A 61,517-nucleotide genomic window follows, 5' to 3' on the forward strand; every position below is an offset into this window, starting at 1 on the left:
ATCTGTGTGTGTGTGCCTGTGTGTGTCTCTGTGTGTGTATGTGTCTCTGTGTGTGTGTCTCTGTGTGTGTCTGTGTATCTGTGTGTGTGTGCCTGTGTGTGTGTGTCTGTGTCTGTGTGCCTGTGTGTGTGTCTGTGTATCTGTGTGTGTCTCTGTGTCTGTGTATCTGTGTGTGTGTGCCTGTGTGTGTCTCTGTGTGTGTATGTGTCTCTGTGTGTGTGTCTCTGTGTGTGTCTGTGTATCTGTGTGTGTGTCTCTGTGTGTGTTTGTGTATCTGTGTGTGTGTCTGTGTATGTGTATGTCTGTGTGTGTCTGCATGTGTGTCTCTGTGTGTGTATCTGTGTGTGTGTGTCTGTGGGTGTCTGGGTGTGTCTCTGTGTGTATATCTGTGTGTGTGTGTCTGTGGGTGTCTGGGTGTGTCTCTGTGTGTGTGTATCTCTGTGTGTGTGTTGTGGAACTCCTTGGAAATCTCCTATTTGTGGGAACTGAATCCCCCGCACTGCCATGTAAATATTTTTCCCTCTCATGGGCCACTGTGGCCATTGTCCATTGTTTCAAAGACCCTACAACAGGATCTGAGTTTCCCTTTGCCAAAAGACAGGTCACGGGGAAGGGAACACAGCTGACCCTTGAACAATGTGGAGTGAGGGATGCTGACCCCCACGTCGTCAAAAATCCGTGTATAACTTTTGATTCCCAAAAAAGGAGTCAGGCTGATGTCTGCCCAATATTCTACTGAACTTAACTACCAAGAGCCTACTGTTGACCGGGAAGCCTTACTGATAACATAGTCAGTTAACTCATATTTCGTGTATGAAATATACGACCTATTCTTACAATAAAGTAAACCAAAGAAAAGAAAAATGTTATTAAGAAAATCATGAGGAAGAAAAAGATTTCCTCTTCGTTGAGCACAAGCAGAGCTTCGTGAAGGTTTTCCTCTTTATTGTCTTCACACTGAGTAGGCTGCGGAGGAGGAAGGTGAGGGGTTGTTCTTGCTGTCTCTGGGTGGCAGAGGCAGAAGAGGCAGAGGAAGTGGAAAGAAAGGCAGGAGAGGCAGGCACACTCAGTGTAGATTTTATTGGAAAAAACCTGTGTATAAGTGAACCTGTGCAGTTCAAATTTGTCTTGTTCAAGGGTCGACTCTCTATAATGTCTAAAAATGTCCTACCCTGAGCTAGGCTGCCTCTGCCCCAATCTTTATTCCATCTTCTGCGTAATCTCTGACTCTCTGCTCACCTTTTCAATTTTCTAGACTCCTTATTCTTTTCCTAGCACCCACCCAGACTTTATGTTATGAGAATCCCTGTCGAAAGCCATCGAGAGCGGTCTCTTAGCCTCCATATCTTTATTAGTAAAATATGGATATCAGCCGTGCCCAGCTCACAGAGTTCATGTGAGGATGAAGCGACATGACTGATAATGAGTTTGCACTGCCCGGTATGCAGTGATTCCTCAATACATTGCGGGGTGTGTTTTTTTCTTTTCTTTTAATAGGGGGTAGGGGGCTGCCCAGTCTCATTGCAGACAGTTAAAGGAATCCCAGCGCCAGGCACGGTGGCTCACGCCTATAATCCCAACACTCTGGGAGGCCAAGGCAGGTGGATCATGAGGTCAGGAGTTTGAGACCAACCTGGCAACATGGTGAAAACCCGTCTCTACTAAAAATACAAAAAGGAGCCGAACCTAGTGGCGAGCGCCTGTAGCCCCAGCTACTGAGGAGGCTGAAGCAAGAGAATCGCTTGAACTCAGGAGGCAGAGGTTGCAGTGAGCTGAGATCGCACCACTGCACTCCAACCTGGGCGATAGAGCGATACTCCATCTAAAAAAAGGAATCCCAGCAATCCAAGGCGGAACTCTGAAAATAGTTTCCCGTAGAAACACTGTTCTACACTGTAGTTGTATTCTATCCCACTATTATTACTCCCAAAGATTCTAAAGTTCCAGTGCTTTCACTTCATCCTAGAGGCTAAATGGGCTCCCCTGGACTCGCCTGGCAGAACTAACCACCTAGAAGAATGTTATATATGCACGGGGAAAATGTGAGTGCTACATAAGTTCCTTATAAACATGCTTTTGAAATAGAGTCCGCTCTTAAGTTTGACATGTCCTAAAGTTTAATGTGTGAAGGAAGATACTTGGGAGACAATCCATTTATCAGGTTGATATATGGCAGATATTCTACTGACCCCCCTGAGCAAGAACCTTAGGAATGAGGCCAGGTGTCAGAAACACTCAGGGCCAAGGGTAGGGGAGCAAAACTGTGTTGTAAAGAGACCTAGATGGACTTGGGAGGAGGTGGGGTTCAATAGGAGGTCATGACCAATGCCCTGGCATGCAAAGGCTGGACCGGACTCTTGAAAGAGCCTCAAAAATATAGAAAACCAGATCCTAAGAGCAAAATGCCAAGGGGGACCTTCTCATTAGTGAGGAGTCTGCAAAACAGAAAGGTTTTAGCCAGAAGCTTATAGGAGTAGATCTGGGACCCAAACTGAAAAGGAATCGTGAGACCCATAATTTGAGAAGGAAATAGAATGGGCAGAAGAACTACGAAAACTATAGCTTCGAGTGTAACAGCCTATTTACAGGGGTGTCCAATCTTCTGCCTTCCCTGGGCCACACTGGAAGAAAAATTGTCTTGGGCCACGCATAAAACACACTAACACTAATAATAGCTGATGAGCTAAAAAGAAAAGAAAAGAAAAGAAAAAAAGTAAAAAAGAAAAAAGAATGGCCGTGCATAAATCTCATAATGTTGTAAGGAAGTTTATGAATTTGTGTTGGGCCACATTCAAAGCCATCCTGGGCCTCACGCAGCCTGTGGAAGCTTACATAAGAGATGGATTTAGGACGTTTTGGGGGAAGTGCTTGATAAGGATTGAATAGCACCATAAACCTAAGCTAAACTGAAAGGTTTTAGAATTTAACTTGAGACACGTCAAATGCTTTTAGATGAAACTCAGGACTTTTCACTACAGTAAAGTTCAGCATGAAATTGACCTCATAGGGCCACCAGACAGCAGTGAGCAGGATGTCTAAGATTGAGGGAGGGGTTAAGAAATGGAGATGGTGGGTAAAGGAGCTGGCCTTTTGTGAGTACAGCTTCTTGCAGACTAGACTAGCAGGAGCCAAGAATAAACCTAAGCGAGACTCAGGTCTATTGGGCAGTGCTGGGCCTATCTCAACCCTGATAGCGTATCAGGTGCCCCATGCAGCTGCTGTAGCCTGTAGCTACATGTGAACCTAAAACATCACCGAGGTTTCTAGTGATATTGAAACTCAGCTAATAAACAGGGAATCCCCAGGGTTCCCCTCTACCCCATTCCTGACGGTGGCCATCCTGCCTCTGCTTGAATAACCTTGACTCACCTCTCATGAGGCACCCATCTCCCCGTTAAATGGTTGTCACTGGGAAGAATCCGCCCCACACAGCCAGATCAAATTTACCCCCTGGTGACTTTCAGCCGCTGGTCCCCAGTCTGCTCTCTGGCACTAGGTAGCTGAATCGAATCCTTCCATGAGAGTCCATTCCATTCCTCCTAAATCTTCTCTCTTCTAAGATAAATAGTCCACATGACACAATCTTAATACCCAATTCAATGAGCGTTTCATGATGGTCTAATATATGCAAAACACCATGCTTGTACCAAGTGGGACTCTAAAGTGAATATTATCTCCTTGCTCTTTAGGCAAGCAGGGTGAAGACAGAGGCATAGACGATGGACACTAAAACAAAGACTGTAAGTACTGTAATAGCTACGCACAACTGACGATGGTGTAGGCATGGGGAAAGAGTAGCCCAGCTCACCTTGGAGGGGCTGGAAAGGCTCTAAGAAGGAGTGGAATTGAGTTGGAGTTGGAAAGACTTCAGCAATCAGATGTGAGAAGGAGGTGGGTGGTGAGTGGATAGAAAACGGGACAGGGCTGAGGACCTTGTTTTCTTTTTCTTTTTTGAGGTTTTTTTCTTTTTCCTTTGTTTTTCATTTTACTTTTATTTTTCATTAACAAGTAGTAATAATACATGTTTATGGAGTACAATTTGATGTTTTGATATAGGTTTACAATGTGGAATGATTAAATCAGGCTAATTAGCAAACCCATCACCTCACAAACTTACTATTTTTTGCAGTAGAAACATTTAAAATCTACTTTTAGCAATTTTGAAATGTAGAATACATTATTACTTACTATCGTTACCATGCTGTGCAATTGATCAGTAAAGCTTATTCCTCTTGTCTAACTGAAACTGTGTAGCCTTTGACCAACCTCTCTGCTTTTCCCAACCATCCCTCCACCCCCAGTCCCTGGGAACCACCATTGTACTCTTGACTTCTATGAGATCAACTTTCTCAGATTCCACCCATGAATGAGATCATGCAATACTTGTCTTTCTGTGCCTGGCTTATTTCACTTAGCGTAATGTCCTCCACATTCATCCATCTTGTCCCAAATCACAGATTTCACCCCTATTTAGGGCTGCATAGTATTCTATTGTGTATATATACCACATTTTCTCTATTCATTCATCTGTTGATGGACACCTAGATTGATTCCATATCTTGGCTATTGTAAATCACGTTGCAATGAACATGGGAGTTCAGCTGTCTCTTCAACATACTGATTTTAACGCCTTTGGATCAATACCCAGAAGTGGGATTGCAGGATCAGGACTTTGGTTTCTTAGCTTCTTGACCATATCTAAAATGAGGGCCCTGAACGAGATGATTTCTAAAGTTTAGTGATAGAGACCAAAAGGAATATATGTCTGAGCACTCCAACTTACGCCAAAGCCTGAAAGTGAGAAGCCTGCCTATATCAAGGGAGTGTGTTTGGGGCAGGGGTAGTAGGGGAGCAAGAGGGTTCATGAATTCATTATTCTTGTCTCACTGATGCAGCACCCATCACCATTCTGATCAGGTCCCTCGGGACACGTGTCTAAGGACACAGACAATGTCCTTAGAATGACGATGATGATGGTACCACCAGCATTACTACCACCATTTCTCTGGCATGTCAGTGAGTCAAACACCTTTGGAAACACCTTACATATTTACATTTACATCCCACTGAATCCTCATAGCAGCCCTGTGAGATGGATACAATTTTTATTATTCTCATTTTACAAATTAGAAAGCAGAGGCACAGAAAGTTTAAATAACTTGCCCAAGTTATTAGCGCTAATCTAAGAGCAGAGTTGGGATTTGAAGGCAAGTAGTCTCACTGCCTGCTTTTCTTCCTCAAAAAACACAAGGGCAGGGCTGAACACAGCTCAGGGGACACAGTCTACACCAGTACAAGGTTACAATGGCACTATAACTTTTTCTTCTTTTTCTTTTTTTGAGACGAAGTTTCACTCTTATTGCCCAGGCTGGAGTGCAGTGGCGCAATCTCGGCTTGCCACAACCTCCACCTCCTGGGTTCGAGCAATTCTCCTGCCTCAGCCTCCCTAGTAGCTGGGATTACAGGCATGCGCCACCACACCCGACTAATTTTGTATTTTTAGTAGAGATGGGGTTTCTGCATGTTGGTTAGGCTGGTCTCGAAATTTCAACCTCAGGTGATCCACCCTCCTTGGCCTCCCAAAGTGCTGGGATTACAGGCGTAAGCCACCGCGCCTGGCCAGCACTATAACTTATTTTGCATTCGCATTAACTCAACCTCAGACAACATTGGCTTCCTTGGAACCACATACTGATGATTGAAGTGGAGCTGACAATCACCTAAAAATCTCTAAATGCCTTTGACATGAGCCACTCTTAAGCCAGGTCTCTCCCATTCTGTTCAGGTGCAGCTGATCAGTTCAACCTAAATGTTGGGTTTTACATTGAACCCTATAAAATTCTAGGTTTTAGCTCATAGTTTCACCCTACAATAATTTTAAAACATATGTTACCTAATGTCACCTCTCCCAGCTTAGTAATAACATAAACAAAAACAGTTGACAGTTATGGGGGCCGTGACTTTGTGCCAGACACCCTGCTACGTGTTTGTTTTTTTAATATAATACCTTATATAATCATTTAGTCTTTATACAAAATTCAATATTATTATTATTCTCACTTAATAGGATAGGAAACCAAGTCTAGTGAAGTTAAGAAGCTTGCTCAAAATCCAATTAGGGGCTGGGTGCGGTAGCTCATGCCTGTAATCCCAGCACTTTGGAAGGCCAAGATGGGTGGATCACCTGAAGTCAGGAGTTCGATACCAGCCTAGCCAACACGGAGAAACCCCATATATACTAAAAATACAAAAAATTAGCCAGGCGTGGTGGCGCATGCCTGTAATCACAGCTACTTGGGAGGCTGAGGCAGGAGAATTGCTTGGACCCAGGAAGTGGAGGTTGCAGTGAGCCGAGATTGTGCCACTGCATTCCAGCCTGGGTGACAGAGTGAGACTCCATCTCAAAAAAAAAAGAAAAAAAAATCCAATTAGGAAGGGATTGACGCAAGACTCATACCTAGGATTATCTGACTCCAGGGCCTGAACTTTTATCTATATTCTCTCCAGCATCCTCACATCTTCTACACATTCGTTATTATCTAAGTCAATCATGAAAAATGAAGAAACGGGCCGGGCACGGTGGCTCACGCCTGTAATCCCAGCACTTTGGGAGGCCGAGGTGGGTGGATCACGAGGTCAGGAGGTCGAGACCAGCCTGGCCAACGTGGTAAAACCCCGTCTCTACTAAAAATACAAAATTAGCCAGGTGTGGTGGCACGCGCCTGTAGTCCCAGCTACTCGGGAGGCTGAGTCAGAAGAATCGCTTGAACCCAGGAGGTAGAGTTTGTAGCAACCCGAGATTGTGCCACTGCACTCCAGCCTGGGCGACAGAGCAAGACTCCATCTCAAAAAAAAAAAAAAGAAAAATGATGAAACAGAATCAGGGAGAGAATTCAGAGGAAAATGACATCCCTCCAGGTGTGTATGAACCGATTACTCATAGAGTCACAAACAGTTAGACATTGAGACATTTTTCACAAAATATTGAGGGCTGGAGAGGTTGAACAATTTGCTCCCACTCACACATCTAGGAAAGAGAGGAGATGGAAAAGTAAACAATCCAGAAAGTTCACGGCTTTCATTCCATCAACGCACAATTCAAGTACCTATACGTGGGAAACCATCTGAAAAGTTTTATAATAACAGTTTCATGTAGCCAGCAATTCACCTCGTTCACATGCATCTCAGGAGGTCTTTGTCAGAAGCCTTGCTAGAGTGAACGTGCACTTCATCAAAGACACCCCTGATCCGTGGGAGATGGGATTCCTTTGTGCTGACCTACTCTCCAGCAACACAAGAAACTCACCATTCTAATGGTTCATAAATCATCCATTTAATAACTCAGTTTCCGATTTTGCAAGAATTAACGTCAGTGCAGGGTTTCTGAGACCCGCCAACTTGCTGAAACAGTGCAAGCCACCTGCAGTCCTCGGCTACCACTCAGTGATTGGCCCTAGGTCTCCCTACTCTGGGCCTGAGATTCACTTACAGGTGCAAAACCCACCTGTGTCCTCTCCTCACAGGCAGAAAGCTTCAACTTCTCTCAGTCATTTCCAACTCAGACTGTTTTCCTTGGTAGAGAAGACAGAAGTCAAATGGACTCAGAGCGGTTCTGCCTTGTCTCTGCCTTCTGTTGTTGAGAAAAGTCCCTTCTTCTGTCATTAACATTTTCAAGAAGCTCCGATCAGTCCAGTGCTCTTATTCCAGGCCTATTACACGCTTTCATATTTGTGTTTTCATAGCTACTGACAAAGACTGTGTCCCTGACCAAACTTTAGTCAGGCTCCTCTGAGCCCAGTTAGGCACCATCCTTGGGCATGCCCCCACCCCCAATATCTGATCACCTGCAAAATCTGACCAAATTCCTCATCCCTCATCATCCCCCAGGCGATGTCTGATCACCCTGCCTGGTCGTCAGCAAGAATCGCACCAGGTCAGCTTAGCCAGAATCCCCTGACTCCCAGTGTTTCTCCTCAGTAATTTTCCACCCACTGACCCCACCTTACTCCTAGGCTACAAATCGCCACTTGCCTGTGCTGCATTCAGAGTTTAACCCAGCTTCTCTCCCTGACTGCAAGACCCTACTGCAGTGGTCCCTACACTAATCCCGGATAAAATCTGCCTTACCATTTTAACAAGTGTCAACAGGAAATTTTTCCTTAACATCTCCTGTGGGCACTGTTTGTCAACATTTAAAGTGAGAGCTTATCCAAGAGCTTCCTTTTTAGCCTTGCAATCAAGCATCCTTTTTGCTCCTTTCTCCAGATCACTCCCTAAACCCCTCATCTATAGTAAGAAGCAGAAGCGGAATTGGACTCCAAGACTGTGCCTGAGGAGCCTGAGCCCTAAATCCTATGCTCTATTGTTACCTGTATTATCTGTAAATAACTGAGCCATTGATTAAAACACAGTCAATAGGCTGGGCACGGTGGCTCACGGCTCTTGTAATCCCAGCACTTTGGGAGGCCGAGGTGGGTGGATCCCCTGAGGTCAGGAGTTCAAGACCAGCCTGACCAACATGGTGAAACCCTGTTCCTACTAAAAATATAAAAGTTAGCTGGGCGTGGTGGTAGGCGCCTGTAATCCCAGCTACTCAGGAGGCTAAGGTAGGAGAATCGCTTGAACCTGTAAGGCCTCAGAGGTTGCAGTGAGCCAAGATTTCACCACTGCACTCCAGCCTGGGCGACAAGAGTGAAACTCCATCTCAAAACAAAAACAAAACACAATCAGTAAGAGAACCTTGAGATCTCTAACTAGATGCATCTCAATCAATTAAGCATGCAATCAAAGAGACTGAAGGGCACCTGAGATCCAGATAAGTTAAGTGATTTAACCAATGTTAAAGATTATTTTTTAAGGAGAAAAATCATGACTCTCACATGACATAAAAGATCATGTGGCAAATATTTTATTTAACTCATTTAACTTGAGCCAGCAAAATATTAAAACCAACTCAAAGGAGAAAACTCCAACTACCACACATTTATAGTCAGATAAGAAATACTGAGATAAGGCCGGGCGCGGTGGCTTACGCCTGTAATCCCAGCACTTTGGGAGGCCGAGGCGGGCGGATCACGAGGTCAGGAGATCAAGACCACAGTGAAACCCCACCTCTACTAAAAATACAAAAAATTAGTCGGGCACAGTGGTGGGCGCCTGTAGTCCCAGCTACTCAGGAGGCTGAGGCAGGAGAATGGCGTGAACCTGGGAGGCAGAGCTTGCAGTGAGCCGCGATTGCGCTTCTGCACTCCAGCCTGTGTGACAGAGCAAGACTCCGTCTCAAAAAAAAAAAAAAAGAAGAAGAAATACCAAACTATATTTACAAGCAGGCAAAACTGGAAAAACTGGTTAATATCTATAGGACAATAAACAATGGCATTCCACAGGAGACGATTTGCATTTTAATATGCAAGGAATTATTTGCATTACTATCAGTTTTCTATCTGTTAACTTGTTTCTAAGGAGTTGTAAAATAGCCTAATCAAAAGCAAATAAATAGGCATATCTCTGTAAAATCAGATAATCCCCAAAGGCACTAACATTCCATTGAAAGGATATCCAGTAATCTCTTTGCCCATTGCAAATCTTTCCATTTTTCCCTACACCAAAGTCAAAAAGCAGTAATAGCAAATCCAGAAAAGAGGTGAAGAGCATCAACAAACTGGGCTGCATCTGAACCATGCGAAGAAGACGGTCAGGTTTAGTGGTTAGCATCATGGGCTTTAAAGACAGACTGCCTGGGTCCCTCAAATTCCAGCTTTGCCTCATGTGCGACCCTGGGCAATTTTACTTAACTCTTTTTTTTGTTTTTCTTTTCTTTCTTCTTCTTCTTTTTTTTTTTTTTGAGATGGAGTCTCTCTGTCACCCAGGCTGGAGTACAGTGGCTCCATCTTGGCTCACTGCAACCTCCCCCTCCTGGGTTCAAGCAATTCTCCTGCCTCAGCCTCCCCGAGCAGCTGGGACTACAGGCACGTGCCAACCACAGCCAGCTATTTTTTTTTTTTTTTTTTTTTTTTTTTGTATTTTTAGTATCGATGAGGTTTCACCATGTTGACCAGGCGGTTCTCAAATTCTTGACCTCAGGTGATCTGCCCGCCTCGGTCTCCCACAGTGCTGGGATTACAGGTATGAGTCACTGTCCCCGGACTTTTTTTTTTTTTTTTTTTTTTTTTTTGAGACAGAGTCTCTGTTTGTTGCCCAGGTTGGAGTGCAGTGGCATGATGTCGGCTCACTGCAACCTCTGCCTCCCGGGTTCAAGCGATTCTCCTGCCTCAACCTCCTGCTGAGTAGCTGGGATTACAGCCATGTGCCACCATGCTTGGCTAATTTTTGTGTTTTTAGTAGAGACGGAGTTTCACCATGTTGGCCAGGCTGTTCTCTAACTCCTGACCTCAGGTGATCTACCTGCTTCAGCCTCCCAAAGTGCTGGGATTACAGGCATGAGCCACCATATGTGGCCCTTTTTTTTTTTTTTTTTTTTTTTTGAGACAGTTCTGTCACCCAGGCTGGAGTGCAGTGGTTTGATCACTGCAGCCTTGAACTCCTGGGCTCAAGTGAGCCTCCCACCTCAGCCTTCAGAGTAGTTGTGACTACAGGCATGCAGTACCATGCCTGGCTAATTTTTTTGATTTTTTTTTTCTTTTTTTGTGGAGATGGGACCTCACTATGTTACCCAGGCTAGTCTCAAACACCTGGACTCATGCAATCTGCTTCCCAAAAGCACTGAGATTACAGGCGTGAGCCACCATATCCCACCTGCTTAACTCTTTTGTATCTCCATTTCTTCATCTGTAAAATGGGCATAACCGTAGTGCCTACTGCACAGCTGAGTTAGTAATTGCCATAGACTCAGTAAAATAAGAACTTTTATTGTTAGGCCTCTTTGGAGCCATGGCCATGAAAGCATGGCTATCTTTTCTCTAAAAATTTTGCCCAACTAGGCTCAGAATTCTCTCTCAACCATCTCCAGTTTTACAGTGAGATGAACATTCTTTCTCCAAGGTTCCCATTGCTTCTATGAGACCAACCAGTGCCTCTGTCAGCCAAATGCAAGCATAGAACAATGTTTATCACGGTGGCTTCCTTTGACTTGAGAGATGATATTAGCTTCAAGTGCGAAATGACCTTTGTTTATCAGGAGTCTTCCATGGAAGTCACGGAAGTCAGATCTCCCATCACAATTACATCCTGCCTTGGTGCCCCTGTGATCTCTGGACCAAGAACATCTTCCATCTCGTCTCTGGCCAGGCGAGTTATTGCAACACAGCACTATCACTTCAGTCCTTCTGTTATTTTGTCTTCACTCAAACCACAAATTAGAGGATCTTCTTACAGGTATGGGGAGAAGAAAATTTATTTTTCCTCTACCCTCCTAGGTTTTTTGGCTGGGGCCCTGCAAATTAGACTGACAAAAGGGATTAACAAAAGAAAAACAAGCAGAAGTTTATTATTAACACTTGCATACACACAGCATTGCTCAACGATGAGTAACTCAAAGGAGTGGTCAGAACTTGGGCTTATAGAGCACCTTTTAAAAAAACATAAATTTGTAAAGAAGTGTCAAGACACACCGGGCGCGGTGGCTCATGTTTGTAATCCCAGCACTTTGGGAGGCCGAGGCAGGCGGATCGCTTGAAGTCAGGAGTTCGAGACCAGCCTGGCCAACATGGAGAAACCCTCTCTCTACAAAAATACAAAAATTAGCTGGGCACCGTGACAGGTGCCTATAATCTCAGCTACTCTGGAGGCTGAGGCAAGAGAATCACTTGAACCTGGGAGGCGGAGGTTGCAGTGAGCTGAGATCGCACCACTGCACTCCAGGCTGGGCAACAGAGTGAGACTCCATCTCAAAAAAAAAAAAAAAAAGTGACAAGACAAAGGGAAAGAGCTTTAGGCTTCTGGAGGTGGCAAACTGTGGGAAGGTAAGTAGATGGGGAAAGTAATGGAAGATAAAGATTGCTGTAGTGAGGTTGGTTATGTAGGTTCCTCCAGTGCCATCTCTGGGCTGCTTAAGAGTCCAGAGTTGTCTCCAGTGATTGAGAATCTTCCTGTCCTCCCTGCTAGGGAAACGTGGGGAGCGGAGAGTTTCTCTTTCTTTTTCTTTTTTTTTTTTTTTGAGATGGAGATGGGGTTTCACCATGTTGGCCAGGCTGGTCTTGAACTCCTGACCTCAGATGATCCACCCACCTCGGCCTCCCAAAGTGCTGGGATTACAGGGATGAGCCACCGCGCCTGGCCGAGAGTTTTTCTTGTGTCTGCTTAATCTTCATTGCCTTCAGCTCAAAATGATCTTAAGGTTAAAGTGGTGTACTTTTCGGGGGGGTGACATCTTGACCCCTTCACAGATGTTCTTAATGAATGGTGCTTCTCCTCCTCTGCTCCTTTTCCCAAATCTTTCGTTTCAACCAGTCACAGCCTTTTGTTGCTTCGTTCCATCTCTGATCCTATTTCATTGAGTTTCATCATTGAAATCAAAACAAGGACAAATGTCATAGCCCCAAAATAATCTGGTATCCACTCTAAAATCTGCTCATCTGGCCTTTCAAGTCTTATATTATTACTCATAGTGATGGGCAAAAATCCAACGTTTTCCTGAGGATGGGCTTTCTATCTATATTATTCAAACTCTTAGGCATTTTTATCTAAGATATATTTCCAGTGATTATATAAATCAATTCCAGAATCATAGAGTAAAGTGAATTGAAAGCATATATAACAGTTTCAAAAATATTCACACCAAATAATTCCACTCTTAGGCATCATTTCTCAGGAAACAACAGAAAATGTGAGCAAAGATGAAAAGCTATACCCTGCAGCATTATTTGTAACAGTAAGCACCTGAAGACAAACAAAGCATTAATATTATTATTATTATTTTGAGGCAGAGTCTCGCTCTGTTGCCCAGGCTGGAGTACAGTGGCACGATCTCGGCTCACTGCAACTTCCGCCTCCCAGGTTCACACTATTCTCCTGCCTCAGCCTCCCAGGTAGCTGGGACTACAGGCACCCACCACCACACCCAGTTAATTTTTTGTATTTTTAGTAGAGACAGGGTTTCCCTGTGTTAGCCGGGATGGTCTCAATCTCCTGACCTAGTGATCTGCCTGCCTCGGCCTCCCGAAGTGCTGGGATTACAGGCGTAAGCCACCGCGCCTGGCGACAAACAAAACGTTTAAAAATAATTGCCTGGCTGAATTATTTTCTTTTATTTGATTTTGATTTTTATGTTTTGGAGACTGAGTCTCCCTCTGTCACCCAGGCTGGAGTGCAGTGGCACGATCTCAGCTCACTGCAACCTCTGCCTCCCAGGTTCAAGAGATTCTCCACTGGCTGAATATTTTTAATGCTATCATTCACTGGAATGATGCAGCCACTAAAGATTTTTATTTATGAAATAAGTATATTAGAAGTTATGATGGCTGGGCGCGGTGGCTCACACCTGTAATCCCAGCACTTTTGGGAGACCGAGGCCGACGAATATCTTGAGCTCAGGAGTTGGAGACCAGTCTGGCCAAAATAGTGAAACCCTGTCTTTATTAAGAATCCAGGCCGGGCGCGGTGGCTCAAGCCTGTAATCCCAGCACTTTGGGAGGCCGAGACGGGCGGATCACGAGGTCAGGAGATCCAGACCATCCTGGCTAATACGGTGAAACCCCGTCTCTACTAAAAAATACAAAAAACTAGCCGGGCGACGAGGCGGGCGCCTGTAGTCCCAGCTACTCGGGAGGCTGAGGCAGGAGAATGGCGTGAACCCGGGAGGCGGAGCTTGCAGTGAGCTGAGATCCGGCCACTGCACTCCAGCCTGGGCGGCAGAGCAAGACTCCGTCTCAAAAAAAAAAAAAAAAAAAAAAAAAGAATCCAAAAATGAGCCGGCGGTGGTGGCACATGCCTGTAATTCCAGCTACTCTGCAGGCTGAGGTGGGAGAATAGCTTGGACCTGGGAGGCAGAGGTTGCAGTGAGCCGAGATTGTGCCACTGCACTCCAGCCTGAGGAACAGAGCGAGACTCTGTCTGAAGGAAAAAAGAGCATCATCCTGTCTTTCCTCATAGAGAGGGGGAGGGCAGAGAGTTTGTCCTGTGTTTGCTTTTTCTCAAAGAAAAGAAGAGACGTCCACCAAACTTTTAGCAGCAGTTCGCACTGAATGACTGCATTATGGCAATCCTTATTATGTACCCTGTTTTACAAGTTTTCTACAACAGCATGTCTATGTTTAGAATCGGGAGAAAAGTGGTTTTTGTTTTTGCTGTTTAATATCTAACGTGTTGTGACGTGTCTGTGGCCAACTTGTCAGGTGTGGAGATAGCACAGTTGAATGAGATGTGGACAGTTGCTCTCCTCAGCTTCTATGTGGGGTTTGCCCCTTCCCTGTGTTAATAGTTGCCTTGCCAAAACCTTTCAGGACATTTTTTTTTTTTTTTTTTTGAGACAGGGTCTGGCTCTGTCACCCAGGCCGAGTGCAGTGCTATGATCATGGCTCATTGCAGCCTCAACCCCCTAGACCCCTGCTGGGCTCAAGAAATCCTCCCACCTCAGTCTCCTGAGTAGCTCAGTCTACAGGTGTGCTCCATCACACCCAGCTAACTTTTAATTTTTTTGTAGTGATGGGGTCTCGCCATGTTACCCAGGCTGGTTTCAAACTCCGGGACACAGTCAGTCCTCCTGCCTCAGCTTCCCAAAGTGCTGGGATTGCAGGTATGAGCCACTGTGTGTGACCAAGACTCTTCAGGATTCTAAATGGTTTCTGCAACCAACATTGTTTAGTTATGTAACTCAGAACTCCAGTAGTCCATACTATGTGATGTGATTTTATTATAGCTTATATGCATTTGTGGGTTTATTGTTTGTTTGTTTTGTTTGTTTGTTTGTTTGTTTTGAGACAGGGTTTTTCTTCTTGTTTTGAGACAGGGTCTTACTCTGTCACCCAGGCTAAACTACAATAGCATGATCCTAGCTCTCCTGAGCTCAAGCAATCTTCCTGCCTCAGACCACCCAGTAGCTAGGACTACAAGCATGTGCCACCATGATACGTTGTCTAGCTGGTCTTGAACACCTGGTCTCCAGTGATCCTCCCACCTCAGCCCCCTGAGTAGCTAGGACTACATGTATGAGTCATGCCTGGCTAATGAAAAAATAATAATAATAATAATAATAAGAGATGGGGTCTCACTATCACAGGGTAAATCCCAAAATTGGGGTTCAGCCTGGGAGGCCACATGGGTTCTTGGCTTCCCACAGGAATTCAAGAGTGAGCCAACAAAGCAAAATGAAAGCAAGTGTACTAAGCAAGTTAAGGAATAAAAGGGGGGTGCCGGGCACCGTGGCTCACGCCTGTAATCCCAGCACTTTGGGAGGCTGAGGCAGGTGGATCACCAGAGGTCGGGAGTTCCAGAACAGCCTGACCAACATGGAGAAACCCCATCTCGCCTAAAAATACAAAATTAGCCAGGCATGGTGGCGCATGCCTATAATCCAAGCTACTCAGGAGGCTGAGGCAGGAGAATTGCTTGAACCCGGGAGGCGGAGGTTGCGGTGAGCCACGATTGCGCCATTGCACTCCAGCCTGGGCAACAAGAGCGAAACTCCATCTCAAAAAGACAAAAAAAAAAAAAAAAAAAAAAAAAAGAGCGGGGGCTACTCCATAGGCAGAGCAGTGGCATGAGCTGCTTGATTGAGTGTACAGGTATTTCTTGATCATATGCTAAACCAAAAGTGAATTCCTCGTGAATTTTCTGGGAAAACGGTGGCGAGTTCCCAAAACTGAGGGTTTCTCCCATTTCAGACAATATAGGGTAACTTCCAGACATTGCCATAACATTTGTAAACTGCCGTGGGGCTGTAGGAGTGAGTGTCTTCTAGTACACCAGCGTAATGGTGTGTAATCATTGGCGTGTAATGAGCAGTGGGGATGACTGGAGGTTGCTTTCATCACATCTTGGTTCTGGTAGGTTTGGGCTGCTGCTTTACTACATGTCATTTTATCAGTGGGGTCTTTGTGACCTGTACCTTGCAAACCAGTCCTGAAGAACTCTTATCTCATCACTATGTTGCCCAGGCTGGTCTCAAACTCCTGGCTTCAAGTGATCCTCTCGCTTCAGCCTCCCAAAATGCTGAGCTTACAGGTTTGAGACACTGAGCCAGGCCCTGTTTATTCTTGAATTGTTTCCAGTGAATACATCTCATCATTCCCCCTCCCCCACAAAAAAAGATGGCAAGTTTTTATAAAAAGAGAAAAATCATTCTTAGTATTTCTTTAATACCCTCTACATTGACCACACTGGTGCAAAAAATATTAGTTTGTTAGTGACAATTCACCTTGAATTAGTAAATCTCTAACTTTCCCATAACTACCATGTTTGTCTCTTGTGGTTCTGTTTGCCTAATATTAAAATGACCCATTCTTCCCCACTTTTACAAAAATAGCATTAATTCCCCTTTCACTATTCACACTTCCTTCATCGTCACAGTTTGACCAGCGGTCCAGGGTTTATGATCTCAAGTGTGGCCATACATATCTATTTCACTTAAGACTCTGGATAGAGCATAAAATCAGAAGTAACTGTTTCCCACTTCATATAATAGGGAATTCCATCTCTAAAATTATGACATTTGACCTTTCAGTGGGTTTTTGTGGTTTTTTACTATGGCTGTGGTTAGATTCCATTTTGAACACTTTTCCAGTGGTTCTACTTGAATACAATCTTTGAGTCATGTAGGAGAGGTGACATGATATAGTGTAAAGCCAGAAAGACCATGATTTGGATATCAGCTCAACTGATAGCGATCCCTAGCAAGATACTTCACCTCTCTGAGCCTCAGTTTCCTCATCTGTGCAATGGGAATCATAACACCTGCCTCTCAGTGTTGTTAAGATTAAATATGTGGGCCGGGCGCAGTGGCTCAAGCCTGTAATCCCAGCACTTTGGGAGGCTGAGGAGGGCGGACCACCTGAGGCCAGGAGCTTGAGACCAACATGGCGAAACCCCTGTCTCTACTAAAAATACAAAAATTAGCCAGGCGTGCTTGTGCAAGCCTGTAATCCCAGAAACTCAGGAGGCTGAGACAGCAGAATATCTTGAACCCAGGAGGCGGAGGTTGCAGTGAGCCAAGATCGCACCACTGCACTCTAGCCTGGGTAACAGAGTAAAACTCTGTCTCAAAAAAAAAAAAAAAAAAAGATTACATATGTGTACAGTACCTGTACCATGTTAGGTGGTCAGTAAACATTTGTTCAACTAATAACAACTGATAAGGAGAGTAAAGAAGTATCAGAACACCCAAGTAGTTATCCCAAAGGGCAGGAAGAGTGCTAGGTAATGGATACAGAATTGCTTTTAGAGTCAAATTACAGGGGCAAAGATCAGCCCCTCCTTCAATTAAAGAGCCAGGGGCAGGGCTTAATAAGGAAGTGGTTCTCCTTTAAGCCTCTTTTCAGCCTGAGTCCTAACCCTGAAGAAGCTACAGCCTGGAGCGCTAAACTTCATGAATCTTTCCAAACGACAAGCCAAGAAGACCTGTTGAAAGTTTCCTCTTGAGTTTCGTGGAGAGAATCTCAGGTCTAGAAATATCCTTACTGCCACCTGACCTGAAGCCAAGAAATCACTGACAGCTTCCAGACCAGGTAACACCAGGAGGCACCAGTCTTCATTCTCAGCCTTCGCAGGAGGACACAGCCCGGTCTTTAGCTGTGTGCCAAATGAGGTGGTCTAATTTGGGGAGTTCTTTACTGGGTTTATGACAAAGTCCTTATCATGTAAGTCTCCGGACACAAAATGACATTGAGAATCTAGTTTATCGGGGTTTCCAGGAAACAGAAAGAAAGGTTATTAGGTTTCTCTTTCATTTCTCTTTTGCTACAAAGAGTTTGGGACAACATTCAGTTAAGAACACATTACTGCTTGAGGCATGTGACGTTACTTAGTCCTCCCTGCTTATGTATCTGGGGAGGTATGCAATGACATGACAGCCTTTCCGTGGCCAGGGACACCATTGCCCAAGCTGGAGACCACGGGGATGCGGGGACTGGAGCCAGCGTGGGAATTCCTGGTTTGAGATCGGAGTCCTGAGTACCTTGTGGGAACTTGGGCACTCATCTGCAGGAGGTCTAGACCCCCAGAGAATTCCTTGAGTCTGAGGCACAGGTAAATGGAAGACCCTTCTCTCTCCCCTCCAGAAAGCTCCCTCCTCCCTGAGCTCCCTGCCCCGTTCTTTCCACAGTCAGAGCCTTGGACCCTCTGTTTGGTGAATATGACCTGAGGCTCTGTCTAGCCTTCAGCTTCTGTTGTGGGAAGTTGAGGCACTTTCTGTCACTCCTCATTTCACCTTTAGTATTAAAGAACAGTCCAGGCCGGGTGCGGTGGCTCACGCCTGTAATCCCAGCACTTTGGGAGGCCAAGGCAGGCAGATCATGAGGTCAGGAGATCGAGACCATCCTGGCTAACGCGGTGAAACCCCGTCTCTACTAAAAATACAAAAAAATTAGCCGGGCGTCGTGGCGGGCGCCTGTAGTCCCAGCTACTTGGGAGGCTGAGGCAGAAGAAGGGCATGAACCCGGGAGGCTGAGGCAGGAGAATGGCGTGAACCCGGGAGGCAGAGCTTGCAGTGAGCTGAGATCCGGCCACTGCACTCCAGCCTGGGCGACAGAGCGAGACTCCGTCTCAAAAAAAAAAAAAAAAAAAAAAAAAAAAAAAAAAAAAACAGTCCAGGCAGAAGGACGAAGACCCTGAGAGGTCTAAAGTGAGGGGGAGAGGAGAAGGGCAGAAGGGGAGGCTCCAGACAACAGAACCCAAGCTGAGCTTAGGATGTGCTGTGGGAGGCTCCAGGGGGATGAGTGCCAGCACCCACGAGATCCACTCAGGCCTCAACTGTGTGTCCTGAGCACATGAAGTCAGCTCTTCTGCTGGGACAGCTGCCAAGGGGTTCTCCACACCCCTCACTACTGGGACAGGCAGAGGCACAGCGAACCAGGTGTCCAGCATAACTGGGGCACTAGGTGGTGGCCGCCTCTGTGTGTGGAAACACGAGGTGCTTGCTATGGTTTCCTCTGTGTGCTCATCCATTAGCTGCCACCCACTGGGAGGGAAGTGAAATCTGACCTCAACAAGTGAGTCCACAGAGCGAGAACCCTACGACAGTGCATCTGCCAACACCTGGAATGTAGGTGCTTGTTGCAGCGTGGCCTTACCAGCCGGCCTCTCAGCACATCTGGCCAGGCAGCCAGTGTTCCTAAAGGACACGCTGGTACCAGACGTGGAGGACCCTGGCCACCTCGGGGAGGGAAAGAGGCCAAGAAAAGAACCTCTGTAGCCTTGCTTCTGAGAGTGCAGGTTTGTTATAGATAAGGAGCAGGAAGGTAAACAGGGCAGTGAGGCAGGGTTGTGTGCTCTGCAGCCCTGAATTAGAATAAGCGTCATGGGTTTCACTCAGGAACAGAAATCTCCCCTCCAGGTTCTGAACCAGCACTCAGGGGCCCTACCCAGGGCTTCTATCACCATAAGCATAAAACTTATGGTTTACATTTCCATAAACCCCAAAGTTGGGCTTCTTGGATAAAGTACGATTTCTGTAGGAACAGCTGAAAACAGAAGGGATCTAACCTATGATAATACTCGATCGCTGCTGCTTGAAAGTAAGACCTAGCTGTAAACTGAACAATCAGGTAATTTATAACGAGGATTAGAAGAAACAAAAACTCCATGTTTGTGTGGGTGGGTTTTTTGTTTTTTCTTTATTTTTGTTTTTTAAGGGAGTGTCTTCCTCTGCCACCCAGGCTGGAGTACACTGGGTGTACAGTCCGGGCAGAAGGCACGAAGACCCTGAGAGGTCTGAAGTGTGGGGGAGAGGAGAAGGGCAGAAGGGGAGGCTCCAGACAACAGATCATATGGCACAATCATAGCTCACTGCAGCCTCTGGCTCCCAGGCTCAAGTGATTCTCTCTGCTCAGCCTCCCAGGTGGTGGGGACTGCAGGTGCACACCACCATGCCCAGCTAATTTTTTTCATTTTTTGTAGAGACAGAGCCCAGGCTGGTCTTGAACTCCTGGGCTTAAGCGATCCTGCCCCTGGGCCTCCCAAAGTGCTGGGATTACAGGCGTGAGCCACTGGGTCCGGCATCTGCATTTGTTAAATACATTTAAACCCTCTTAACCCTTTTGTCTCCATTTGTTCTCTTTTGCTCCCTGCTCTCCAGGCTCTTGTGGCAGTGGCCCCCGCCCTCCCTGCGCTGTAGGGTAGCCTCCTTCTGGGGCTGGCTCCTAAGCACTGTTCTTTCTGCCTGTCTCTCATCCTCTTTCATCCTTAGCTTTGCCTGTCGGCTGGGCCAAGTCACAGCCTTTCTAGCCTGTAAGACAACAAAAATCTCACAGTTTACGAAATGGAAGGACTAAATACTCCATCTTGACCTCTGTGGTTTCCCCCAATTTCTGATGTTGCTGCTGAAACAGCATTAGCAAACTTGTTTCTTAAAGAAGCCCTCTCTCCAATGACAACACTCCTCTCACACACACACACACATACAGGCACACACACACACACAATTTTAAAGCCCTCGCATTACATTCAAAAGGTCTGGATTGTTTCTAACGTACATGGAGATTTCTTCAGGAGCACAGTGTTACTGGCTTGACGAGGGGGCACAGCCTCCTACCCAAGGACACAGTTCCTGAAGGACCAGGGTGCACATCCTTCCTACAGTACCCTGAGCTGCTCAGTCCAAAAGGAAGCCTTGAATCAAAAGCCTCATGAATCCTCTCCTGAGAAATCCCATGTCCGGTCTCTTGCTAGACTCCGCCTTTTCCCCACCAAGTCTGCTGTACCTAATTCTGACCACAGACCTTGCCAGAGCCTCACCCAGCTTGGTGACCTGCTTTGCCTGCTTGCACACACCTCAGGTCTCAGTGTATCTCAGCAACAGCTTCCACTTCTAGGGGGGCCAGAGTTAGCAAGCAAAAAGGCAAGACAGCCAGTTACGTTTGAATGTCAGATAAACAACAAATATGAGTGTTTTTTAGCATATAATATTTATTGGGGACATATACTAATATTTATGGTATATTAGTCTCATGATATTTGGGACATATACTAAAAAATTATTTGCTCTTTATCTGAACTTCAAATGTGACCAATGTGTCCTGTATTCTGAATGTGTCTGGCAGTCCTATAATCAATCATCCAGTCAGTCATCAGATATCTGAGCACCTACCATGTGTCAAGCACTACTCTAGAGAACCCGGATAGCCCAGTTAGTACAGCATCAAGCACTACTCTAGGTGCTGGGGAAGCCAGCCAAAGTCCCGCCTTCATATCTTACAGTATGTTTACTTTGTTTTTATATACATATATACTATATATGCTTGCAGATATGTACCTTTTTTATTTATTTTCTTTATTATTATTATTTTTTTTTTTTTGAGACGGAGTCTGACTCTGTTACTCAGTGCAGTGGCACCATCTCAGCTAACTGCAACCTCTACCTCCTGGGTTCAAGTGATTCTCCTGCCTCAGCCTCCCGAGTAGCTGGGATTACAGGCATGCGCCACCACGCCTGGCTAATTTTGTATTTTTAGTAGAGACAGGGTTTCTCCATGTTGGTCAGTCTGCTCTTGAACTCTCGACCTCTGGTGATCCACCCGCCTTGGCCTCCCAAAGTGCTGGGATTACAGGTGTGAGTCATCATGCCCCGTCAGATATGTTTCTTACGTCTCTTTTAAGCTGTAGCAGTTCTCTGTCTTCACCTCTTTTTGGTGCTATTTATTTGTTGAAGACAACTGGCCATTTGCCTTGCAGAATTTACCACATACTGAATTTGGACAGCTGCCTTCTTGTGGTCGTTAGCTTATTTCTCTGTCCCCTGTATTTCCTGTAAACTGATCATTAGATCCAGAGGTTTGATCAGATTCGCATCCAATGTTTTTGGATCAGGAGACACATAACGGTTGTCTCATCTTTAGGGAGACCAAGATTGGTCATTGGGAACAGGGAAGTGGAGCTGGGGTGAGTATAGGGTCACCAGATGTCCCTTACAGGCAGAATGGACGGGGCTGCGCTGCGGGGATGGTTGAGGGGAGGGTGGGATGACTGGAAAATGCATGGGGGAGGGTGGGCTTGGATGGAACTGGGGAGCCGGAAGGGGTAAGTGGAAAAGCAGGAAGGAACATGACCTTTGAGGAGACGTTGACGTGACTCCCGACAGAGCAAACGGTTTGCATGTGAGTGAAATGCATGTAAGTGAATGTGAAATTGGAGCAGTGGCAGGAAGAAAGATTGTCCAAGCCCTGGAATAAGACAGGAACGTGAAGAAACAGCAGAGGGGGAGGAAGGATGGCGGTCATGACCCCCACTTCATGCCATACTCCTCAAGCATTTGCTTACATTCAGTTATGTGAGGGGGGTTCATGGGGCTTGGAGGTTGTGTAATTGTGTCTGTGTAGTTGGTCTGGCCGGTTTTGCAACTTGCCCTTTGCTACACTGGGAGAGCCATTTCTGTCCCCTCATTCGTCACCTGATGTTGTGGTGTAGCCCCCTGCATCCCTCCCAGGCTCACTTCCATCAGTACGCACCTAGCCAGGAACCCTTGCTTTCCTGGGGCCTGGCCAAGGAGCAGTTCCTCAGATAAACAGCTTCACTATCAGCCAGTATGAGCCTCTTCTGAGTAAACGAGAGGATACAGTGATGGAAACAGGCAGCATCCAGCAGGCCGTTAGGGGAGGTATTTCAGCTCCTACACCTCCTTCTAACAGCAGAACCAGGGGGAAAAGTTAGAGAATATCCTCATTCTATCAATAATGTGGACACCCGAGGGACAAAAAGATGGAGTGACTTACCCAAGGATGTTGCAAGTTAGAAGCTGAGCCAGTCCTGGCCATCTGTCCTTCAGACACCCAGGTCAATTTGTCTGTACCGCCTCACATTGCCTCAAACCCTGTCTCCAGTTACTGTCCCATTTCTTTATAATTTGGTCCTGGTATAACAGGGTACGGTGGAAAGAAAAAGAGGAACATGCCAGCCAATCCCCTTAATATCGCTGCAGCTTCTTTACCATCACACCAGCTTACATGCCGAAAGACGGTCTTGATTTAGGACCAGGAACGGAAGGGAACATGATTAAGAGCCATATTAAGACAAAGCCTGAGGCCAGGCATGGTGGCTCATGGCTGTAATCCCAGCACTTTGGGAGGCTGGGGCAGGTGGATCACTTGAGCCTAGGAGTTTGACACCAGCCTGGGCAACAGAGTGAGACCTCGTCTCTAAAAAACAACAAAAAAAATTAGCCAGGTGTGGTGGCGTGTGCCTGTGGTCCTAGCTGCTTGAGAGGCTGAGGTGAGAGAATCCCTTCAGCAGGGGAGGTTGAGGCTGTGGTGAGCTATGATCTGCACTCCAGCCTGGGCAACAGAGCAAAATTGAGTCTCAAAAAAAAGAGAGCCTGAGGGCCAAGGACAACAGCTGAACTAGAAAAAAACATAACTACCACTTTTGAGCCAGGTTCTGTGCAGGGACTTCTCTTGTGTATCTTACATCCTCACAATGTCTGTGCAAGGTGACTATTATTATTTGCAATTTGCCTATAGGAAGTTCATGTTTGGAGAGGTGGAGTAACCTGCCACAGGTCACAAAACTAGTCATTGGCATGGCCACAATCTGAATTTGGGACTATTAGACTGAGAAACCCACGCTAATTCTTGATACACTCACTGCCTGGGACATTTCACACGGTAGATCTGAGCTTTCTCGCATCCGAGACAAAAAGGAAAATGTAGTCCTTAACAGACAGCAGAAGGAAACAGATTATTAGCAAAAAGAACTGCTTTCCTAGCAGGAAACCAGAGAAGGAGTTATTTCATGTAAGCTTAAGCCAAGGAAATTGAACAAAATCAGTTCTTTATCTATCCTGTTATTCGTATGGAAATAAAGACAAAAGGCTTGCATCCTGTTGTTTTAGTGCTTGTACTGATCTTTTTAAAACATGCCTGTGGTCACATCACTCTACTCAAAACTTTGAACAGCTCTCCATTGCCTCCATCCGTGTGTTTCAAATTCGTAAAAAGTAAATAAAATAACAGGATGCTTTTTTCAGATGAAATTTTACATGGCATACCAAATATAGCAAGAAAAAAGAAAGAGAGAGAGAGGAGAGAGAAGCCTGGACAAGCTAAAGCAGAGGGTAGAGAGAGAAGGAACTGAGGAAGGGAAGGGTCAGGTCCCAGGCATTTCTCTTCCCTGAGTTGGCCTCCCTCTTTTGCCACCTCCCCAGCAAGACCTTTAACTCCACAGTCCACAGCTCCTTTTGAAATATACTGATCAACGTGAGAAAAGGCGAAGCTTCAGCCTGATAGTCGAAGACCACCATGATCTGGACGCAAGTGCTAGTTCACTTATTTTCCCTCCACTATTTTCAAGCCCTGGCAATCTTGGCTCACTACAACCCCCAACTCCTAGGTTCAAGCGATTCTGCTGCCTCAGCCTCCCAAGTAGCTGGGTCCATAGGCATGCGCCACCATGCCTGGCTAATTTTTGTATCTTTAGTAGAGACAGGGTTTCACTGTATAGGCCAGGCTGGTCTTGAACTCCTGACCTCGTGGTCCACCCACCTTGGCCTGCCAAAGTGTTGGGATTACAGGCATGAGCCACCATACCCGGTAGTTCATTTTCTTTGTGTGGAGTTATCTGTGGCCTTATCTCTCTTCCCACCACAGTAAGACTGTCACTTTTGCCTCTCTACCCTCCAGCACAAACACAATAGATGTTCAATAAATGTTTACTGAGTTTTCACCCCTGTCACTCCTAACCTGCAAAGAGTAAATGGCCCTGCATAGAAGGGCACAGTGTGGACTTTGTTGTTACAGGCCCAACATGTGTAGCACCAGTGCGTGTGACCTGGAAGAAATCCCCCTAGATGATGATGACCTAAACACCATAGAATTCAAAATCCTCGCCTACTACGCCAGACACCATGTCTTCAAGAGCACCCCTGCTCTCTTCTCGCCAAAGCTGCCGAGAACAAGAAGTTTGTCCCAGAGGGGCCTGGGGAATTGGTCAGCAAATGAGTCATGGACACAGGTGTCATGGCCTTGCAGAAATTCCCAATCCAGTGAGAAGGCCATCAACCTTGGCAAGAAAAAGTCTTCTTGGAAAGCACTCTTTGGAGTAGTGGAGAAGGAAGATTCGCAGAGCTCACCTGCCAAGATCTCTGCTCAGGGTCAAAGGACATTGGGATACCAAGATTCGCACAGCCAGCAGTGGTCCAGGTCTCTTTCCAGCGTGGAGCAGTGCTTGGAGCATGAAGGTAGGCATCTGGGATTGATTTCTCTCCCGCATCCTCGTTTTTCCCTTCTTTGCGTCCAGAGTGGTACATCTCTTCTCATCTTGTAAAGTGGCTTTAGAGAGGGCACGCATTATATCTCAGCTTTCCAACTTATTAGTGTTCGATCCTGCTTTTCTCAAGACTAAAAGGAGAATGATGGAACTTAAGGGTGATGGGACTGGTTTTCTTTCTCCACGGTCTATAAATAAGCTTGTCTCCCAAATTCCTAGTCCTCTGTACTAGACACTCATATAAAAGAAGGAGGCCAGGCACAGTGACTCACGTCTGTAATCCCAGCACTTTGGGAGGTTGAGGTGGGCAGATCACAAGGTCAGGAATTCGAGACTAGCCTGGCCAACATGGTGAAAACCCGTCTCTACTAAAGATACAAAAAATTAGCCGGGCATGGTGGTGCATGCTTGTATTCCCAGCTACTCAGGAGGCTGGGGCAAGAGAATCGCTTGAACCTAGGAGGCGGAGGTTGCAGTGAGCCGAGATCGCACCACTGCCCTCCAGCCTGGGCTACAGGGTAAGACTCTGTCTCAAAAAAAAAAAAAAAAAAAAAAGGGAGGAGCCCTAACCAGGGGCTTGTTTGGGCTACCTGGGCCGCTGCTCTTCCTGTCAACTCATTCGCTCAGGGCCTCTGTGTTTCCATCTGTACATTGGGTATCCCACTCTCTCCACCTTGTATGGTTGATGGGAAGATCAGAGAGCAAGAGTAAAAGGACTCCCAACAACGTACAAACCGTCCTACAAAAACAACTGAGAAGCATTTTGACAAAATCTTCCCTCAGTTGGACAAAATTAATTGTACTGAATGAAACATTTTCACCAGGCGCTGAGGCTCATACCTGTAATCCCAGCACTTTGGGAGGCCAAGGTGGGGGGATCACTTGAGCTCAGGAATTCAAGACCAGCCTTAGCAACACAGCAAAACCCTGTCTCTACCAAAAAATATGAAAAAATTAGTCACACACGGTGGTGCACGCCTGTGGTCCCAGCTACTCAGAAGGCTGAGGTGGGAGGATGGCTTGAGCCTGGGAAGCAGAGGTTGCAGTGAGCCAAGATGGTGCCACTGCACTCCTGCTTGGGTGACAGAGTGAGAGCCCATCATGTCTATAATCTCAGCACTGTGGGAAACCAAGGCAGTAGGATCACTTGACGTCAAGAGTTTGAGATCAGCCTGGCATCATAGCAAGACCCTGTCTCCATAAAAAAAATTAGCCAGGCATGGTGACACATACCTGTTGTCCCAGATACTACGGAGGCTGAGGTGGGAGGATCACTTGAGTTCAGGAGGTCAAGGCTGCAGTGAGCCAAGATCACATCACTGCACCCCAGCTCTGGGTGACGTAATGAGACTCTGTCTCAAAAAAAAAGACAGTTGCCCTTCATGTGCATACCTTGGCATAAGCATCTTCTTCTCCTTCCACAAAGCCCAGTGCCCAAAGCCCAGATTTTTTTTTTTTTTTTTTTTTTTTTTTCAGATGGAATCTTGCTCTGTCGCCCAGGCGGGAGTGCAGTGGTGCAATCTCGGCTCACCACAACCTCCGCCTCCCAGGTTCAAGCAAATCCCCTGCCTCAGCCTCCTGAGAAGCTGGGATTACAGGCGTGCGCCACCACGCCCGGCTAATTTTTCTATTTTCAGTAGTGACAGTAGAGATGGGGTTTCACCATGTTGGTCAGGCTGGTCTCGAACTCCTGACCACGTGATCTGCCCGCCTTGGCCTCCCGAAATGCTGGAATTACAGGTGTGAGCCACCGGGCCCGATCATGAAACTCAGATTTTAAAAGAAAGGCCCCCTCCTGCTGGGTTTCATTGGCCTGGGTAACTTGTCAATACGTAGTCAAGAGGTGGCAGTAATGTCTCAGTTTTTAAATGTGACAGTCCTGGCTTGCTTGGAGAATCAGCCCACTCACAGACAGCTTTAGATCATCCACTACGATCAAGGAAACTCCCATCTCCCATTAGAGTTTCAGATGTTGAAAACAGTGGGAGTTATGGTCAGGATCATCTGGGGGAACCTTATGGCACAGACAGAATGAGGAGACGAGAGTCCCACAAAAAGGGCTTACCAAGGAAACAGCCAGGAAGTAGCAGAGCCTGGACTCACTGGAAGTCCAGGCCTCTCCCTGGACTTGTTTAACTTTCACAGCAAGGCCTCTGCTCTCTGAACTCTGCCCAGCTAAGGCAGGTCTAGAGCAAGAGGGAGTGGTCCCCGGGGTGCTCCCCTCCACACCTGCCTCCCCACCCCTCAGCCACCCTCGCCCAGCCACAGCTCCTTCTGCCAGGGGTGGCATCTGGGCTCTGGGGCAAAGAACAGTTTGGAGGCACCGAAATGGACTTTTCTACTTGGCCTGTACTGTGTACTTTGCCAGCAGACAGAGAAAGCTTTTACAGACTTTCATCTTCTGGTTTTTCCTGAGATAAACTGCATTCTGTATTTCAATATTTACTGGAGTGTCATTTGACATTTTTTTATTTTCTAAAATTTCAAGAGAAGCTTTTCTTTCTTTTTTCAGTAGGGAAAGAAAACTTCTGTGTGAGATTGAGAATTAAAGATTAAATTCAAAAACACTCAGGTGATGTGTTAATGTGCTGAATAATACCTATGGCTGAATAATATTCTCCATAAAAAATGAAAAATGATGACCTCCTAAGAAGGCTTTCAACACATCTGTAGAGCTTATCTTCCCTTCTCACTTTTCTCCTCGCTTTTGCATTCAGTCAGTTAATTACGTGTTTTTTACTTGTGATACTTGTGTTGGTTTTACACTGGGCGTGATCCAAAAGAGCCTCACATTCTATTTCTGTTTTGCCAAGTACAAATTAGGCCTTACAAATCGGATTTGTCCTGGGTTCTTTTTTGTTTGTTTTTGTTTGTTTGTTGTTGAGGCGGAGTCTGGCTCTGTCGCCCAGGCTGGAGTGCAGTGGCCGGATCTCAGCTCACTGCAAGCTCCGCCTCCCGGGTTCCCGCCATTCTCCTGCCTCAGCCTCCCGAGTAGCTGGGACTACAGGCGCCCAACAACCACGCCCGGCTAGTTTTTTGTATGTTTAGTAGAGATGGGGTTTCACCTGTTAGCCAGGATGGTCTCCATCTCCTGACCTCGTAATCCGCCCGCCTCAGCCTCCCAAAGTGCTGGGATTACAGGCGTGAGCCACCGCGCCCGCCCGGCCTCACCTGGGTTATTTTAACTGAAGGTCACTATGTAGCCTTGTGCAGCCACTGCCAGGCCTCAGTACCAGGCTTACGTGGGAACTGTGAGATTATGTCCCAAGACCAAATTATGTTAGGAAGAGGCCTCAGGATGTAGAGAAATGGACATTAACACTAGTTTTAAAGACTGCCAGCCAAGGCTCTTTTACTTGTGAACCTTTTGTTTCTCCATAGCTATGATTTGCTCATGTGGAATGTCATAGTTAAGGTGAGGTTCGGCAATATACAATGGCACACCCAAATACCCATGGCTTAAATAATATACAGGTTTGCTTTTCTCTCCCTTACAAGAGGACAAAAGTTTGGCAGCTCAGGCCTGATATGACAGCTTCACAAAGTTATTAAGAATTCCTGGGAATGGCCAGGCAAGGTGGCTCATGCCTGTAATCCCAGCACTTTGGTAGTCTGAGGTGGGTGGATTGCTTGAGCCAAACAGTTTGAGACCAGCCTGGGCAACATGACAAAACCCTGTCTCTCTAAAAAAAAAATACAAAAATTGCGCCTGTAGTCTCAGCTACTCGAGAGGCTAAAGGAGGAGAATCACTTGAGCCTGGGAGGCAGATGTTGCAGTGAGCTGAGATTGCACTATTGCACTCCAGCTTGGGTGACGGGTGAAAACAAGAATTCCTGGGAATTCTGCCATCTCTCAGCTCGTGGCTTCCACCTCAAAGTCACCTTATATTCTAAAGGTGGCTGTTGGGGCTTCACCCATCATGTCTACATCTCAGGCAGGAATAAAAAGGAAGCTAAGGAAGGGCAAAGAGTGCCTTCTTTCTAGGTAATTCAGCCCCCTTTTGTTTTATTATTATTATTATTTTATCTTTTGTAAAGATGGGGTCCGTGTTACCCAGGCTGGTCTTGAACTCCTGGCCTGAAATGATGACCTTGCCTTGGCCTCCCAAAAGCCTGGGATTACAGGCGTGAGCCACTGCACCCAGCCTCAGTTCCCTTTTAGAGAGCTTTCTTGAAACTGCTCCCAGCTTCTGATATCTCATTGGTCCTTCCCTACTGCAAGAGAGCCCAGGGAATATAGTTTGTTCAGCTGGGTTCACAGCTGCCCCTCACATTTTAGGGGTCCGTTACTAAGGAAGAAGAAGAAAGTGGATACTGAGTGGGAAAGAACAGTCCATGAGGAAGTCACACCCCAAACCCCTGCCCTTTCTCTTTAAAACAAATGCCTCAGACCACAGGCGAAATGGGACCTTCTGACCCCGTTGGCCTGTTCTTCCTGGCCCCACAATGACCCCCAAAACGGACTCCAAAGAATAGCCAGCCTTTCTGTCTTCTCCCCACCCCATCCAGTGTTCCCTTGCCTATCAGACAGGACCAAGTCTGACAAAAATAGAATCTTTTCTTTTTCATGTTTTAAAATGAAAATACCCAAGATGGGAATTTTAGCTAGAGCTAGTGAATCTGTGGGAACATGTTTGCTTATAGTTTCTCCTGGACATGTCTCACTCCATGTCCACAAATCCACAGAAAATCAGTACCCTGCTGTAACCCCAGCACTGTGGGAGGCTGAGGCGAGAAGATCACCTGAGGTCAAGAGTTCAAGACCAGCCTGGCCAACATGGCGAAACCGTGTCTCTACTGAAAAAATACAAAACTTAGCTGGGCGCGGTGGCAGGCGCCTGTAATCCCAGCTACTCAGGAGACTGAGGAAGGGAGAATGGCTTGAACCCAGAAGGCAGAGGTTGCAGTGAGCCGAGATCACGCCACTGCACTCCAGCCTGGGCAACAGAGTGAGACTCTGTCTTGGAAGAAAAAAAAAATCAATACCCTGTACACAGTTAGCCAGATTGGGTAATTTTGTACCTGTTGGTGATCTTGTGGCTGCCCTACCTTATGAGGGGAGGAGGGGACAGAGCCTTTGAGACCCTTCATGGACCTTCTTAATGTGCAAGATGGGTACAGGGTGCTTTCCGGTGGTAGAACCACATGCTGATCACCCTAGATGAGCTGCACAAGGTGGTAAAGGCAGCAGAGGCCTGCTTTCCTTTATCATCTCCTGAGGACACGGGCCAGGGAAGGTTCCCTCGGTTTTGGAAGCCAGCCTCTTGCCATTTCTTTCTTTGCCAGGGGCCATGGGTGGCCGGAGATCCAGCGGAGGCTGGTTGGGCTGCAATAAGGGGATTACAAAGTGGAAAGTCTGTTTTGCTTGGTTCTTAAAATGAGGAGGAAAGACATTGATCCTTTTCTTCTTGACCTTTCTTCTCTCCGTCATTCGCTTCTTAGGGTTTTTGAACCCTATAGACTAACCATGAAAAAGATGGCTTTATGAGTCAGATGTCCACCAGAGGATGGCATCATGGACAGAGCATTATCTTCTGTGGCCTTTCCGTGAATGGCTGGAGGGCTGAAGAGAGGACACTGACACCTTCACACCTTCAGCTGTGGAGGAATCCAGGGAGAGGGATCAGGAGCTACCTTGGCAGCTCCGTATGATGTCAAAACCTGTTTCTCTTGTGTCTCAGTCCCTCCCAGGCCCTCTACTTGCCTCTCTTACCTACTGGGCTGTACAAAGCCCAGGAATGCCCTAGGAGTTTGAGCACACCAACCTTCTGTCCAAAACGCCACTCCATTACTGACTTCAAGTCCTGTGAATTACCTAGTATTATTCTTCAAATGTTACATGGTAAAACCCAGCGGCTCCCCACGGCATCCAAGACAGATTGTACAAGTTTTTAAACGTTTAGAATTTAGATTGGGTGTGGTTGTGGCTCATCCTTGTAATCCTAGCACTTTGGGAGCTAGGACGTGGGAGGATTGCTTGAGCTTAGGAGTTCAAGACCAACCTGGGCAACATAGGGAGACCCCATCTCTAGAAAAAGAATTTCAATAAATTAGCCAGATGTGGTGATGCACACCTGTTATCCCAGCTACTCAGGAGGCTGAGATGGGAGAATCGCTTGAGCCTGAGAAGTCCAAGCTGCAGTGAGCTGTGATCACACCACTGAGCTCCAGCCTGGGTGACAGTGAGATTCTGTCTGGAAAAAAGTAAATAGACAAATAAAAGGTTAGAACTTAGTGACAAATCAACAGTGAAAATTTTACCACCCAGCAACTCAGCCGTGCCATTTGCCCACCCCACCTCCCCTTGTCCCCATTCAGGGGCAAAGGCAACTGGTCTTTTATAGGCTACAACATTCAATGGGCCAATGCCATTTCACCGTCCTATCTCAAAGTGCTTTATTCTACACTCCTGTGTGCAAATACATGACGTAACTCTTTTCTCGGGTTGTAAATTATTGAAGGCCATAAGTTGTGCTGACTGCATCCTTGTTTACCTATAAGCATTAATTGAATGTTTTCCAGTAGACATGGAGGGGAGAGAAAAGGCAGGACTGTCTCAGCGATGGGAATTAAGTTCACTTGATAATGGACTTGGATGATGAATCTCATTGCCCTGAGAGCAGGGATATTTCTTTCCTCAGTGACCAACCCCCAGATGCTTGTCAAACTATTGAATGTCCTCCTATGCACGTAGGGGCTGGCTCTTAGAGGTATAAAGCATGTCGAGAAAAAAGAATAAAAATAAAAGCATAATGAGCATTCCTTGAAGTAAAGAGCTAAGCACTCCTTTTTGTGTTTCTTCCCTTGCAAAGGGGAAAGGAGACCCTAATTTTGCAAGACTTCAAAAAGAGTGTGCAGAAGGCCAATTGTTTCAAGGTGACAATCATTCCTGCGTGCACCCCTCCCACATACCGGCCTCTGCCAGGCAACTTTCAGTCCTTTCTGAAGAACAACCCTCCCCCAGCACACATACTCCCAGGCAGTTTCCTTCTATTTTGGGCTGGTCTTTTCATTCCGGGCAACTTTGCATACCAATGAGCCAGACGAAGTTCTGGGAAGGGCCTCTCAGCACCATTTTATCTTGTTTCAGCTGTGGACCCCAAAGTCGTTTCCATTGCCAACCGAGTGGCTGAAATTGTTTATTTGTGGCCACCACCACAGGAGACCCAGGCAGGAGGCTTCAAGTCCAAAGGGATTGTCAAACTTCAGGGTGCCTCCTCCCAGCTCGAAGACCGCCTGCCTATAGCTTCAAGTTCTAAGAAAGGTAAGCTTTACTTCCCCAGGTGGAGTGTTTGCCAGGCAGGGGCGCAGGAGCATTTGTGTATTTATCCATCCCGGGCCTGGCAACTTGACAGTCTCTGCTGCCTGGACTGAGGGCTTGACAGCCACAGGCTGTGGGCAATGAGCTCCAGCTTGAGACACCAGCCCAAGGCAAGGGGGCTGCCCCAGCAGGTTGAACCAACACGCCCAGCTCTTTGCTAAGTCAGAAAGGAAAGTCTCCTACAGAGGGAGAGGAGTAAACACAAAGCCCGCATTCAGCCTTGTCTGTGGCGGGAAATGCAATGTTAGATCTGATCATGTTACCAGTGACCCTGGGCCAATTTGCACCAGGTACAGTTGGAGCGTCAAGCCAGGGATTTATATTATGACATTGCTTTCGGGCTTTGTGAAAAAGCAGGGGGTTGTCAGGCACCAGCTATGGTGCAAGACATGGAGCGGAACTGAGAAGTAGTGACAAGGCTGGGTCAGTCGTCACCCAAACCATAGCAATAGGTGAGACTGTAGATCCCATCAGGCTGGTGGCAACTCAAGGCACTGAGGGGAGAGTGACGGGGAGCAAGGCCAAGTGCCACTGGAAGAGAAGCTCTGCCCGACATTCCCCCACCACCGTTCTTGCTCCTGGCTCTCTCCACAAACTACCGTGGAGATTGTGATGATGCAGCCTCATTGTCTGGGATAAATACCTGAGGTTTGTTGTCTCATGACCAGAGAATCGAGGACACGGACACACACAAGAAGTGGGTTTAGGGGCAGAGGTTTAATAGGCAAAACAAAGAGAAAGGAGAACAGCTCTCTCTCCTGTGACAGAGAGGGGAACCCAAACGTGACTTCCGGCCTGTGACAGAGTACACCGGATTTTATAGACAGGTTTGAGGAGGTGGTGTCTGATTTACACAGGGCCCAAAGGTCAGTTGAACCAGGTGTGACCTTTACATAGCATGGGGGAAGCTGGCCACCCCACCCTAATCTTATTATGCAAGTGGGCTTGCCACTTGGCCGGTGCCATGTTGTCTGCTCCCTACAGCACACGTGGTTGGAAAGGAAAAGGGAAAATGCGGCCGCCATGTTCGACATGCCTAGTCCCAGGTGGCCTTTTCCTGCTGGCACAGCTGCCAACATTCACTGTGCAAGCTTCTAGCTTGCTTGTCTACGTCTGCAACTCAATTTTACAGGCTACTCTTTGTTAGAAAAGAAAATGATTTGGGGGCTGCTTTTCATTAAAAGGAAAACCTTACTGAGAACTTCCTTACCCTCACTATCTGCCTAAAAAATTCATTTTTAACTCCTCTAACAGTGAGGCCAAGGTGGCTCTTGGGTTTGCAGCACCCTAAAGAACAAGGTGAAGGTTCTCCCTCCAAAGGTATCGGTGTCTCCCAACCCCTGATGCAGAGCAGCAGCCACAGTAAAGGGGCCACAGCTGCCACAGAGACCCAGGGGACCGTGTGAGGAGCTGGAGGAGAGGAGGAGGCCTCTGAGTCAGCTAAAAAGACAGTGTCGACATTTTATTGCTATCCCACGTGGACCTGGGAGATGGAATGCTACCCCTAAACCAAGCTAAAGCTAAGATGACTTCATCCTCTGTGCACAGGAGAAATACAGGCAGCTGTGCCAGCAACTTTCCCTAAGAGAGTGTTAACCCAGTATGTCTGAGACAGGTCTCACTCAATTTAAAACTTTTGTTTTGGCCAGGCGCAGTGGCTCGTGCCTGTAATCCCAGCACTTTGGGAGGCCAAGGCAGGTGGATCACCTGAGGTCAGGAGTTCAAGACCAGCCTGGCCAACATGGTGAAACCCTGTCTCTACTAAAAATACAAAAAAATTAGCTGGGCGTAGTGGCAGGTGCCTATAATCCCAACTATTGGGGAGGCTGAGGCAAGAGAATCGCTTCAACTTGGGAGGCAGAGGTTGCAGTGAGCTGAGATTATACCACTGCACTCCAGCCTGAGTGACAAGAGTGAAACTCCGTCTCAAAAAAAAAAAAAGTAGAAGAGGAAGAACATTTATTTTGCCAAGCCTGGGTGCGGTGGCTTACATGGGTAATTCCAGCACTTCGGGAGGCCGAGGCAGTTGGATCTCTTGAGGCCAGAAATTCAAGACCAGCCTGGCCAACATAGCAAAACCCTATCTCTACTAAAAATACAAAAAATTAGCCAGGCATGGTGGTGCACACCTGTAGTCCCAGCTATTTGGGAGGCTGAGGCAGGAGAATCACTTGAACCCGGGAGGTGGAGGTTGCAGTGAGCCAAGATTGTGCCACTGCACTCCAGCCTGGGTGACAGAGCAAGACTCACATACTCTACTGCCCCGTCCCCCCAACACACACCATACACCAACTGTGGCCACGTTCCTATCCATCTGCCCTTTTAGCCTTGGCCATGGGGGAATTTATTAATTTTACTTACTTAGCCCACCTTATTGTCAAGACCCAGCATACAAATAATAAATTTTAGTCAAATAAAATCCATCAATTTGAAAGATATCATTGTAAAAAGAAAACAAACACAGGAAAATAAGATGGATTTGGGAATTAGGTTAATTTCCAAAATGTAGGCCAGCAAGACAATCCACTCTCTTAGATGCGGGCCACAAATTTGGCTCTATACTTTCTAGCAACTAACCCAAAGAGGGAAATACAATCAAATATGAGATTGATGGTGTCCATAAGATAAAAGCACCATCTGCTGAGGAAAAATCCAAAAACCAGAAGAATATTCCTCCTAAATATCTTCATAGTCGGAATCCTGTGCTGTGAAACCGATGTCTTCAACAACAAGCTTAAGGTAACTATAGAGATGAATGTCACAGTGAGACCTGGGGGATTGAGCAAAGGAAGAAGGGGAAAGAAGGAAAGGAAGGGGCTGTAGGAGAAATCCCTAGTGTGATTTGTGTCTGGGCAGAAGAGGCGAGGTAAGATTTACTTGGTAAGAATTAAAATGCTTCTTGCCAGGTGCGGTGGCTCATGCCTGTAATTCCAGCACTTTGGGAGGCCGAAGTGGGCGGATCACCTGAGGTCAGGAGTTCGAGACCAGGTCAGGAGTTCGAGACTAGCCTGGCTAACATGGTGAAACTCGGTTTCTACTAGAAATAGAAGGCGTGGTGGTACATGCCTGTAATCCCAGCTACTTGGGAGACTGAGGCATGAGAACCACTTGAACCTGGGAGGTGGAGGTTGCAGTAAGGCAAGATCGCACCATCACACTCCAGCTTAGGCAACAAGAACGAAACTCCGTCTCAAAAAAAAAAAGCATGCCTCTTCCTCCAGTCCTTACCAAGCCACAAGCATTCATGGTCCCTGGAAAAATGTAAGATTATTTTTTGCTTCTCTTAAAAGAAATAACTGGAATTTTCCCCGACAGATGAAGAAGAACAAATAATAGCCAAAATTGTTGAGTTGCTGAAATATTCAGGGGATCAGTTGGAAAGAAAGGTATGGAACACCTTGAACTGATGCAATTGATTTCTGTGCCGATGCACTAGTACACGAGGATGGAATTGTACTCCAGGTTGCAACCTTATTCCTTTTCTTTTTTTTTTCTTTTTTTTTTGAGACGGAGTCTCGCTCTGTCACCCAGGCTGGAGTGCAGTGGCACAATCTTGGCTCACTGCAACCTCCACCTCCCAGTTTCAAGCGATTCTCCTGCCACAGCCTCCCAAGTAGCTGGGACTACAGATGCTCGCCACCACGCCCAGCTAATTTTTTGTATTTTTAGTAGAGACAGGGTTTCGCCATATTGGCCTGGCTGGTCTCAAACTCCTGACCTCAGGTGATCCACCAGCCTCGGCCTCCCAAAGTGCTGGGATTACAAGCGTGAGCCACTGCGCCCGGCCTAGCTTATTCCTTTTCCAAGTCCTGGTTTCTACTTAGTCCTAAATTTTATTTCCCTTGGAGTCAAAATTCTTCATGCTGGTAGAATCTCAAAAATGAGTCACTTTGGAAAACATAAGTAAACCTTCTGGAGCCTCCTTGGAATTTTTGGAAACTGAACAAGGAGCTTGTTATTGCAGGAAAAGACACCAGTGAATTAAAATTTGCTGGATGGAATTATTAATCTCGCTCCCTATGTAACTGATCCTCATTGAAGTTTAGATTTGCGTTTGCTTTGCAGCCTGGATATCTGTGTCCCACGGTTGCTCCAAAGCTGGAATATGTTCTGGAATCTTTTTCCCCTGTAGTTGCTGGACTGTTGTCTGTTTAAGGGCTCTCTTAGCAGTTCAGCCAGGGAGGCGTGCTAGTGTTACTCGGGGAATGTATGGATTTCCTGCCATTTGGAAGTTGAGACCCATCCTTCCACTCAGGAACGGGTGAGAGTTGCCCTCAGGTAAAGAGTTGGTGAGCAAACCTTCAACAGAGTCAGAAGAGCTTCTCTGTGCCTCCTGGGTCCATAACCCACAGACGACTGGGTAGTCTCTAGGATCTGTCAATCATCTGGCTTGCAGACATAGATCCTTGTTTTGCCAGAATCTGTGGGGAGGGAGTCAGACCCTGGGGGTGGGGATGGGAGGTTCTGCAGGAAGACGAAACAGCTCCTGTCTCTATAGCTTTGTCAGAAGTGTGCCCAGAGACTGGTGACCCAGAGGGCGAAGCACCTGGGAGATGGGACAGAATGAGAAACAGCGAGAAAACCAGGGATATTAGGTTAAAGAAAAGAGAACGGGGTGTGTGAGCTTTGGGGCCACAAGTAGAAGGTAGAAAGGGGTGCAGAGGAAGCAAGAGATAGAACAGGATGCATGATTTAAGGGCACCCCTGCATTTCTGCAGAGCTAGTACCATGGATACAGAAATTATGCCTAGTATGGGGTGACTGATTTCTACTTATGGTAAGAACGAACCTCCATTCCTGGAGAATGGGCACTCCAGGCTGCCCATCAGAGTCAACGGGTGCCTTGTGACGGAATGATCTTCCTGTCACAGGAAGAACTGCAAGTAGGTGCCAATACCAGTTAGCAGTTCAGCACAGAACTCCGAGGGATCCTTTAGACATCCTCAAGGGCTCTTTACAACCTGGAGTTTCTGTGGCTCTCACGGCAGCCTCCTTCCCAGCTTCCCTAAGCAGTGACTTGCCGTCAGTGGTCAGGGAGGTAGGAAAGGTGGAGTGGGGGTGCTGGAGGTGGGACGAAGGCCATCTCTCAGGTTATGAAGAGTGATGGTTTCATTTTCACCCCCACAAATTACCACTTTCAAAAGCCTCCCTTTGCCTGCTGCTCTCTGTTGGGGAGTTCGGATATTTTACATTGTTTATGGCAAAGCCTTGGTTGTTATTTCCTTTACACGCTTCCCCACTAGGGAGCTCTGCTAGGGACACACGGTAGGTGTGACCTTGTGCTGTGGGTGCCAAGCTCCCACTGCAGAGTGCCATGTGTGTGGCTGCAGGGGATCTGCAGAGCCGCTGGTCCCGAGAGCACACACAGCCCAAAGGCCCATCCTGCACCTCCAGGAAAGGCCAAAGAGCCAGGTGCACCCTAGAGGACAGGCAGGGGAGGGGTGAGGAGGTGCCAGTGGAAGCCCTGTCTTTGTGGTGTTTGATTCTTTTACTGTTCTGGCACAGTCCCGACTTGGCTGCCTGCTAGGGTTTTGAGCCTGGCCTCCTCCATTGGAAAACTGATGAAGAGGAGTCCATTCCCTGTTATGGAGGAGGCTGGCCGTGCCTGCTGCAGAGTCACAACCCAGACGGGGCCTGGATGGTGGGAGTGGGCTTGGTTCAGGGAAAAGACAGGTCTGCCAAAATCTTCCAATCGCATCTGACTCATCCCCCAGATATCCCTTTTAGAAACAATATGTGTTGGCCGGGCGCGGTGGCTCAAGCCTGTAATCCCAGCACTTTGGGAGGCCGAGACGGGCGGATCACAAGGTCAGGAGATCGAGACCATCCTGGCTAACACGGTGAAACCCCGTCTCTACTAAAAAGTACAAAAAACTAGCCGGGCGAGGTGGCGGCGCCTGTAGTCCCAGCTACTCGGGAGGCTGAGGCAGGAGAATGGCATAAACCCAGGAGGCGGAGCTTGCAGTGAGCTGAGATCTGGCCACTGCACTCCAGCTTGGGCGACAGAGCGAGACTCCGTCTCAAAAAAAAAAAAAAAAAAAAAAAAAGAAACAATATGTGTTGAAAACCCACTTGGCTTACCATTCCTCTAGGACAGAACTAGAGGAATTTCAAATAAATATTTTGTCCCTGCTCACTAAGAAATTTCCATTTTCACATGACAACTGGCATATTAACAGACATTTCAAGAATGCTTTAAATGAAGATGATATATAGCTTTTTGATATGAGCCCTGATTTTTCAAAAGCAGAAGAGGCAGCATTGATTTTGTTTTAAAGGCATGGTAGCCCAAAGGAGGTAAAGCAGAGAGATACCAGGTTCAAGGGAGGGCCGGGAGGTAAAATCAATAGGGTAGAATAATGGGAAAAAAATCAATGAATTGGAGTTTTTTTAAGTGAACATATGCACGCAAGGGAGTCTTCCCTGACCTCCATGCTCCCATAGCATCCTGAAAAATGACTCGCATTTCCAGAGCACCTCTTCTATGTCCAGCACTATAAAGTGTTCAACTACCCTATAGTATAGGGCCAAGTACAGTGGCTCACACTTGTAATCCCAGCTCCTGGGGAGGCCAAGGTGGGAGGATTGCTTGAGGCCAGGAGTTTGAGTCCAGCCTGGGCAATATAGTAAGACCTTGTCCCTAAAATACAATAATAATAAAAGTCTCTTAAGAAAATGAAGGCTAAGGACGGATGCAGTGGCCCATACCTGTAATCCCAGCACTTTGGGAGGCCAAGGCACGTGGATCACCTAAGGTTAGGAGTTCAAGACCAGCCTTACCAACATGGTGAAACCCTGTCTCTACTAAAAATACAAAAATTAGCTGGGTGTGGTGGTGTGTGCCTGTAGTCCTAGCAACTTGGAGGCTGAGACAGAAGAATTGCTTGAACCTTGGAGGTGGAGGTTGCAGTGAGCCAAGATCGCACCTCCACACTCCAGCCTGGGCGACAGAGTGAGACTCCATCTCAGAAAAAAAAAAAAGAGAGAAAGAAAAGAAAAGAAAATGAAGGCTGGGTGCAGGGACTCATGCGTGTAATCCCAACACTTTGGGAGGCTGAGGTGGGTGGAACACTTAAGCCCAGGAGTGGGCAACATGGTGAAACCCCATCTCTACAAAAGAAAATAGAAAAAACTTAGCCAGGTGTGGTGGCATACACCTGCAGTCCCATCTACCTGGGAGGCTGAGGCAGGAGAATTGCTTGAGCCCAGGAGGCAGAGGTTGCAGTGAGCCGAGACCACACCACTGCACTCCAGCCTGGGCAATGGGAGTGAAACCCCGTCTCAAAAAAAAAAAAAAAGAAAGAAAACAATTACCCTATAGTATTGATAGTATCACCATCCTAGTTTCGAGATGACAAACTGAATCTGAGAGGTTAATTTCCCCAAGATTGCATAGCTAAGTAAGAGGTGAACCCAGGGGTTTGAGCCAGTGATTCCTAAGCCTCAGATCCTGTCCATTACACTACCTCCAGCAAAGCACATCACATTGTTTTGTAATTCCCACTAGACTGTGAGCCCTTTGAGTGAGGACCTGCATCTCAGTCATCCATACTAGCTGCCCATTATAAGTGCTCAGGAAATATCTGTTGAATGTCAAATGAACTGACTGTTCCATTTCATACACATATTTGTGCCGATGAAATGAATTCACCGAGCGGTACATGCCCATTCTGGTTCTGCAGGACACTGCCTTCATCCCCATTCCCTTGGTTGACACCAGCATCCAGGGTTTTCCAGGGGGTGGTTTGATGGCCTGCATTTGAGCTAAAGAAAGAACTTCCGTCTGCCTCATGGAGCCAAGCTACTGTACTGAGTGCTTATTCTCTTGTACACAGCTGAAGAAAGATAAGGCTTTGATGGGCCACTTCCAGGATGGGCTGTCCTACTCTGTTTTCAAGACCATCACAGACCAGGTCCTAATGGGTGTGGACACCAGAGGAGAATCAGAGGTCAAAGCTCAGGGCTTTAAGGCTGCCCTTGCAATAGACGTCATGGGCAAGCTCACAGCTATTGACAACCATCCGATGAACAGGGTGCTGGGCTTTGGCACCAAGTACCTGAAAGAGAACTTCTCACCATGGATCCAGCAGCACGGTGGATGGGTAAGTGTACCGTATTTAAAAACAAATTTTCTCAGAACTCAGAAGAGAGGGGATGGGATGGATTTTTTTTTTTTTTTTTTTTTTTTTTTTTTTTTTTTTTTTTTTTTTTTTAATGAAGGGAACACATCTATGAAGCAGTTCTCATGAGTTTAGGACACTTGAGTGGCAAGAGACAGATCCCATTGATGGGAACATATTTTTAGTGATTATCTTCATCATCAATAAATATTTACTGAGCTCTCCAAGGATGTGTAGGGTATGTGTGGATGGAGAGGGACTGGTCAGATGGAACAGGAAATGAGGAGATGCCGAGATAAGAAATGTTTAGATAGATGTAATTTCTGTTTTCACAAATTTTGCAGGCAACGGAAGTCTGGCAGGGAGACAAGGGGAGGCAGACAGTTCTCTACACTTGCAGATACTTACAGGTCGCAGGGACTAAGCCTCATGCAGAGACTCAGGGTTCATGACATTTTGTCATTGCTGCTTTGACCCAGCCATTTTGAGGGTGATATTTTGATACCAAATAAAAAGCCAACAGTTAAACTTTCATTTTCAATTACCTGATATCAGTCAAAACAGACCTCTTTCCCCTATGCCTCAAACCCTCTCCCATCCCTCATCCCCAGTTCCTCAGGTCTCCTTAAAACTGCTATGTTCAAACGGCTACATAAGGTCCACCGTGTCAAAATGTGCTACCCCAGAACTTTAACTCTCAATAGGCCTAGGCATTCCTAGGCGGACAGACCTTCACCCCACATTACCCTTAGTTCTCTTTCCACTAGAATGGTCCAGAGGCCAGCAGGAGGCATGGCTGGAGTGACCCTGGGACCTCCACACAGCCTTGGTCTCCTTGCTCACAGAAGGCAAGTGCAGCTGGTCTTGCCCAAGGGTCTTCAGCGGCTGCCATGGTCTTCAGCGGCCGCCATGGCCTTCAGTGCCTGCTATGGTCTTCAGTGCCTGCCATGGTCTTCAGCGGCCTGCCATGGTCTTCAGCGGCCGCCATGGCCTTCGGTGCCTGCCATGGCCTTCAGTGCCTGCCATGGTCTTCAGTGCCTGCCATGGTCTTTAGTTTCTGTACATTGAGTTCCTTTCTATTTTCCACTTTTGCACCAAGTATGATAACCCTAAGTGGCTGATCTGAACAACCAAGGCCGTTCTTAAGTATTCTAAACTTAAGCTGCCTTAGTTTATTCTAAAAGGAGGACAGGTTCCTCAACATTATTTTAGTTCTACCTATTCTTCTTTCCAGGATTTCTCCACCCCAACAACCCCCTCGAGCCCTCATCTGCCCCAGAGTCTCTCCTGACCCTTCCAGCTCAAAGGCTGCACAGCCTCTAATCTCCAACACTTCATGTTTGCACCCTAATAATATACAAAAGATGATCGAATTCCCAATTGACTATGTTTCAAGCATTCATTTTAAAAATCATTGTTAGTCCTCTTAATATATTTTCTCAGAGAAATTATAATTATCAATTGGGTTCACAGGCCAGCTCTCAAAAATCTATTTAATCCACTAATGTAGCTAAAATACCATAAATATGCTATAAAAAGCAGTGGTTCTACACCAAAAGCACAAGCAACTAAAGAAAGAATAGATACATTGGATTTTGTTTTGTGCTTCCAAGAACACCACCACCAAGAATGTGAAAAAAAAAAAAAAAAAAACCCCACAGAATGGGGAAAAATACTTGCAAATAATATCTCTAATAAAAGACATATCTAGAATATATAATGAACTATTATAATTGAACAATAAAATGTCAAATAACCCAATTTTCAAATGAGCAATGGATTTGAATAGACATTTCTCCAAAGAATATATATAAATGGCTAAAAGCACATGAAAAGAGGCTTGACATCTTCATTTCAACAGTAGGAAAATGCAAGTCAAAGCAACATTGAGCTCTAACCACTATGGTGGCTAAAATGAAAAGGAAAAGTATTGATGTTGGTGAGGATGTGGAGAAATTGGAACCGTTTATGTTGCCGATTGGATTGTAAAATGGTGCAGTCCCTTTGGAAAACCACTTGGGAGTTCCCAGAAATGTTAAATATAAAGTTACCAATTCCTGGATTACCAAATCCAGGATATATCCAATATCCTGGATATATACCCAAAAAGTTGAAAACATCTTTTCATACAAAAATGTGCACATGAATGTTCATAGCTTCTATTAGCCAAAGAGTGGGAGCAACTCAAATGTCCATCAACTGATGAATCATGAATGGATAAAGAAAATGTAGTATAGCCACCCAATGGAATATTATTCCACTATAAAAATAAAGCAAGTATTGATACATGGATAAACCTTAAAAACATTGTGCTAAGTGAAAAAAAGGCAAAAAGGCCATATACTGTGTGATTCCATGTATAGGAAGTGTCCAAAATAGGCAAATGTATAGATACAGAAAGTAGACTTGTTGCCAGGAGCTGAGGGTAAGAGAATGGGAATAATTGCTAATGGATGTGAAGTTTATTTTTGGAGTGATGATAATGTCCTAAAATCAGAGGTGATGTCTGCATAACTGTGAATATACCAAAAGTGAATATAGTAATTCACTGAATTAGTGAATTTTATAGCACAATTATATTTCAATAAATCTTTTATAAAACTAGCAGTTCTAATTCTAGTAATCAAAAAGAGGAAAGAGAGATGAATACTTTTTTTTTTTTTAATTTGGCTGCTGGTACTGGAGGAAAAAAACAGTTCCAATTAGAAAAAAAAGAGATGAATTATTCCGTAGGAATACTAAAGCGGATTTCCAAAGGCTTCAGAACTTGATGGCACTAGTTCTTTAACATCTGTAGTTTCGATTCAAAATGTATTTCTTATCCAAGTTATCATAAACCTTAATCTTAACTCTTGGCCATAGTTAAGTTTAATTTGGAGCATGTCACTGGAAATTAGGAGAGGGGAGAAAAAGAATGTGAGAGGGGATGACTAATTTTTCCAAAGGGTAGAAAAAAAAAAAAGGATGTTGATAAAGAATATTTATGAACTGATATGAGTTGTGGAAGTGTGAAGGACATGTGGATTGGGGCATGTGCTCAGAGTCCCTTAACGGGAAAAAAAGAAGACACTGGGAAATAAGCCTCCTGGGACTTCCATTGGGAAGTAAGCCTCCTGGGACTTCCATTGGCACCAAGTGTCTCAATGGCTGTCTGTGCTGTCCTTGTAGTAGTGTGGGAGGAGAGAAATCTAGTCCCATGCACAAGCTTTCCAGAAGCTCAGGGTTCCTAACTATCTCAGTATTCCACATTTCATACGAGTACATGTCATCTTCCCAACTAAACTGCAAATCTGTAAGGGTGAGATCGTGTATTTTATGATGGCTCCTTTAATCTCCCATAGCTCCCATTCCTCTACCTAACACCATAGATGTTCAGCCAGAACTTGTAGAACAGTGAATGAATCGATCAAATGAATGAAGAGCAACTCTATCAACAAAGCATGCCAAACAAGCTACCCCGAGATTCTGATTTACTCTTCGGTTCTTTGTTCTGTCTGTGGAGCACCATTCACATAGTTACCCTGCAGTCTTGCAACCTCACCCATTCTGTAGCACTTTGAAAGGAGAGGGTTGTGACCTCCATAGTCATTGACCTTTCAGTATCCACTTTTTTTGAATTTTAAATACACCCTTGAAGCCCTCCCATCTTCAAGAAAAGATCCAGCCTGTTAACTCTGGGTGTGTAACACAAGACCTTAGCTGATGTTTTCCTTACAGGCATACCAAGAATGCCAGTCACCTCTCCAAACCCTCCCCCAAACTAACATGGTCTCCTGAGCCTTGGGTCGTGCCTGGGATAGAGCAGAGTTAGCAGCCATATGTTTTCACTTCAACAGTAAATCTAACTTGGAATTTTAAGAATCTATTTTTCCCCCTCTAGGAAAAAATACTTGGGATATCACATGAAGAAGTAGACTGAAATAGCAGATTTGTCATCAGGAATACTCATCGCCTACTGTGGCCCTGTGCGCACTGGCCTCAGATGGACTACAGGAGATTACAATGTACAAGGCAGAGGGAGCATTGACGTTTTCAAAACCATTATTCCCGTGACTGGAGAGGCATCAGGAGAGGCCTTGCTCGTCTCCAGCTCATAGAACGTAGCAGCGTAGTCCCTGACATTGATGTTTTTCAGGCCATCCATTGAGTGCCTGAGGAAATCTATAAAGATAAGGGGCAGGCCGGGCGCGGTGGCTCAAGCCTGTAATCCCAGCACTTTGGGAGGCCGAGACGGGCGGATCACGAGGTCAGGAGATCGACACCATCCTGGCTAACACGGTGAAACCCCGTCTCTACTAAAAAAATACAAAAATCTAGCCGGGCGAGGTGGCGGGCGCCTGTAGACCCAGCTACTCTGGAGGCTGAGGCAGGAGAATGGCGTAAACCCGGGAGGCGGAGCTTGCAGTGAGCTGAGATCCGGCCACTGCACTCCAGCCTGGGCGACAGAGCGAGACTCCGTCTCAAAAAAAAAAAAAAAAAGAAAACAAAAAAAATATAAAAAAAATAAAAAAATAAAGATAAGGGGCGATGTTGTTCCAAACACTCAGAACAGATACCATCATCCTGCCTTTGTTAGCTGCTGTAGGGAAAGTGTGTTACAGATGTCTGCCGACCTCACAGGGGTGAAATGATAAACTGTGCATGTGTTTACACTTCCGTTTCTAGTACTATTTATTTTTAAACTACACTTGGGGTGGCCTAATACCTAGGAAGATGTTGCTCTTCACGTTAGTAAACACAGCCTAAAGAAACTCTTAGGTTTACTGCTACATCCATTTGTTTGGAGAGATAACTGTTGTCTGTGCCTTTTTGAAAAACTTCCATTTGGTACGAAATTTTTACTTCAACACCCCCTCAACCCTTTTCTCAGGGACCACACCTCTTCTTCCCAAGATCCCTGGGACTTCATCATTCTTTGTGGTAGTGCAATGATTGGTAGCAGGTAAAATAAATACATAGAAAGACTACTGTCAAAAGAGTGTCTTCTGATTAGTAAGTAATAAGTCTTCTGATTGAGCATCAGATGAGTTAATTTACATAAAGTGCTTAGAACACTTCTTAGTACTTAATGTTATGTCTTCATTTATGGTCTCTAATATGTGCTGCTCTCAGCTAAGCTGCCAGTTTCCTCTTCTGCCAACGCAGTCCCCGATTGCTTTCCCGAAATTGAGGCTGTCCAGTGTAAGGGTTTTTAGAAATATGCTCAATAGTAAGTGTTTAAGACACAAAACAATTTTAAAAATACTATCAAAATAGAAGGTCTTATAAATTTCTGGATATCTAGTACCCAGCATGTGGCCTGATGTAAAATTGGTGCTTAATAAACCTTTGAAGAACAAATACGTCAATAAGTGAGACATACTCTCAGGTTCAAGGGAAAACTGGATCTATTATCAAATGCTTCCCTAGCCTACCCCTCTCAATACAATGAGTTACTCTCTTCTGTTTTCTTCTCCCACATGAAAGTCATCAGTGTTAGGGATAGAGTAGTCGCCATTTTTTTGTTTGTTTGTTTTGTTTTGTTTTGAGACATAGTCTTGCTCTGTCGCCCAGGCTGGAGTTCAGTGGTGTAATCTCGGCTCACTGCAACCTCCACCTCCCGGGTTCAAGTGATTCTTCTGCCTCAGCCTCCCAAGTAGCTGAGACTACAGGCACTGCCAGCACGCCTGGCTAATTTTTTTTTTTTTTTTTTTTTTTTGTATTTTTAGTAGGGACGGGGTTTCACCATGTTAGCCAGGATGGTCTCAATCTCCTGACCTTGTGATCTACCCGCCTCGGTCTCCCAAAGTGCTGGGATTACAGGTGTGAGCCACCACGCCCAGCTAGGAGTCTCCTTTTAGACATGGAGACACTGAAGACCACCTCTTCCTCCACTGTGATCCCACCATTCCAAACTCTTTGCAGTTCCCCAAAGGTATTATGCAACCTGGTACCTCTGAGCCTTCATAACAATATCCTCTCTACTTGGAGTGCTCTTGCCTGCTGGCTTCCTTTCCCCCTATTTCCACTAAAACAACTAACTCTAGCTCATCTTTCCAAATTTCCTTCATTTCCTCCAGGACTCATTTGCTAACCCTCCCTTGGCCATTACGTGACTGTATTTGGATGCCTTTTCCCATAAGATGCTCCACATCACCCTGCATGTAGACATTATGGTTAATACATTGCACCCTAAGATTTGGTTTACCCAGTCTTTCTCAGTGAATTGTAAAGTCTTTTGCAAACAGGTGCTATGCCAAATTTAACTTTATATATCTAATGCCTGGCATGGTTTTGGAACACAGTTGCAGAACCATACCCTCGTCTGACTGATACAGCTTGTAAATGAGTATGACTGGAATATGCCCTAAGATACATGTACTTACAACAAACTCGCCACGTGTTTCCAATATCATCTACAGCTTGTGGTCAAGATGAAGTAATTAACCAGATGTAATTTCCTGCTTGAAACAACTAAAAAAAAAAAAAAAAAAAAAAAAAGACAAAATATATGAGAATGATTTTCAAGGCATTGGACATCAGGTAATGGGGGACTGGTCCCTGAGAGATGAAACTCTAAGTGAGCCCTATGTCTGCCCTAGAGTACTGCATGTAAAGAGTTTCTAGGGCATGCTGGAGAGAGGGGAACCCATGCAAAGTTCACCAGCTCCCTGAGTAGAGGGGAGAGAGCTAGGAATTCAGGAAGGTCAGAGCAGCTGAAGTTTGCAAGTCTGATAAAGGATGAAACAGAGTGGCACACAAAGCTCCAGAGACCTGCAGCTATTTCCTCTTAGGTGTTCAGATGAATACTGATCAAAACATGCGCATTAAGAAATTACCCAAGGCATGGGGAAGAACCACCTGAAAATATTAAAAGGAGCGCTCTCCAAAGCCTACACAAGGCCAGGAATACTGCCTGTTTGGGCAATAGGTAGAATACACAAAACAATTTTGTCTCAGAAGTGGCAAAAATTAGCCCTCGACTAAGAACTCTCTGGTTCTGCACAAGCTAAAGATTAAGAGCAAAAACTTAAAGGATTAAACAGTTACCGAGTAACTGAGCTGTGTTCTAGAACAAACACAAGGATATCTATTGAATAATCAAAATATCCAACATCCAACAAGATAATAGTCACAATGTCTAGCTTCCAATAAAAAATTATAAGGCATGCAAAAAAGCAGCAAAATGCAATCCATCATGAGAAGAAAAATCAGGAAATCTAGAATGTTACAGGTGATAGAATTGTTAGACATTAGAACTATTTTTTTTTTTTTTTGAGACGGAGTCTCGCTGTGTCGCCCAGGCTGGAGTGCAGTGGCGCAATCTCGGCTCACTGCAAGGTCCGCCTCCCGGGTTCATGCCATTCTCCCCCCTCAGCCTCCGAGTAGCTAGAACTACAGGCGCCCGCCACCATGCCCGGCTAGTTTTTTGTATTTTTAGTAGAGACGGGGTTTCACCATGTTAGCCAGGATGGTCTTGATCTCCTGACCTCGTGATCCGCCCGCCTCGGCCTCCCAAGGTGCTGGGATTACAGGTGTGAGCCACCGCGCCCGGCCGACATTAGAACTATTATAACTGTATTCCACATGTTGAATAAGCCAGAAGAAAGACAACATGCAAAGGACACATAGAACTTCTAAGTGTGACTCAGACCAAAGTTCTAGAGATGAAATCTGTAACAACTGAGATGAAAAACATGCTGGACTGGATTAATAGCAGATTAGACATCACAGAAGAATGGATAGGTAAACTTGAAGACAGCAATAGATCCAAAATAAAAAACAGAAAAATAAGATTGAGGGAGAAAACAGCAATAGTGAATTGTGGAATGACTTCTAATGGCCTAATATAGGTATAATTGAAGTGAAGATTTTCCAAATTTGATGAAAACTATAAACCCACAGAACCAAGAAATTCTACAAATGCCAAGCACCAAAAACAGGGACAGGGAGAAAACTATGCCAAGGCACACCATAAATTGCTTAAACCAGTGATAAAGAAAAAAATGTCTTCCAAGCAAGCAGAGAAAAAGGCATATTATATGCAGAGAAAGAAAACTTAAAATGACAGCAAACTTCTTGGGGAATAACACAAAAGAAACAGTAACCTCTCTAAAGTATCAACACACACACACACACACACCACACACACACACCACACACCCCACACACACACCACACACACACCCCCCCACACACACACACCCCCCACACACCCCACACACACCACCCACACACACCCCACACACACACCCCACACACACACCACACACACACCACACACCCCCACCACAACCACACACACACACCCACACACACACACCCCACACACACCCACACACACACACACCACACACACACCACCACACACACACACACCCCCACACACACACCACACCACACACACCCCACACACACACACCCCACACACACCCCCACACACACCCCACACACACACCCCACACACACAACAACACACCACACCACACAACACAACACACACAAACAAAACACACACCACACACGCACAACACACACCCCCACACACACACCACACACACACACCCCACACCACACACACCACACACACACCCCACACACACACACACACACACCACCACACACCACACACACACACACACACACACACCACACCAACCCCACACACACCCCACACACACACACCACACACACCACACAACACAACACAACACACACCCCACACACACACACCACACACACACCACACACACCCCACACACACACATACACACACATACACACACACACACACCCCCCACACACACCCCACACACACCACACACACACCACACAACACACATACACACACACATATACACATATACACACACCCCACACACACACCACACACACACATACACACACACCACACACACCCCACACACACACACCACACACACATACACACCCCACACACCACACACACACACACCCCACACACACACCCCACACACACACCACACACACACATACACACACACACACCTCACACACACCACACACACACACACCCCACACACATACACACACACATACACACACATACACACACCCCACACACACACCCCACACATACCCCACACACACACCACACACACACACACAACCCCCCCACACACCCCACACACACACCACACACACACACACACCACACACACGCACCCCCCCCCCCACACACACACAAACTATAAATGCAGAATTCTATACCCAGCCAAAAGATAATTTTAAAATGTAGGGAAAATAAAGACTTTTTAGACGCATAAATCCTAAAAGAATTCCTTATCAGCAGACCTGAACTATAATAAATATTAAAGAAATTTCTTAGGTAGAAGCCAAATTATTCCAAATAGAAATTTGTATCTGAAAAAAAGCACTAGAAATGATAAAACGTGGGTAAATATAAAGAATTTTTAATTAAAAGATAATGTACTATTTAAAAGAAAAAAATACTGTGTTAAAATAAAAATATTTAATGTATATTAAAATATATAAGAATAATAGTACAGAGGGTGGGAGACAGAAATGGAAGTGTAATTGTACAGTTCCACACTATATGTCAAGTGCATAATTTCCCTTGAAAGTGGACTGGGCCAGGTGCAGTGGCTCATCCCTGTAATCCAGCACTTCCAGAGGCCAAGGCAGGAGGATCACCTGAGGTCAGGAGTTCAAGACCAGCCTGGCCAACCTGGTGAAACCCCATCTCTAGTAAAAATACAAAAATTAGCCAGGCATGGTGGTGCACACCTACAGTCCTAGCTACTCAGGAGGCTGAGGTGAGAAGATCGCTTGAACCTGGGAGGTGAAGTTTTCAGTGAGCCAAGATTGCGCCACTGTACTCCGGCCTGGGTGACAGAGCAAGACTCTGTCTCAAAAACCAAACAAACAAAAAATAGACTGTGGTAGGTTAAAAGTGTATACTATAAACCCCAAATCAACCCCTAAACACACAGACACAAACTAATACAAAATTTATAGCTAATAACCCAACAACGGAAGTAAAATGGAATCATGAAAAATAATCCATAACAAGGCAGAAAAGGACAGATGAGACAGAAAACAGCAGGTGGTCTATTAAACTCAACCATACCAATAATCACAATAAATGCAAATGATATAGATATTCCAATTAAATGGCAGAGATTATCAAATTGGATTAGAAAGTCAGACCAACTTTATACACATACACATCCTCCAAAAAAAAAAAAAAAAACTTTAAATACAAAGACATGAACAGGCAAGGATGGACGCTTTGGGAGGTCAAGGTGGGTGGACTGCTTATGTCCAGGAGTTCAAGACCAGCCTGGGCAACTTGACAAACCCTCTTCTCTATAAAAAACACACAAAAATTGTGAGGTGGCGCATGCCTGTAGTCCCAGCTTCTTGGGAGGCTGAGGAGGGAGGCTTACTGGAGCCCAGTAGGTCAAGGCTGCAGTGAACCATGTTCACGTCACTGCACTCCAGCCTGGGTGACTGGGTGACAGAGAGAGACCCTGCCAAAAAAAGAAAAAAAAAGTCAAAAGGCGGGAAGATGTACCATAACACCAGTCAAAGGAAAATGGAGTGGCTACGTTAATATCAATCCAAGTAGATTCAAAGCAAATGACATTACCAGGTGATATAGTTTGGATGTTTGTCCCCTCCAAATCACATGTTGAAATACGATTCCCAATTTTGGAGATGGGCCTAGTGGGAGTTGTTTTGGTCACAGAGGCAGATCCCTCATGAATGGGAGGCATCCCTGAAGTAATAGGTTCACACAAGATCTGGTTGTTAGAGTCTGGAATTTTCCACGTCACTGTTGTTCCCTCTTTCAGGTGACACGCCTACTCCCCCTTCCCCTTCTGCCATGATTGTAAGCTTCCTGAGACCCTCACTAAAAGCAGATGCCAGCACTATGCTTCTTGTACAGTCTGCAGAACTGTGAGTCAAAATAAACCTCTTTTCTTTATAAATCACCCAGTCCCAGGTATTCCTTTATAGCAATGCAAAATGGACTAATACACCAGGGAAAAAGAATGTCATTTAATAATAATAAACGAGTCAATTCGTCAAAGGACATAACAATCCTAATGTTATGCATCTAATAACAGCCTCAAAATACATAAAGCAAAAACTAATAGAATTGCAAGGAGCAATATACAAAAACGTTTCACAATTATAGCGGGAGATTTCAACATCTCTCAATGATTGATAAAACAAGTGGACAGAAAATCAGTAAGGATAGTACAGATTTGAAAACTTAGAGCATTAAAACCAACAACAGCAGAAAAAAAGCATTCTTTTCAGGGGCACATGGACATTTAAAACATTGAACTATCTTCTGGACCATAAATCTCAATAAATTTAAAAGGATTCAAGTAATTTAAAGAATGTTTGTTGACCACACTGTAATAAATTAGAAATCAATAACAAAGATATCTGGAAAATCCCTCAAATGTTTGGAAACTAAATAAACCTGTCTACGTTACCCATGGGTCAAAGCACAAATCAAAAGGGAAATTTTAACTTAAAAATGAAAGCACAGCATACTAGAATTTCTGAGAGGCACTAAGGTAGTACTTAGTACTTCCCTTTAGCAAAGGAAACTTTAAAACACTAAATAGCTACATTAGAAAAGAATAGTCACTAACTGACGACTACAGCTTGTACCTTAAACTAGAAAAGGCAAATCCAGAGTAGGCATGAGAAAGGGAATTCAAGAATTAGAAAACAAGAAATAGTGAAAAAAAATTTACAAACCCAAAAGCTGGTTTGTTGAGCATATCAATAAAACCTCTAGCTTGACTGATCAGAAAAAAGGAGAAAATATGAAGATATTTTCAGAATGTTTTCAAAATTTTGAAAAGTAGAATGTGTCATAAGCAGACTAAGAGTAGAAGATACACCAAAGGAAACTCAGCCTGAAAGAAAATTATAGCAGATGGAAACTCAGATCTCTACAAAGGAATAAGGAACATCAAACATAATAAATATGCAGATAAATAAAAGTATTTTTCTTTACGTTTAAAAGACAATTGTTTAAAGCAAAATAATAATAGTATATTATGTCATTTACAACATGAAGAAGTAAAACTTACGGCAATAAAAACACAAATGAAGCCAGGTGCAGTGGCTTTCGCCTGTAATTCAACTTTGGGATGGCAAAGTGGGTAGATCACCTGAGGTCAGGTGTTCGAGACCAGCCTGGCCAACATGGTGAAACCCTGTCACTACTAAAAATACAAAAATTAACTGGGCATGGTGGTGCATGCCTGTAATCCTAGCTGCTTAGGAGGCTGAGGCAAGAGAATGGCTTGGATCTGGGAGGCAGAGGTTGCAGTGAGCCAAGATTGTGCCACTGCACTCCAGCCCAGGCAACAGAGCAAGACTCCAGCCCAGGTGACAGAGCGAGACTTCATCTCTCAATAAATAAATAAATAAATAAATAAATACACAAATATAGGAAAGAACTCTGGGAAGATAGTGGAGTAGGAAACACCAGAAATCTGTCTCCCACACAGACAACAATAACTGAGACAGAATCAATCTGAAATAATTATTGTGGAACTCTGAAGTCTATTAAAGGTTTGCAACTTCCAGGCAAAAGCTTCAATAGGTAAACTGCAGTTAATTTAATCAATTTCAGCTCTTAGCACAATACCAGCTACCTATCCCCTAACTCCAGTCCCATGGCAAGCAATGGTGCACCTGTTCCTGGAGAAGTTTGCATACAGCTTGTGGTAAGCAGAGTAGAAAAAAAGTACCAGGGTTCTCCAAATGTCAGGGATCTGTGCACTGATTGCTGACTCCCGCTCTGATCAAAGAGGTGCACGAAAAGAGGTGGCAGCTATTGTTTGTCAGTCTGACCCATTACACCTCTCCCCATGACTACAAGCCTCTCCTCGTCCAGCTGAAGTGACTTCCTGGAAATTTAAAGGGCCTCTGCCCTCTTTTTCTCCTTTTCATTGTTCTCCTTTTCCCCTTTGGGGAGCCAGACAATGAGACTAGGATATTCAAAAGCAACTGTATTTGGGGGGGAAATATGAAACTGACCTTGCATGTCCAAAGAGAGGCACAGACTCAGAAAAGACCTCAGAAGACTTAAGTTTATACCTCAGGGTGATCCTTGGTACAGAGACAGTGTACAACAATTAAAAATCAAAACCACGCAAACGCAAACCACAAAATAGCAAGCCCTGGGGAAGGGGATTAATCTGATTTCCACAGTTACCATATTATTAGATTCAAATGTCTATGTTTTCAACAACAACAAAAAATCAAAGCATACACAGAAACAGGAAAGTATGACCCAAAGGAAAAAAATCAACAGAAACTGTCTCTGAAAAAGATCTGGTGGCAAATGTACTAGAGAAAGGCTTTCAAACAACTGTCTTAAAGATTCTCAAAAAAGAACAAAGGAACATGTGGAGAAAGTTAAAAAATAATGTCAATAGCATATGAACAAAATAGAAATACCAATAAAGAGACAAGCAACCTAAAAAGAAAACAAAAAGAAATTTTGAAAGCTGAAAGTACAATTACTGAAATGAAAAATTCACTAAACAAATTTAAAGACAGATTTGAGCAAGCAGAAGAAAGAATCAGGAAACTTGAAGAAAATGACACAGGATTTTTCTTGGCCCCTTTGCTGGGCTTGCAGCAGGGGCACCCATCCACTCGGCCAGCTCTGCTCAGCCCCTGGTAGGAGGGAGCACATGGGCAAGCGAGTGCAGGGTTTGACTTGTCGCTCCAAGTGCCAACACAGGAGGAGCAGGCTCTATGCAGGCCCCATGGCCAGACCAGGTGTGTTGCCCTAAGGAGAATGCAACAGTGCCCAAGCAGGGGTGGCCCATGACCCCAAATCCCCAGAAGGGGTGTTAGTGTGCTAATTAGCTCTTTTAGTTCTGCTGTCCACAGCCTGATGGATGGCAGCATGTTAACAGCTCAGTCAGATTCTTGCCCCTCCTTGGCCCAGGGCTCCAGAACTGGCGTGGCTTCGGGACAAGCTTGGCCCCGCCACTGCTTCTGCCATGTGGGGAAGCTGCCCTCCACCATCGAGGGCAGAGGGCCAGTGTTACAGCCTTTCTGGCCACCCACATTCAGTGAGTCCCAAGCTCTTGTCCTGCTTCCAAGAAGAATGAGGTCACGCTGACAATTAAAAGGTGGTAAAGACAGGTAATTTTATTGAGTGAAGAAACAGCTGTCAGTGTAGAGAGGGTGGGAAGGTCGGATTGTCTCTCCTGAAGTCAGGTTGTCTCTCTCAGTGTGGCTGAGTCTGGTATTTTTATAGGAACAGGATAAGGGAGTGCGTGCCTCCTAGTTTGCGAGTATGCAAGAAAGGTTAAAACCAAGGCACCAGTGAAAGGTGGGCACAGTGTAAAAACAATTAGGGAAGGGTAGGTATATGTAAAATAGGTGAAGGGTGGGGATCAATCAAAGGAAAGCACACCGAACAGGAAGACACTTCTCAATCCAGTCTGTGAATTTGACTTGTAGCTTGGCCTTCAGGCTTTAAACTCTCTTTGGCTTGAATGTGGAGTTTCACTGGGGAACTGCCCATCTGCCTAGGATTTCTCTGTCTCCTGCCTCTATCAGTAAGACAATGGAAATTATCAAGTCTGAGCAACAGAAAGAAAAAGTCTGAAGAAGAGTGAACAGAGCCTAAGGGAGCTGTGAGACATCATCAAGCTGCCCAACACAAGCATTATGGGAGTTCCAGAGGAAAGGAGAGAGAGAGAGAGAAAGAGGCACAGAGAATACATGAAGAAATAATGGCTGCAAACATTATAAACTTGGGGAAATATATGAATGTAAATATCCAAGAAGCTCAATGAATTCCAAGCACAATGAACTGAAAGAGACCCACCCTAAGGCACATTATAATCAAATGCCTGAAAGACAATGACAGATAATCCTGAAAGTAGGATGAGGGAATTGACTCATCACATCAAAGGGACCCTTAGATCATCAGCAGATTTTTCATCAGAAACTTTGGATGCCAGAAGGCAATGAGCCAATATATTCAAAATGCTAAAAGGAAAAAAAAAAAAAAAAAAAAAAAAAAAAAAAACCAGTGCAAACCAAGAATCCTATATTCAGCAAAACTATTGTATTAACTTGTTCTCACTCTGCTATAAGGACATACCCACGACTGGGTCATTTATAAAGGAAAGAGGTTTAATTGACTCACAGTTCAGTGTGGCTGGGGAGGCCTCAGGAAACTTATAATCAATGCATAAGGGGAAACAAACATGTCCTTCTTCACATGGCAGCAGGAGAAAAATGGGAACCAAGCAAAGTGGAAAGCCCCTTATAAAACCATCAGATCTTGTGAGAACTTACTCACTATCACGGGAACAGCATGGGGGAAACTGCTCCCATGATTCAAATACCTCCCACCAGGTGCCTCTCATGACACATGGGGATTATGGGAACTACAATTCAAGATGAGATTTGGGTGGGGACACAGCCAAACCATATCAATTATCTTTCAAAATGAGGGGGAAATTAATTCCCAGATAAACAAAAGCTGATTGAGTTTGTTAGACTAGGTCACCTCTGCAGGGTGAAATTAAAGGACCCTTGCCAGTAACTAAAGCCATTTGAAGAAATAAAGATCTCTATGAAGGTAAATACATAGGCCACTACCAAAGCTAGTATTATTATTATTATTATTATTATTATTATTATTATTATTGAGACAGATTCTTGCTCTGTTGTCCAGGCTGGAGTACAGTGGCACAATGTCAGCCCACTGCAACCTCCATCTCCTGGAGGAGTCAAGCAGTTCTCATGCCTCAGCCTTCCAAGTAGCTGGGATTACAGGTGTGCGCCACCATGCCCAGCTAATTTTTGTGTTTTTAGTAGAGACAGGGTTTCACCATGTTGGCCAGGCTGGTCGCAAACAGGTGATCTGCCTGCCTTGGCCTCTCAAAGTGCTGGGATTACAGGCATGAGCCACCATGCCCCACCCAAAGCTAGTATTATTTGGACAAGGGTTTGTAACTCTACTTTTTGTTTTCTACACTTTTTTTTTTGAGACAGAGTCTTACTCTGTCATCCAGGCTGGAGTGCAATGGCGCAATCTCTGCTCACTGCAACCTCTGCCTCCCAGGTTCAGACGATTCTCCTGCCTCAGCCTCCCGAGTAGCTGGGACTACAGGCACATGCCACCGCACCTGTCTAATTTTTTGTATTTTTAGTAGAGATGGGTTTTCACAATGTTACCCAGGATGGTCTGAATCTCCTAACCTCATGATCTGTCTGCCTCAGCCTCCCAAAGTGCTGGAATTTCAGACGTGAGTCCCTGTGCCTGGCACTTTTTTTTTTTTTTTAAGACAGAGTCTCACTCTGTCACCCAGACTGGAGTGTAGTGGCATGATCTCAACACACTGCAACCTCTACCTCCCGGGCTCAAGCTATTCTCCTGCCTCACATTCCCGAGTAGCTGGGATTACAGGCATGCACCACTATGCGTGGCTATTTTTGCTATTAGTAGAGACAGGATCTCACCATGTTGGCCAGGCTGGTCTCGAACTCCTGACTTCAAAGGATCCGCCCACCTCGGCCTCCCAAAGTGCTGGAATTACAGGTGTGAGCCACCGTGCCCAACCAAGAGACTAATAATACATTTAAAAAAATAATTTAAACACTAGTAGTGTTTTAACTTTGTTTTGTTACTCTTTTTTTTTTTTTTTTTTGAGATGGAGTCTTACCCCGTTGCCCAGGCTGGAGTGCAGTGGTGTGATCTCGGCTCACTGTAACCTCCACCTCCTGGGTTCAAGCCATTCTCCTGCCTCAGCCTCCTGAGTAGCTGGGATTACAGGCATGCGCCACCATGCCCAGCTAATTTTTGTATTTTTCGTACAGATGGAGTTTCACCATGTTGGCCAGGCTGGTCTCAAACTCCTGACCTCAGGTTATCTGCCCACTTCAGCCTCCCAAAGTGCTGGAATCACAGGCATAAGCCACCATGCCCGGCCTCCACATTGTTTTCTACATAATTTAAAATTCTAATGTGTTTAAAATAATTATTAGTTTATGTTTGGGGGCACATGGATAAAGATATAACTTTGTGACAAACAACCAAATGGGGTGGGGATGGAGCTATAAATAAGTAGATTTTTTTGGCCAGGCATGATAACTTATACCTGTACTCCCAGCACTTTGGGAAACTGAGGTGGGCAGATCGCTTGAGCCTAGGAGTTCAAGACCAGCCTTGGACAACATGGTAAAGCCTCATCTCTACAAAAACTACAAAAAAATTAGCTGGATGTGGTGGTGTGTGCCTGTAGTCTCAGCTACTTGGGAGGCTGAGGTGGGAGGATCACCTGAGCCTGGAAGGTGGAGGTTGCAGTGAGCCAAGATCGTGTCACCACACTCCAGCCTGCATGACAGAGCAAGAGTCTGTCTCCACAAAAAAAAAAAAAAAAAAGACAGAAAACTATCAAATTTAGTATGTTTTCTGTGGTACAGGAGTCTTCATATTGAAATGAAGACCCGAAGAAACAGGCGTGTGTTTTGTAGTAAGTCTGATGAAGAGTAGACAGTTGTGGAGAAATACGATAGGACATAAGGGGTATGATCTCATCATAACTGGGGGAAACTTAGCAAGACCTAAGTTTAGATTCTTCTTTGTGATCCTTTGTTTTTGTTTTTGAGACAGAGTCTTGCTCTGTCACCCAGGCTGGAGTGCAGTGGTGCAATCTCGGCTCACTGCAACCTCCCCCTCCTGGGTTCATGCCATTCTCGTGCCTCAGCCTCTCGAGTAGCTAGGATTACAGGCACCCATCACCACAGCTGACTAATTTTTGTATTTTTAGTACAGACGGTTTCACCATGTTGGCCAGGCTGGTCTCAAACTCCTGACCTCAGGTGATCCACCCGCCTCAGCCTCCCAAAGTGCTGAGATTACAGGCGTGAGCCACTGCGCCCGGCTGACCCTTTGTCTTTCGAGATAAGAATGTTCCTTTCCTCCAGGCATAGAGAGGGCATCTCTCACACAAGGGACCTGCTTAAGGGGAAGATCAGAAAACTTATCCCAGGTTTATAACCTGCCTCAGGTGAGAATGATGACGGAATCCTGCTTCTGTGATTTTTATCAAATTCCTTCAACTCAAAATAGTATTCCAAGGTGTCATATTTTAGGTACTATGTTCTGAGTCCCAGTAGAGAAGACACAAATTACCGACGTCAGAAACAAAAACAGACATTAAAAGGATAGAGAACGTATTTTATGTCAGTAAATCAACAACTTAGACGAAATGGACAAATTCCTTGAAAGACACAAGTAACTAAAGCAGACATAAGAAGAGAAAATATGAATAACCTAGAGAAACTGAGGTATTAAAATTTTTCCTGTTACATATGTATCTGCAGTTAAGAATCATAGCACTGCATACTTGAGGACCCTAACCCTTTCTTTCCCATGGAATCCCCAAGAAGGAACTTCAATTACTGGACAAAAGACGAGAATCTTCAAGGCTGTTCAATTGAGTAATGGTAGTGGGGGAGCTTTTGGTAGGATGACCAGAAGTCAAAAGACCTCAGGATAATCACTTCTGTCTGCCATGCAGCTCGTGATGTAAGATGGGCATTGGGCTGTCTCCTTTTTGACAGTTATTTTCTTTAGAAAGCAAAGCAAGTGCCTAGGGGAAATGAAGCATCTAATAGGAGTCTCCATGGAATAGGATACCACATACGTGTTTGGGCTCCAATGGACTCTACCTTGTAATACAATTCATTGCCTCAAATGCATTACGTGTAAGTACCTCACTAGAACAGGTATTGGAATTGACTTATTAAGAGTCAACTGGTAGCCAGGCGCAGTGGCTCATGCCTGTAATCCCAGCACGTTGGGAGGCCAAGGTGGGCAGATCACGAGGTCAGGAGATCGAGACCATTCTGGCCAAAATGGTGAAACCCCGTCTCTACTAAAAATACAAAAAAAAAAAAAAAAAAAGCTGGGTGTGGTGGTGCCTGCCTGTAATCCCAGCTACTCGGGAAGCTGAGGCGGGAGAATCGCTTCAACCAGAGAGTCAGAGGTTGCAGTGAGCCGAGATTGCACCACTACACTCCAGCCTGATGACAGAGCGAGACTCAGTCTCAAAAAAAAGAGTCAACTGGCTCATTAAAGAGTCAGGGTTCTGAAAACTCTACATTAGACTAATGCCAAGAAATACTGAGAGATAAATGAGTCCAGACATGCCTTGACAATTAATTACTATGGAATAAAGATTAAAATCTAGACCTCAATCCATGTCCTTTTCCCTCTACCCAGAGACAACCCGTTTTCTTTCTTTCTTTTTTTTTTTTTGAGAGTCTCGCTCTTGTTGCCCAGGCTGGTTGGAGTGCCAAGGCCCCGTCTCGGCTCACTGCAACCTCTGCCTCTGGGTTCAAGCGACTCTCTTGCCTCAGCTCCCGGAGTAGCTGGGATTACAGGCGCCTGTCACAACGCCCAGCTAGTTTTTGCATTTTTAGTACAGACAAGGTTTCTCCATGTCAGTTAGGCTGGTCTCGAACTCCTGACCTCAGACAATCCGCTCGCCTCGGCCTCCCAAAGTGCTGGGATTACAGGCGTGAGCCACTGTGCCCGGCGATAACCCGTTTCTAATCAAAATTTTGCAGTGGAGCTTTTCATACTCAAATTGGGCATTTCCTGTCAAGCCTGGTCATTAATCAGTTTATTATTCTTTTTATTCTAGAGGTAGGAGTTTCTCTGTTGACCAGGCTAGTCTCAAACTCCTGACCTCAAAAGATCTTCCCGCCTCAGCTTCCCAAGTAGCTTACAGGCTCAAGTTACCACAGCTGGCAATCATTTGGTTATTTTAAGTCGGAGGGTGGGAGGCGGGGAAAGGCAGCACAGTGCCTGGTACACAGTAAATGCAGGCTAGAATGTTAATCAAATTATCCTTCATTTTAGCTTCTGCATTGGAGAAGATTGGTTTCGTATGTTGACGAAATACAAATTTGCAAATGCAAATCTTAAGCAGATTTTCTGTGGGAGGGAGGGGGGGTTGTGCAGATTACATGATATAAATGGATGGATCCAGAGATCTGAGGACAGTAATTCATCATTTGAATTAAATTTATAGAAGCAATGCAATCATATACAAGGCAAATAATTAAAATGAAAACTACTTAATGATTTACTTAGCTGAAAACCTATCTGGGGAAAGAAGGACCTGAAACAGTTTGCGGTGTTTTCTCCATTCGTGAGACTGCCTTTCTATCAGGCAAACCCATCTTCTGCCTTTTCTTTCATTTAACTGGGAATGGCACAACTTGGGAGTTTTTGTTTTCCTTCCAGGGGAAAGAATGGGAGGAGTCAGCAAAGACCAAGGTAAGTTCACTTATTTGAGAGCACTGGCTAAGGAAAAGCATTATATTAAAACTTGGTTTCCCTTTAATTGGTAGTTGTGCTCAAATACTGCAAAATACAAAAGCAGCTTTTCTCCCTTCCTATCAAACTAGTAAGCTTAGTATCAAGCAGAGACCTGATATTTGACTGGTTTTCACTATGTCCTACCCTCATAGAAAAAGAATCATTGCATCGCACTGGGCTCTTCACCAGGAAAGCAATATGCATTTTATAAGCTAATTTAAGATCTCGGAAGAGGGGGAAGTGCTCAGAGCCCATACTTGAACTCCTTCCAGTTTACTGAAAACAAGAGCAGTTCTAAAGCTCAGGCTATTTCTTATTCTTGTTCCCAAACACAAATGCTGCCAGCACTGAACGAAGCAACAGGCCTTCACAAATCTCTCCCAGAGAC

General features: G+C 45.3%; 1 protein-coding gene and 1 long non-coding RNA gene across 3 annotated transcripts; both read left to right on the forward strand.

The window, feature by feature from the left end:
* The first annotated feature begins 1,948 nt into the window (after positions 1–1,948).
* LOC104668333 lies at positions 1,949–7,645 on the forward strand. The gene is made up of 3 exons (XR_748805.2): positions 1,949–2,042; positions 3,690–3,740; positions 6,508–7,645. It is a non-coding gene; the product is annotated as an uncharacterized LOC104668333 (long non-coding RNA).
* A 9,777-nt stretch (positions 7,646–17,422) lies between these two features.
* Positions 17,423–45,041, forward strand: BCL2L14 (BCL2 like 14). Of its 2 annotated transcripts, none has more exons than XM_010370997.2 (6): positions 17,423–17,618; positions 24,837–25,276; positions 32,396–32,569; positions 35,942–36,012; positions 40,462–40,728; positions 44,627–45,041. In XM_010370997.2, exons 2-6 carry the CDS (start codon positions 24,844–24,846, stop codon positions 44,663–44,665), a joined length of 984 nt encoding a protein of 327 aa, XP_010369299.1. In that variant the 5' UTR covers positions 17,423–17,618; positions 24,837–24,843; the 3' UTR covers positions 44,666–45,041. The 2 variants fall into 2 exon arrangements, with proteins under 2 accessions (XP_010369299.1, XP_030795329.1); XM_030939469.1 differs by lacking the exon at positions 17,423–17,618 and adding an exon at positions 17,965–18,138.
* The last annotated feature ends 16,476 nt before the right edge of the window (positions 45,042–61,517 follow it).

This window comes from Rhinopithecus roxellana, chromosome 10 (genome assembly GCF_007565055.1).
Source record: "Rhinopithecus roxellana isolate Shanxi Qingling chromosome 10, ASM756505v1, whole genome shotgun sequence".
NCBI lineage: Eukaryota > Metazoa > Chordata > Mammalia > Primates > Cercopithecidae > Rhinopithecus > Rhinopithecus roxellana.

Coding starts and splice junctions, on each gene's coding strand:
- BCL2L14 (XM_010370997.2), top strand. CDS start 24,844: ATGTGTAGCACCAGTGCGTGTGACCTGGAAGAAATCCCCCTAGATGAT. Junction 25,277..32,395: donor GCAGTGCTTGGAGCATGAAG/GTAGGCATCTGG, acceptor ATCTTGTTTCAG/CTGTGGACCCCAAAGTCGTT. Junction 36,013..40,461: donor GGGATCAGTTGGAAAGAAAG/GTATGGAACACC, acceptor TCTTGTACACAG/CTGAAGAAAGATAAGGCTTT.